Below are 72,089 nucleotides of genomic sequence, written 5' to 3'. Positions count from 1 at the left end.
CGTTTCTTGCGACCAACACCTCCTATCGTTACCATCTGTATACTGAATTATGGCCGAAAAAATGTGTGCAGTTTGGGTATTTTTTTTCTTTTTGCTTTCTCTTGGATACAGATTCTTCAAATAAGCGGAAATGTATTTTGTTTTCCAGTTTAGTTTGAACAGAGACCCTTAAACAGAATTTGGTATACGGACTGAGAAAAATACTGTTGTGTGAAATAAGGAACAGAAGGCCAGCCATGCATCAGCTAGCTTGCAACCCAGATTGGATTTGTACTGAAGGCTCATCAAAATGCACATCAGAAACGAGATCTGCCCATCAGCTTGCTGAGATTTCAGGTCAGTGACGGCAGGGCAGCTTTATCAGAGCAGAGCAGGAAGAGGAAGGCTTGCTTACTGCTGTGGCTGATAGCCGAAGGAAGCATTCTGGAAATATGGATGCTTAAAACGAATCTCCAGTGGCTTAAAACATTGCATATTCTGTGTGCATGTCTATGTGCATGCACATAAATACATACATAAATAAGTCATGTCTACATATACATGAGTTAATGTATATTTCTATGCTAAAGCAGACATACATATGGTATGTTCTGTATCTTCTGTGTGCATTTACAATATTTTACCAATGAGGAAGAAAGTAGTTAGACTAACCCTGCAAAAAAGGCAGGCATGCAAACCTGAAGTAGCCACATGGAAAAATACTTTCATAAGCCACTGCTCAAATCTCCCACTTACTTGCATTTTTTATTCAAATATCTAGCTAGGTAATGCATCTCTCACTATTCCATTAAATTTCAATACTGATTTTACTTTCTTGCTCAGATGCTTTGGGTCTAATTAAATGACAATATTCAAAATGCATCTCCCCCATGACATTAGGTCTGTGCACATAGCATCTTCTGTTTCACGCTGCCTATTACACCATGCTACCCTGCCAGAAAAATGATGCCTGAGAATGCATTAAAGCATACAAAAATATAATGAATCAGGAGTTCTCCTTCCACCCCACTGCCTTGATCACTGCCTGCTTCACAAGCCCTACTGCCACATTCAGTAGAAATGGGATGGTGGAAGCCAGACTGCTTCCAAGTGCTAGCTCCACCTGTGAGTTAAAACAACACAAGGATTTTTTTTTGGCCCTCTTTTATAGATCTAGCTTCTTCCCACACAAAACCCATCACAGTAGAGCAGTTTGCCCAGAAGGCCTCCTATTGAGTCTTGCCTTCTACACACAGGGCTCATACCAGATGGCATCCCAAGAACTTCCATGGTGTCTAGAGTAGCCCTTCACCACGAGTCACACCTCATTCTTGGCGTGAGGCTACATTCAGTGTGTATCTCTCCCCGGGGACATGGTATAATGGACAGGAGATTGAGGGAGATCTGAACATCTGCCACAGTCTCCTGTTGAGCTCTCAGATCTACACGAGAGGAAGGTTTTGGCAGGGGACTGCCACATCTTCTGACTGCATCAATGTATGGGATGCAAGGAAGAGGCTTCCTCTGCAGGTTTTATCTCATAGAAAATTAATAATCAATATAGTCAGACAGTGGATAGAGAGGGGTGACATTTTCCCCTGTGCATGGACTCTAATTTCTATTATGCTTCTGTACTTAAGTGTTTGTCCAAAGCTTCCATTAGGCTTAAGCAGGAAAAAATGGAAGGTAACATGTTCACTCCTTTATATAATTCTCAAGTAATCTGAAAGACCTGGAGCTCTATTATTCTTGTCTGGAACATAAGAGGGCACATTTCCTGTAACAGTGGAAAATCAGTGTCTAAAATATGTTAAGGAACTGGGCCTGGTAACTTTTTTATGCTACTTTAGTTTGAGGAAAATCATCCCTTTGTGATATTTGCTATGTGTTACAGGAGAAAAGTGCTACACTTACTTGGAAATAACTTACTTGAAAACACGTCCATTAGGGTTTAATAGCTGTGCTACAGATAGGAATGTCCACTACATAACTTCTGTAAATATGGTTTTATTACTCTACTTCATTGCCCATAATAAATCTTTTATTATTCTGAAATTAAATGCATGGCCGGTACACCCTATTAAAAACCACCCTTCACATTGGCAGAGAGAAACAAACAATAAGTATAATCAGAATGTGCTGCCTGATCTATAAAATACAAAATAGTTACTAAAATAATACCATAAAATTGTCAGTTATGTGCCCTGGGGCTTCTAGGATCAGTGCCTGATGCACAAGAACTGGTTTCAGTTACATCATAATAAAGGATGCTGCTTCCTTAGTCATGATTTTATTAATTTGCTTGCTGCAATTGTATTCATCCTCAACAAGAACAGTAAAGAAAAGCAGCTGGAAAAATCTCAAAGAGAGACAGAGCCTTGACAAAGTTGCTGCTGATAAAATATCGGCTCCCAGCTCCCTCCCTGATGGCTCCCAGGACCCAGGCTGACAAACATCTTCACTCTCAGCAAACGCTAGATGTGATCTCACTGCCACCTTTTCCAGCTCACTCTGTTCCTCCTGGCTGGTATTCTGACAGATCTCTGCCTAGCTCAGTCTAAATCTGGCCTACCAGGTTTACTCACCTGTCATTCTCCCCTTTTTAGTAGAGGCAAAACGTATGAAACCTCCTACTTGACCATTGACATCAATAGGAAAATACCTCCATTAATATCAGTATTTTAAGTTAACAGGCCTCAAATCACTGAAGTGTATGGAGGGCAAACTACAAAAGGCTCATTGAAGGCAGATCCCCATGTTAAAGCTCTGAGATAAATACGGGAATGCAGGAGAAAACCACCTTTCAACACTAAACAGCATCATTTTGCTTGTCCAAAAATCAGTATGCCCTCTGCTCTTTTAAGAGGAGTTAGCTTCCTAGTGGCTGCACCTTTTCTTTAAAACAACCCACAGAGGAATGCCATTTCTGAAACAAAGCTCGGGAATATGTCAGTCTGAAGGCAGAATTTGCACTTGAGTGATTAGCAATTACGCATCCTGCAGTTAATAGGTTACACAAATGTTACTATATACATTAATCTGTATGTTAATCTCTCTCCTTTTCTGAGGATTTTCTCTATGTTACTCCTCCCAACAACCTTACAAAAAAGAAGAAATACATATAAGAAATGATAATGTTCGTGTGTGAGAGAGAAAGCCTGATTAGCATTAGCTGTCTGCTCCTTATGCTGAAACAAAAATTAGAGGGGAGAAAAATAGGAGAGGACGAAGAGTGAACTCCGTGTTGTTTGCAGAATGTATTGTTCGTGGAGTCTGCAAAAACGTTTGGAGTGGGGATTGCATGACTAGATTTTGTAATCCTCATAACTTGGAAATCAGTAAGATAAATGGAGGAGAACTGAATAGCTAGCGGCCCCAGTCTTGATGATTCCAGGATAAATCCTTTAAATAAACATGAAACTTCAGCAGAGCAGAAACTCTAAATCCTACTTCTGATTTAATGATGTTTACCTCTATATCTATGATATTTCTGGGATTTTAGTATCTTCCTATCTTTTTAATTTTATCTTCCTGGCCGCCATACAGTTAATTTTTTTGGGCACTTATTCTGCAATGAAGAAATATACATATATGTACATTGGGGGTATAATAAAATTCTGCTCAATAGGATCTCTCAACAAGACTTAAAGAAAAATTACTGTTATCCTACAGTCATCTTGTTCATGCTTAGAATATGCTGTTGTCTGTAGGGAAAAAAAATCACATTTGTGAAACACGAAGAGGGAGCAAAAAAAGAGGCAAATGTCCTTTCCAGAAAATGGTTATACACAGATAATTTTTGCCAGAGCATTTCTGATGGTGGTGTTGACTAAAAAAAAATGTTTTTAAGAATGAAGCAAACAACATATTTTCTGCAGTATTAAGATGCTTTTGCTAGTTAATCCATAAGAATTGGGATTTGACAAGGCTTGGTTTGTATAATAAATGTTTAATTAATTTGTATGTTTCTACATTATAACAACAAGAATTTGGAAGTTCAAGATTAAATATCAAGGCTTCCCTTGATATACACAGGGGGAAAAATACATTTAGATCTCTCATTTATTTTCCAATTAACTGTTCTTTATCCATGCATTAATATTACAGATGTCTCAAGAATAATTAAAACAGATAAGCAATTTATAAAAATCTTCACATTTCATGCTAATTATCATAATGTAATGTTACATTTCTATTAGGAACTTTTGTTCCCTTCCCCCACCCTCTCCTTTTAGGAACCCCGGGGCCTTAGCCAGTCAGCATGTTATAAATCTTTGTTAAAATATGATATGAAGCTAAGAAGCTTGTAACCAAGCAAATTGGACAATGATGGAGCGCTCCTCTCATTACTTTCATTTCCCAACAGCCAGCCTGTCGGTAAGTATGAAAGCAGTGATGGCTTTTCACAGCTTCTCCCTATGAAGGCTAACGGGCTCCCAGAATAGAGCATTCTGAGTAAGAGTTTTGAAGGATCACAGCCAGGCTAGGGGAAAGATGGAGAGCAATTGGATCTTAGGATCATGTTAGAGACATAAATTATGGACCTAAGAAGGAACTACAAAGTCCACGTGTCCAGTACCACCATATCATGCAATTGCACTCACAAGCAATTAAGTATCACCTGAAAATGAGTTTTTTTTTTATTTTTCCCATCATTCCAACTGGAAGAATATCCCAGAGAATTAAAAATAACCGTTCTATGGGGAATTCCTAGTAACATCAGTTCTAGCTATCAATAGAACAAAATACATAGTCAAACTAAACCACATAATTATGAGATGTTTCTTAGCAAGAAACAAAAACAGCTCTAAAACCCAGATCTTGCAAATTTTACATTAATAAATGCTCTTTGCTGAAATATAAAATTTCTCCTTATTAGTAAAGTGACAGGCCTGCTGAAGTGTTTAAAAGAAAAGGATGAATTTATACAATAAATTATGTGGACTGAACAACATGATCAGCTCCAGTTTAACAACGCAAATGACCAGTGCATTCGCACATACACATACAGGGATACACACACACGTGCACAATCCTTTTTACTATGATGCTGCAAGAAGAGTTCTCAGTTACTGTTTGCTTCTGCTTGCTTCTCTCAGCTGCCTCTTCTATTGAGCCTTTGAGCAGTAATTGATATCATAATACAGATAATGTATCTCCATATGTTTCAAAAATACTCTCATCTAAGCTTTCAGATATAATAATGTAATTTAGGTTTCATTTTGTTTTTACTCCTGAAATAGACTTTGATATAAGTGGAAATGAGGTATAAAGTAAAAATCTTGCTCCACTGCCAAGTTCTGAAACATTTCTTTAAGGAGAAGAATATGCATATGTATCTGCTCAGCTGCTATCCACTCATTTGATTCAAAGCTACAACATGGTTTTTTTATGTATTACTTAATTTATCTTTATTTATTGCAACATTGATAGCATTCAAACTGCATCAGATAATGTACTAGATAAGATACCTTTTTAAAACCTCTTACTGACATCCTATTGGGACTGGCATGTAATTGAAAACACTTAATGGAATTTTTCAGGGCATATTGCCAGAGAATGAACAAGAGAATCACATTTCATTTTAAAACACCATACAAAAGTCACTTAAAATGATCATAGCTGCAGTTTAGTGTAGAAAACGATGGGTGTTATAATTTACATAGACATTATTTCTTTCTGAAATTATTTTCTCTTTGTTATATTTGACACCTTACCCACTGTCTTTTCAGAAATGCCTGACATTCCCTTTAATTAAGTAGTAAGGGGTGGCAAGAAATACTTTTGAAAAGATTGCTGTCTGTGTTGGCTGTATTTTTCAGCCTCAGGGCCAAAACCCCAGTTGGTTCACTCCCTCAGGAAGAAATACCAGTGCTTACAAGTTCTGCCTTGACCTATTCCATGGCAGTAAAAGCCAATGGTAGTATTTTTAGTTAGGACTCAGCTTGTACTACTTTTATTTCTGATAGGCCACAAAATATTTAAGTCCTAGAGGTCTCAAAACTGTAAAATTCTGAGGTTTCTGATGATGATAAGTCCAGCCAAGACACTTTTCCCCCTGGAGGTCATATTATGAACTTCCATATTTCTTGCATAGCACCAGACAAAAGATATGTGTACTGAGGAACAGAGAGCTGAAGGGGTTTTCCTGTGATCACACACCAGACTACCTAGTAACTGGGAATAGTAGCCAACCTGCCTGCCTCCATCATACTACAGAGATTCCCTGAAGGCAGCTGATATCCATAAGCACTGATACTGCAATTTTACATTGCAAAATTCTCTGTCAAGTCATTGGAAGTTTTGCCCAAGGGAAAAACTTCTACCAGGAAGGTTGTAGTCAGTAGAAGCGCTAAAAAAAATCTTAAATTGACACAAAAAGTTAGTTAAATGTCTAAAAGTAAGAAAAAAAAGTGTTTCAGGCTTAAATTTCAAAAACCATGACTCTCTTTACATACAGAAAGCAAATGTGCAGTATTTTGCTGATTTGGGCTTGGATGATATCATCTGCACCATGTACTAGGAGCCTTTCCTCATAAATGCCAAGAATTACAAGAGAAATATATGTTTTGTTGCACTAGAATGATTTTAGGAGCTTGCATACAACTTGAGCATTCACATCCTTTTGACCTAATTTTGTAGTGTAATATTGCTTAGCAGCTACATTTCATGACACTTTTGCTCCAATGAATGTTAAAAGTATCCATGCCACAAATATATGTGTTTCCCATTGCATTCTAACAGAAGGCAGATAATCTATCTGTGGCAAGAGACTGTGTTTAATTTTGTCTTTTTCACATTTTTTAGTCTCCTTTGGAAGTCACAGTCCACAGATTAACAGCTCTGGATTTTTTTTTTTAATCCTGGCATTTTCCCTTCCCTTCCCCTTCCCCTTCCCCTTCCCCTTCCCCTTCCCCTTCCCCTTCCCCTTTCCCTTTCCTTTTTCTGTCTGGCATTAAAACTTAGAGCTAAATCAAAAATAAAAGCTTGAATTCAAATTCTTCCCAAAATTGTGATTTGTCATCCAGTTCCAGATTAAAATGTGCTTGAATCCTGTTTGTAATGAATCTCATAACAACAGTCAGACATCATCTTAAAATGAAGAGCTCCTCCCTTACCTAAATCCTGGTCTTGGACTTGGATTTATATGAATACAGGGATGTAATCACACTTTATCATCATATGTCAATGTATATTCACAGGTTGGAGAGCCACATTAGTAAATTGGCCCTTCATAAATAGTAGTAGTGATTATAAAATACAATAATTTTTCTGAGAACTAACTCATCCTTTCAATTTGTCCCTAAATATGATATTCTGTGCTTCTATTAGATAACTTTCCTTGTAGGCATGTTTTCAACACAGGGTGTTCAGAAATTGGGACTGTAGAACTGCATTCTGTTCTTTTCTGTTCATTCAAGAACATAGGAATAATGACCTTAAATCTGGAAACTGAATACAGCAAGGAAGCCACAATTGCCAAAATTGAGATGTCTTATCAGCCTGATTCCCATATTGCAAAGGTCAGCCCAAAGCATTCCCTCATGCTGAGGTATCTCATCTTGTATATATAAACTGAATAAGAAATCTGCCCACGATGAGCAGAAACTTCCATACTGAAATGGAGATTGTAAATCAAAACACACTGATTTTATCCTGGGGAAAATATACTGATTCTTTGAGTTGTCTGCAGTCAGGGGCTTACCACTAGATGCACAAGGGTTTTACCACCTGCTTATTAGCACTGGCCAGTTTGTTCAAAATCAAATTGTGTTCATCCTGGCTAAGAAAAACAAACCAGGACCAGCTGCACCATTACTAATAATTAATGCCTCATTCAGAATTTGCCCAATATTCTCAAAATAAATCATTGTCTAAATAACATCATAATTATCTTTTGCAAATCCTTTGCCTGAATTGCACATCCTCACCAAATGCTCCTGCCTTTGGCTTCCTAGGCAAAGTGATTAAGATTGAACAACACGCGGCATATGCTCACATCTGGGACATCTCAAATGCAAGTTTCGAACCAGGACATAGCATTGGGATGTCTGAAGCAGCAATGGTAAATATCTTCCTTATGGTGGTGATTTAATGTCCAAGTTTACACTATTTCATCTACCTTTGACAAAATCACAGGTACTGATGACCTATTTCTGTTTGTGGTACCAAGCTGGAGTGGATTTTGCCTTGGAGGACACACTTCATATATCCTCTAGTATCTGGGGTAATAAATGCGGGCAGGATACAAAAATAAGTAATGTGTGGTGAATGTGCCATGCAGTTCACATACCCATCATGGGGGAAGGAATTTGCAAGGCTGTGCCTGCAGCGTGGCTTGCCAATAGACACAGATTGTTTAACAGTCACCTCCAGGCAGTAAAATCGGTTGCCAGCTCAAGTGCCAGGTAATTTTATAGGATAATTATTAACCTTACTGAAGTTATTAGAGACATGCTACTGGGAGACTGTGAGGTGTGAATTATCACTATCTGTCTGAACAGGAAGGATAGCTAATCCTCTCAAACATTTTTTGCTGAGCTGAAGATTATCCCTCTTTTTAGATATTAGAAAAAAAAATCTCAGAAAAGATCAAATTACATACAATTTTAACAGTTATGAGAAAGTATTTACACAATTTCTCCCCTATTTCCCCATCACCCACCCACCACCCTTCATTCCCACTCTTCAACAGTATGTTAGGAAAACACAACACTATCTCAGCCCTCTCTGATACAGCCTTGTTCTTGCTACACCATAAACACCGAAGATGCAATATGAATCTCATTATATCTTCCACGGTAAATGTTTCTGGAGATGATAGTAGAGCTAACACCATATGCTAAGACAGTCAGCACAACTATTTCAAGGTCCCTCAGCCTTCCATCTGCCTCCCTTTCTCCCCTAGTAAAGTTACTTGTGATAAAATGTAGGCACATTTTCCCCTTCTTTATCAAGCTCCTGTTGGACTACCATTTTGAGATGGTATGGTTACCCTTCTCTTCCTCCCACCACTTTAATCCAGTCTTTTCCCTAATGCTGAGCCTTAAGTACATGCTCCAAAGTCGAATGCCACTAGGTGAGGCCACATCATTTTGAGGAAAGGACAACTAAACAAGCTGTGTTTACCAGTGCCAGGCTGCCTAAAGAAAGCATCCCGTATATCTAGTCCTGAAAAGAAGTGGAGGTTGCCAAGAGAGGAGAACTTACTAAAAGGAAGTGTAAGAGAAGAATATAAGAGAAAGTTTATTCAGTCTCCTTGGAAAGGAAAAAGAGAGGTATCACTACAGCATTGGTCACCCACACTATCTCAGCCTTGGAGATAGAACTTTACACCCAGGCCAGTGGACGTACGCTCTGTCTTCCTAAGGCTTTTAGGGCTATCAACTGTAGAGAACATGTAGAAGAACTTAGCTATTTCTTCAGATGTGTGCCTCAGTTTCTCTGGAGATGCTGTCATCTTTTCTCTAAGCCACATATGATGTTCCTGTCTATTCTAGCTCCTACCATGTACCTGCACTGGTGTTAGCTGTGCGTCTGGTTTCCTGATGTGACTTGCTGCCTTTTCCAGTCCATGCCTGGCAAGTGTCTGTCACTAGGAAAAGCAACAAATTTCAGAAGTCTGTCCTCTGTTGATTTGTTACCAATCTCACTGCTGCTTTCTCTCCTCCCTTCCACGTCTTTTTTGGAATAGCACATTTCTATTGGCATGCTTTGAAGGGATGCTCGCTTGATTATTTTGGCCTTTCTTCTCCCATTTCCAGAGCTTTATAACTGTCTTATTATACATGAGAGAAAAAATATACTGACTCGCACATCTTCTTTTTCAGGTCATTGTTACTGCACATAGGCTTTCATTCTTCACACTTTGTTTTCTGTATACCCACTTTATTTCTTGATGTCAAATCAGAAAGTTTCTTCCTCAGTGATGTCCAAAACAAAAACATTCTTTTTTTTTTTTGGCTATTTCACCAAAAGGGAAAAATCTGTGTGACAATAACATTGAAGAAAAATACTCCCCATCCCATTGCTAAAACTCCAGTTTTATATGGCCACAACTTACAGAATGACCTCAAAACTGTGAGTTATGTGGTTGCCTCAGCCTTTCCATAACCATCCCCCTATTTTTTGTCTTATTTTAGTTCTGACTTTTCTGAGTCTATCACTAGACTAAATGTGACCTTTTTTGTTGTTATTAATAGACACCTTAGTTACATCAGGAACTGAGAGAAAGGAACAATTGCACAGATAAAACATGCTCTTTTATGGAACATCTGGGATCTTTGCTTTTTTTCCCTATTTTTCTCTCAAAGTTTCTAAAATATTGATAATCTTTTTCTCCCTTTTTTTACTCTATACTACACAAGAATTCAGACAAAATAATGATTTTTAACCTATTTGCCTCTTTTATAGAGGCCTAGGTGGCCAGTTTGGTAAAGTAAAAAAAATGTGAGATAGCATCTTTTGAGAGGCATTTCAACTACTTATTATATTGATAGACTTGCTTAATTTGTAGAACATCTTGAGCCTTCTGTCTTCCAGATGTGGGAATTAAAATACAAATTTAAAATACTGGCATTTGTTTAGATAGAAGGGGAAATAAACTACTGCAGGCTCTGTATGTATGATTGGCAAAGGAATCTCTGCATATAGCTAAAAATTCTGCTCAACCACAGTTCATAGGAAATTGTACATGCAAAGCATAATTATTCATTACATAAGGCACTGGGCTGAGATGTGGGTGTTCTTTTCCTGGATTCCTTTTCTGGATTTTTAATTAATACAGATCATGGCTTGAATAAATCATTTCATCCTTTTGTTTTGTTGCACCCATTTTGTCTGTTATATTTACTGAGGTTTTTCACTATTTGGAGTGAAGATGTGTGTGGTCATGCAGTATTTAGTGCACTGGGGCTCTGAAATCAGGTAAAAACTTGCAACTTCCAAATTAATTCCAAAGTGAATACCACCCAAAGGCAGAATTTGACTGATCAGGTCATATTTTACGCCACAGGAAAAAAAAAAATCCTGGTTTGTTGCTAAAAAAAAAAAAAAAAAAAAGGAGACTTGCTTGTCCTGTCTTTAATCTGGGTCATGTTTTTGATCTTGGTCATCACCCAGTCATGTTTTTGCATCTGTGTGAAAAAATCAAAATGTGCATGTATTGCGCAGGCAAGGAGAGGAAGGAGTAGGGAAGGTCAGTCTAGACAGGAAAAGGGGCGAGAACAATTGCTGCACAGCTCTGTGCCTCAGAAGTGTTGGGAAAAGCGACTGATGCTCCCCGTTGGACAAGGTGCCTGCTTCTACGCTTAAAGGTGCCAGGCACAGCAAGCATCTCTTTTCAGTTACGTAGTGAAATACAGAGTGAAAATATCATACTAAATTAAAAATGACCAATACTCAGCTTTTATGTTCTCTGATGTTACAAAGGGAGGTCTCCAGGCTCTTTTTTTTTATTATTTCATCCCATGATCAACCTTTCAGTGTGATGTGTCAGCTGTGCCAACGATGGCGCATAAGCAGTAAGTCCCTCTTCAAATAAATAAAGCCAGTCTTCACTTCCCTCTCACCTTACCTCTCCCCTTTAGAAATCTTTCTCTGAAAAGGCTTCGTAGGATATTTCAATAGTTGTTCTCTCAAAGGTATTTGCATGTCTCCTTCCAACAAAGAAATGACAGCTTCATATCTCTTCCCTCAGACCACTGCATTATTGAGAAGAGCAACAATAACCTATTTTTCCAGAAAGGGAAGTGAAGCACAAAGCAATGAAGCCAGCTACATCTTTTCTTTTATAAACTTGTTCAGTTCAACCTTAAAAATCACTATGCTGCAGACAGGGAGGGTGCTAGGTTTTTCAGTCCATTTTACTCCTAATAAAGATCTGTTCCGGAGCCCACGTTATCTGAAAGCCAACAGTGTTTCCAGCGTTGAGGCTACATGCCCCTATGATTGTTGTTATATATTTATTTTTTAACATGACAGTAGGGTCTACAATCACAAAACTTAATCCTCACCTTTGTTGTCTCTTTTTCTAATACAGTAGAGTCAACAGCCACATCGCCCTGCATCTGCCTTAATTTTGCCAAGCTAAGTAAATCTTATCTTTTTGGTCTTATGTTTTAAGTCAGCATTAGTCCAGTCCGTTTTCTAGGAGCCCTTCTCTACACAAAATCTCTCCTTGAAAATGAATTCTTAGGACAAGCTGCAGGACACCAGATGAGTTTTGCCAGCTCATGGCACTCTCTTTGCATGGGAAAATGCTTCTGGGAATTAGTTATAGGAAGAAGTCTTTTTTTTGGAATTAAAACATTTCCATATGTTTTGATTTCAAGGAAATACACCATTTTTTGGTTCTTTAATGTCCTTTACTTCTTTTCCTGAAATGTAAATCTGCTCTGGAATTCTTGCCTTGACTTTTTTTGCCTTCCCCCGCCCCCCCTTCTTTTCTAGGCTTCAGTTATTGCTGGAGTCTGGGCTAGGATCCATCTATTTTTCATTCTAGGTGACTTAAAAAAAAAACTATAAACTTTCTCCTGTTGCGTGTATCTAAATATGGTTCTTCTGTTAAAAGATTTGCCAAAAGAATGCTAATTTAACCTTGTGTCATTGTATCTTGAAAATCCATGATGTGAAGGGGGTTTTACCATCTGCTTGCATCAGTAGGGTTATCTCAGTGTCTAGACACTATAGTGATAGGCTCTTTAGTGTTGCTGATAGATAGATAGGGCTTTGGAGAGATTGCATTTAATCCTCTTCAGATGTGGACGGATGTTTTCCTGTAGTCTGGGATGAAGTTCAGGATTGTATATCAAAAGAAATTGTTCTAGAGTATAAATTGGACAGTTTTGGTTAACAGTAAACTCTAATTGGGCTTGAGGGATTAAATGTGGCATTAACTAATATTAGAGGCAGAGAGGCTGAATTTTGATATCAGATATGTTTATCTTTTATTTTTAACACAAATTAAACTTCTTAAACGAAAATAAAATATAAATACAGAGTTTAAAAGTTAAAGTTAACTTTAAGAAAAGCTGTTGTAAAAAACACAAAAGAGTAAAAGAGAAAAGGTGTGTGTGTCTGTACTCTTATAAACTTTTTATCACTGCTATTATTAAAAACATAGTTTATAAAAAGTATTTTTAAATCTAACTAGAGTTCATCATTTGTTTATTTTGGCACAGTTCTCAGAAAATTAGAATAAGTAACTCCTGCCCCCTGTTGCGTTTGGGTTCTCGTGCAAGAACACAGTGCTTCAGTGTTTGGGCCTCAAGCAGCAGAAAGCAGTGTCTGTTCTAAAAATCCACCCTCATGGAAATGTTCAAAACTGTTGGACATTCCTACACTGTGAGGTGTATGACATCTAGCAGAGCTCCTGACATCTGCAGCACAAGGAATACAGTTCCTCTTGTGAGATCTTAAGTGCCTTCATAATCAAGTGGTTTCAAAGGAACAAGGAAGACACATCTCACAGGAAGAGCTCAGTGGCAAGTATCTGTATCTGTACCCTTCTCTGGTTGTTCTGGGTGTAACTTTTGACATATCCCCCCACCTTGGCTTCCTCAACCTTAAGTCTTCCTGGGAAGACCCAGGCCTTTCTTTTGCTCTTCCTCCGGCTCCTTGGCTATCAGAGGCTTGCAAATTAAGTTTGGTTATGTCACGTAGTGCAGATGGGAGGAGATATGCATGGGGCCCATTCAAGACAACTAGTTATTCAAGGGTTGGTCCTCAGAAAAAAAAAAAATCTGGGATTGATGCTATTTAGTATCTTTATTACTTGCTGATATACAAAAGCAAGAATATGACTTAGCAAATGAAGAGTAGCTGGTAACACAGAAAATGCTGATAATGGCAAAGACAGGAAGAAAGACCTTGATACCCCTGCAGATTAAAGTGGTAGAAACACCATATCAAAATCTTGCATTTTTGGAACTAATAATAAATGCATGTTATGAAATTAAATCAGCTCAAAAATGGCAGTATAAGACAGGTGTCTAGATAAGTCGCTTGCAAGATGGTTGGAGCCACAAGTATAATGTGCCATGAGAAAGATATCTACGTCCTTTGAGGTATATGACAACTATTTCTAGCAGAGGAATGGAAGTACTACTGCCTTTAAAGAAGGAACTGATAAGGTCCTGATGGAAATGTTGTTGTGACAAACCACAATTAAGAAACAAACAAATAAAAAAGTTTAGAATAGAGGAGAGCTATGCTGCTGGTCAACAGAATCAAGGGACACAAGAAAAGATTAGAAGAGCTCAGTTTGCCTTGCCTAGCAAAATGAAAGCTTAAAAGGAATATGATTGCTTAAAGTAAATTCACACAGCTGGAGAAAAACTGCTGAAATTGACAGGCAATATTGGCAGCACAGCAAACAGGTAGAAGGTAGCCATGGATACACTCAAGTGAAAAGTTAAAGGAGGTTTCTAAATGTCAGTGCCTGAAACTGCAGCTCCCTATAAGTGGATCACTGTTTTCAAGGCAGAACCTGAAAGGGAAGTCAGATCAGGGTGTCCTGCATCATCTGGGGTTTGAGCTGAGCAGCCCTGCTCATCCTGCTAGGTCTGTGCCTAAAGTTGCATAGAGGAGTCTGTGACTATAAAGGAGTAGAGCAATACCAGGCAGCTCTCTTAAAGTGAAGTGCTATTTAATTTCACATTTAAGCCAAAGTAAAGACTGCACTTAGCCCACAAAAGATCCATGTCCTTCCTGCCTGGAATTAAAATATGCTCCTGAATGGTTCACTGTAACTGTAATTTCCTTGGCTCCCCATTCTCCAATGTGCAGGTTTGCTCTTCCTTCCCTCTGCCTCTCTCAGAGTTTTGTTTCACCAAGCTAAGCTTCGGAGTCTTTTTGTCACTCTAGTTCAATAAAGTGGGGCAATTGATCACAGTTCTCAAGAAGGAATTTAAAATTCTGCCCTGGACTGTTGCTATGTTTTGTCATGTTTGTCAGTGCATACCTCAGTGACTGCAAAAAAGGAAACTCTACATAAAGGGATAAAGAATGGTTTAATTTACACCCTCTTCAGTCATTTTCCTGTTGAGAAGGCCTGTTTTAATTTGAGGTACACTTGATGTAATGAGCTGAATTACGTTCAGCAATACATGCAGTGAAAGCTACTGACCAGCAGTTGAGCTTTTCAGATTGCTGTTTGCAGTCTGGTGTGCATACACTGTAGACCTTCCCTTAACAGACCTATAAGCTCCTTGTACAAGCCTTTTCTAATACAAGATGGTCATGAAATAGTACTGCCTTCCACCCACCAAAGTCCAAAGTAGCAAATTAACATAGGTTAATGAAGCATGGATTCAGGTGCATAGTTTCTAACAAAGTAGCACCAAGCAATACTTCTAGTAGAAGTTTTACGCAGCTTTCCTTGATTTTTTTTTAAGGGATTCCTTGAATGGCTTCCTCTGAGGGAAGGTAGGACAAACTGAATATTGCTCTAACTTGGCAGCCAGCGTTGTCAAGATGCCATAATAGTATATAAGAGCCAAGGACATACTCTTCAATGTCCATCAGTGTTGAACAGAGGAAGAGCAGGAGCCCTCCCTTTAGAGCACCACAAGCTGATGCTCAGGTATGTTCTGAGCCAAAGTGAAATAACAGTTTCCTTACAACTAGAATCTACACATCAGAACAGCAGAAAGGAGAGGCCTTTTCACTTCTGTCATGTTATCTCCACCATCAAGGAGAATGTATGCTTTCTGGTCTGAAATGTTGTATAGCTATCAGCACCTGATTTTCACAACCTTCACTTGCTATTGTTTCTTCAGCAAGCGAGCTGGAAAAAAAAAAAAAAAAACATGTTTATTTATTTAAGTTTGAGAAGTTCATACTTGACAAGTGAAAAACTAAAAAGCAGATAAACATGAGAACAATCTGTGGTGGATTATTCTTAACTGAGAAATGTTTAGTTACAACTCAGAAAAAAAATTAATGGTCTGTGATATGACTGAAAATAAAAAGAAAGGAAATATATAGCGTTAACACAGATGCCTGTTTTATATTTCTGTAAAAGAAAAAGCTTATGCTCTTCTGATGCTGTGTGGGTTATAGTTGTTATAGTTCAGCTTTAAAACCTCTGACTGCAAGAGGTTAAAGAATCTGTTAAAGATATAACTACTCTTAACCAACAAACATTCCATAATTCCTCTAAGTGTAATTTGTCAACTATTTAAACAGAAGGAGATAGATCATGAGAGGCCTTGCAGATCCTATCACACTGCCAATCTTCAACAGTATTTCCACATGAAGAGCTTGTGTTGTCCAAAACACTAGGGAGCTGCCATTTATTGACTAGGATTGGTTATGTTTCTGATAGCACCAGTGGCTCAACTAGGGAATTTTTGAAAATTATGGAATAAATCTTTAACCACCGAGGCAGGGAATGAGGGGCCTTCTTACTGCGGAGAACACAGTTCATCTCCTGTGGTGGCCTGCATAGTGGTATGTCTCTCTCTCATGTTTATAGTCATACCCACAGTCATACAATTTTCTCTGAATGCTTTCAAACTATTTTCCTCTAACAAAAACTCAAAGTTATTTGTCAAAGAAAAGCTGCATATTCAAGTTCCTCCTGAAATCATGCATTATAAGCACGGACAACTAATCGACTGGTGAGAGGATGAAGATTGCTGGATCCAGCTACTGATTAGCAGGTCTCACTAAGACTTAAATTCTGAGAGATCTTGAATGGAAGTGTTAGTGTGAGGCAAAAATGTATACGGGTTTGCTACTTTATCTGATCAGTGTAGGAATCAGTGTGTTCCTTTGTGTTCCTTTGCACATGGGAAGTGGAGAGGAGCAGAGAAGGAGCAAGCAAGCATCTATTGCAAATTTGAGGGTTGGAATAAGATCTAAGGCTTTATCTATCTTACAGGTGAATAAGTGCTGGCTGTTTTTAAAGTCAAATGTGCTCTTGTGCTTCTTCTGACCATTCAGTTTTGGTGATCAGGGATCCTTGCCAAGTTCAGATGAGGGTGGACAAGGGAAGATCAGAGTGCCACTGCCATAATCCCACAAGTCAGCACACCTCCTTTCCCAAACTGCTTGGGAATATTGTGCCCATTTCAAATATCTTTGACTGCCTGTGGTCTAAATATATCTGTGAAGGAGGTTGGTGGTCTAATACATTCCCAGGTTTGACTGTATTGTTGTAAAATTGGCTGTAATTGCAGGTCCCAGATATGGTGGGAAATGTCGCTTGGGTAACATAGGCCTCTTTTCTGAGGTGCTGGGGTTGTTTGCCGGAAACATTTCATGCGATAAAAGATTTCCTGGCCTCCAAAAGCATCACTCCATGTAACTAGCTTGTTTTTTTCCTTCTTTTCATGCTTTTTTATGGACAGTTTTTTATGTTATGTTTTATCATGACAAGCATGGTATTATGCTAAATGCAGCTACTTCATGACTTGCTGTTTTTGGTGTCAATTTGGACACAATTCCAATTGTTCCAGGTATAATGGACTGTATAGAGAAATTATTTCTTTCCTGTTAAATCCTTTTCAGCAGTGTTAGAGTGGAGCCCATTTCACTCACAACACACCATTAATTGACAACAGGGGATGCGCAGGACTAATAAAAGCAAAATTACCCATCTTTTCTCTGACCTCCACTTCAGAGATCTTCAATTCTTGAGGATGTTTTCTTATGAACGCACTTCCTACATTATTATGCAGTTGGAATATAGAGTTTCTCCCCACCACTGGACACAGGGAAGTCCCTGCGGTTTGGAACAGAGACCCTTTCTGAAGATAGAATCTTCCTGTCTTATTCCCTGGATTTAGTGCAGCTAACAAAACTGAGAGGCCTTACAGATAGAGTCTTCCTGTTACTTTTATTCATGAGATGGGAATTCTTATGCAATGACAGTTAAACAAGTGAGAAGTCTCACTCAATAACACCGCAAATTTTTTTCCTTGCTAGAGTGAGATGGTGTGTTTTAAAAAGCTGTCAGAAAATGAACCACTCTCATTTGAAATAAGTGAGCTGACAGGTTTGGTCCTGCACATTACATTTTTTTTTTTTGTAAATCAAAGAGATGCTTTCTGTGAAGATTTTCCATGTTCCATCTAAAAATTTTCTTTTTTTTTTCTTGCATATATGCTGTAAACAGAGATCTCTTAATTGCAATAGTGCAAGGATTTGCGAGGAAAAATACGCTTGTGAAGCAAAACATTAAAAAATAGTCCTCATACATTTTCTTGGAGGATCACATTTCAAACCATGGAGGGATAAGAAAACAAATTTCACTAAATATTACTAGCAACACTGAAAGCTGCTATCTGAATCTCAAGTATATAGTAGACAATATTTTCTAGCAGTCACGAGAGTAAGTCACAAGGCTTTGGAGCTCTCCAAAGAGGCTAACCATAGAGTACATGCAAGGAATTGAAGAGATTTCTATTCTCTATTTAATTCTATGCTCAGCATTTGGCAAACCTACCTCTGTATTCCTCTTTGTCATCATCCACACCTTCTGGCTTGCAGCACGCTGGAAAGTGAGGATGAGAAAAGGGAACGAAGGTAGTAACAGAAATGATGAAACTAAATTGCAGTGAGAGAGATTTTGGTTAAATCTTAGGAAAATCTAAGCAAGCCTCAAACTCTGTGTTGCAGCAACCATTTTTCCACAACTAGAGTGAAATCAGTTTTCAGGCTTCAGAATTGGAAGCCATTCTGCTTGCATACTGTAGACAACAATTATTTTTATTACTGAGGAAAAATAAAAGCAAGCAATTAAAAATAATGACTATAACTAACACACTCATAATTCTGCTTTCTTCTTCAAAATATATAAACAGCAGGATGCAGGATACATTTGAGTTAATATATTTTTTAATTCTATTTAGTTAATATTTTTTTTTAATTCTATTTGGAGCAGATTATGATGCCTTTGCTCACAGCCAGTCAGGTCTTACTCTGACATCAACTCTATCTTAGACTGAAACAGTTGCAAAAATAATGAAGTACTATTTAAGTATTCCTTAGCAGTACCATCATCTGGCCCCAGAAACTACTTTAATTTTAAATATGTTTTTGGAAATAGAATCATGTATAGCCATCACTTCCTTTTATTGTTAAATTGAGGCCTGTAAAATTGCTATGACACCAAACTGCCAATTGGCCTGCCTGTACACAAAACAGAGCTACAAATGTTTGCATGAGTTGCAAAGTGGTTACACAATAAGCTTTACTACTCTTACACACATACGCAGCTCGGCTCTTTACAGCAGAACAGACTTTGATAAAACAGTCTGGAAACTTTTGCTGCCGAGCCAAAACAAAGGCTTGGTTAACTTGCTTCTAATCTCTGCTTGATGTTCTTTAAAGGAAACAGAACTTACTAAGTGGAGGTGCGGCTATTTGATTCCTTTTCCAGTGAAGAGTATTTAGCAAAACCCCTGATAAATGAGCCCTCTGTGAGGAAGCTGGCAAGCTGATGCAAGAGGTGTCTGCCAGTAGAGAACTCTAGTAGTCATTAAAATAAAAAGGGGGTATCCCGAGCCTACACTAAATGAGAACATTTGAGACCCCAAACCTGCAGCAAGTGAGAACATTTCCTTGTTAACCTGTGGGTGGTATTTGCCATACAGACACATACTCCAGTTTCATTCACTACTTGATGCCCCTGCCTGAAATCAGTGGTGTGCACATACTAAAATATAGTGATGAGAGAAAGGAAACAGTAAAGGTCCTCTCAACTCCTCCAGACCTTCATCTCAAAGTATCAAGGAGTGCACAGAGTTGTAGTTACTAGGGGATATCTAACAGTTGCACTTTATTGCCTCTACCTCTTTACAAATAGAAGAGTAGGAAATGAAAGTGCTGAAGGTATCCGAAATTCAGGCAGGAAGACACATGATCTCTGTCTGAGGAAGCCCAAGACCACCAGAGACTGAGAACACCCAAGTAGACATGGGCCCTTATTCTAGGGACTGGAGCCAAATTAAATGTTTCTTTTTAAGAATATCATGAATGTCATTAATATTTGTGTTTGGGAAGTGACTGTAGTGGATTGCTTTTCAAAACTGACTAATTCCGTAGGAAAAGAGAGTGAGTGCTAGGATAGAAGATCTACCACTATTCATTCTAAAATTGTCTTTTTTTTTCTTTTTTTCTTTTTTTTTCTTTTTCTTTTCTTTTTTCTTTTTTTTTTTTCCTGAGCTGAGCAAGACCATGTTATTCAGGATGTTTCAGCTTGTCTGTGGAAAGAACCAGGACTGTGTTATGGCTGAGCACATTTTCCTTTTGAAGCTGTGGGTGGAAACAGAATAGTCTACAAGCTCACTCACTGGGGATCTGCACAAAGAGAATGATCTGTCATGCCTTTTATCATGCCAAAACAAACGAAGGAATACCAAGAAAGATAGGCATTTTATTGGTAGCTTTGCTTCCCTATTTGGGTAGGTACTCAGTTACATCTCCCTTCACAGAATGGGAGCTGAGGTTGATTTTCAGTTCACCGTGACAAAGTCATTAAACAATTTTGATTGCTACAGCACTCATACCCACCCACCAGATCAAGTACATCCTGCATTTCGTAGTTTCTTAACAACAAATAACTATTATCTTGTTTTTAGATCCCACACTAGATAATGCCATAGAATCTGAACTATTTGTTAGGATTATGATGGGTTTTCTGTAGAATATATAGCATATCCTCTATTCCTGTGGAATGAGAGTTTAGACAGTGATAATCACTGAGCTAATACTGAGTCACAAGAAATATTCACTTGACTTGACATAAACCTTTGTTTGCTTTTTTTCAGAATTTGTTTATGTCCTCATTTCATGGCCATGAGTCACAGAAACATAAGACAGGAATACAGAACAAGTCAGGCAGCAAGGCACCTCAGGAAGTCTCTAGTCTCACCTCTGACAAAAGCAAGGTCAGCTACAGATAAGACCAGGTTGTTCTGGGTTTTTATCCATTTGGGTCCGGAAAACCTCCGAAGATGGAGACTGCACAGTTGCCCTGGACTCCTACTTCACTCCTTGGCTGTCCTCATTGCAAAGACCTTTCTCCTTATATCTGGGCCAAAGCTCTCTTATTTTAACTTATGCCCATTGCTTCTCATCTTCCCACTATGCACCGCCATGTAGAAGCTAACTCCATCTTCTTGAGTCTTGGTGAGAAAAGCAAATACACCTGTAGGTATATTCCCAAAGAAGGAATCTTTTACCATCTTTACTATCTTTCTCTGAAGATAGTTATATATCAACATAAGCATACCAAAATTGACCAATTCTGACAGAACATGGGGACGCAATCTTTCTAGACATCAAAAAAAGACCAGTCAGTTGACAAGGAATATGCAAAATTCCAATTCAAATAACAGCTGTGTCTTCAGAGATAAATAAGTGATAATGATTTCAGATACAGTGTTTCTGAATTTAAACTTAGTAACACTGGCTCTTTCCTGTCTTTCTACATTTATACAGAAGCTCTCCAAACATTTGACACGTACATGGCCAAAATATCCCCACAATCCTAGTTCCATATTACAGATTTTTAAATAATACTATTTCAGATATGGATTTCAGGTAGAGCGAAACAACATTCTCTGCAATATTGTTCAAAACAGACATGAACCAGGCAAGAGTGAAGCAGATGGAAAGTCTTCATGCATGGAAGAAATAAATACCCAAATGCAGAGGTTGATGTGTTGTTCTTCAAGTTGACTAAAAGGCACTAGCATTTGGTTTTAGTCACATGAAAGATGCTAGCAAAAATTTCAGGTTATGAGGATAGTAAGGACAAACTATGCAGGGACTCTGTGGAGTCCTCTTCATTGGAGACATTTGAGAACAGATTAATATCTGTTGGAGATGAAGGTGGAAATGTTTATACCTTGGCACACTTACCTTCCCTCAGAGCAAGGATTAGATAGAACTCTGAGGTCCCTTCCTATTTTATATTCTCATGCCACCTGCTGCAAAATCATGGTCCAACATTTCTTTATCACCTTGAAGGTTTCGCTCCTGTGGATTTAGTATATCACATTTGAATCTAGAGTTCAGGGGCAATGAAAACAAGGTAAGAGGCTGCTGGAGGTAAAGAACAGAAAAGCATGGTGCATAAATAGAAAGGAAAGGCAAGTTGCTGGGAGACTGCAGAGAAATTAAGACCTGGAAAGGGGTCAGGCTGTTCCTGAATTCACCAAGGAAAGTGAGAGTATTGTGAAGTTTCCTAAAGCTTTCCCAAGTTTTGTTCCTATTGCCAGCAGACTCATTTCCTCACACAAGAGATGAGGAGGGAACAGAACCCAGGAGGAACACTAACCACACCAGGCTTAGAAATACTTTAATGAGCAAAGACTTTGCACCTTTGGAAGGTAAACATCATTCACCCATATTACAGCTGAGATTATAGCACGGTTCCTACTTGATCGCTTCAGGGAGAGCAAGAAATAAGATCTGTGGGCTCTTGTGTGTCAGGACCAATTCTTGTCCATTTTGAAACAGTAGAAAAATGTTCCTTCATCAAATGTGAAGTTCTACATTAGTTCTTAGTGAGAAGTCCACATGTGGAGGATCCCAGTTCTGCTACATCTCCTTTCCCACAAAACCTGATTAAGTTCAAGATGTCTTCAGGTTGTCAGGACAGAATCTGATTTACAAATTAAAACAAAAACTCAGAGAGCATCTATACCAGTTACAGATCCATGATTATAAATCCATATTTGCATTACTTCTTGAGAGGAACAGTTAGATTTCCTGTCTCCTGCAGAACTTCAAGGGGAACAGAAGAGTCATTTGGATAGCTGCAACAGACTTTTGAGACTACTCAGTGATTGAATGAAGAATGAAAATAATATATTCACCAAGAAATGAGATAATAAGAATCCAGAGCACTTTTTAAAATAGCTAAAGCATTTTTAATTAGCATAAAATTGGAACTGGTACATTGTAAGTAGAAGCCTTCAATTTTGCCATGGCAGTCTAATCATGGGAGAAGGAGAAAAAAACACGCATGAGCTTGGATGGGCAGGAGAGGGAGGATTTTATTTTAGACCAAAAGTTCATTTTGGTTTCTTTCGCAGATTCCCCACACCTCTGTCCTTCCAGACTTTGGTTGGAAATGACAGCAGAAGTTTCAAAATATCTCATATATTCCTATTCTTGCAATATTTCTAGCCCAACCCAAACCAGAATACTTCTATTTCCCCTGACCAATAGCTGGCTGGAATATGTTCTTTCAGGTCCATTATTTAAGACGTGTGACTGCCAGCTCCAGCCAAGCAATGTTTACCTCCTCTTCCTCCCCTCCTTCCCAGGGATTACTGTCATTTCTGCAGGGGCACACATGCTCAGAGTAGGATAGTGCTTTGTAAACCTCCTTGACTGCATGAAAGGCAGCAGTTTTATTGCAGTGCTGCTAAAGGTTTCCTCCCACTTCTTTTCTTGCAGCCGCACATGTTAAACATCCCCTAATGTGGGGAAGAGTTGTAGACATGGATCAAAGCTGCTAATAGAATCATGGACTAAACTAGACTTAATAGGCTAACTACTTCAAATGTGATTAAAGTTACAAGAAACCAATCCTTCTCCTTAACCAAGCCTGGCAGTTTCAGGTTAAAAACTGATTTTGTAAGGCTAGATATGCTTCTTCCACATTAGTCTAGTTTCTGTATTTTTCCTGTTTCCACAAGCTGCAATTTGCACATTTCCTGACAGAAGCCTGCCAAGCCATCAAACAGACAAGCTGGCAAATTTAGGGATTGAGCAGCAGTTTTAAGCAGAGGAGAAGGCTGGCCAACTACTTAGCTCCCTTCCCCCTCCCAGCATATCTCTGCTCTCTTTCCCTACATTCTGGTATTTTGTTCACCTTGTATAATCGGTAATTTATGCAGTTCCCCTCTCCCTGCTGCTTACCCCCTGCCTTGAATCTCTGCAGCCATGTATAGCCTATCAATTTAAAATACAGTAGACACATTAAACCAAGAGTGTTTCCTTGCTGCAGACACTGTATATCACATGCAATTTCTCCCTGCTTCATGTTTGTGTTTGAAAATACTCCACACATTAAAAATATTAAGCAAGTTTAATTTTTCTGCACTAATCAAGAAAAATTGTAACAGAAGGTGACCTGAAAAAAAGACAAATTGAGTCATTCATCATAGATCACACATACATTCATATTTGTTTTTTTTCTCTGTAAAATATAAAGGGTTATATTTACTACCTGACAGCAATAAACTCAGGATAGCAGAACACTCACAACTGATGCTACCTGGAGTATGTTGAGATTAAAGTATTGAAGGAAATGGGAGAAGACAATACTTGGGAAACCTATAACAAAAGGAATTTTTAGAGTATCCATCTTCTCTGCACAAGTGAGGTTGCTAAGACCAGTTGCAAGATACATACCAGCTGGTAGGGGACGGCTTCCCTAAGAGGAAGAGTTAATAAGAAGAGACCTACACAGCAGAGGTCTGTGTAATCAAGAATGCCATAGAGAAGGTGCACAGGGATTGAACGTTCACAGTCTGTCATAATATGAGAGCTAGGGGACTTCAGATGAAATTAACAGGTGGCAGGTTTAAAACAAACAAAAGGAAGTACCTTTTTTATCACATTACACTATGGAAATTCATTGCCACAGGATGTTGCAGATGCCAAAAGCTTACACAGCTCCAAAAAGTGGTCAGACAAGATAATGTGAGAAGAATTAATCAAAAGCTATTGAACACAAAGGCATCACCTCTGCTCCAGGAAGTCCCAGAGCCATAGATAGTCAGAAGAAGGGAAAGCATATCAGGAAAACATCACTATATACTTGCCTATTCTTGTAATCTTCCTGGCATGTCTGTCCTTGGCTACCGTCAGACACAGGATACTGGGATATGAGGCCCTTTTGTCTGAGCCAGAAGGGCCATCTTACAAGCTTACATTAATTGGCAGCCAATGTGCCAAATTTGGCCAATAAAACACTCCTGTCTTGCCTGCTGACTTCTCCCAGAGGAGTCTAGAAATAGTCCAGGTCTTTAGGGCAGGCAAGAAACATCTCCAGGTCTTTGCTCAAGGTAGGGCAAGGACTTTGGGCAGATCAGCATGACCTCTTACCCTTTTAGAGAGAGTTACATGTCCTGCACATAGTGCTGAGGACCTCTGAGGAGATATAGACCTGGAGCTTATGCTTAGCTACAGAGAACAGTGGAGTATTTTCTGATCTCTCTTCCCAACTGAAAAAATGTCCTAGAAGCTACAATACAGATCTAGCCACCTGATTTCCTTCTTCAGCACAGATTATAAGAGACTGAAGTCTTTGAATGGTAGAAGCCAGAATTACTCAGTAAAACATAACATATATCTGAATATATTTGATTTTGTAAGATGATGTTAATATTCAAGAAACCTGAGAAGCATGAGTTCATCATCAAGTAATCAAATATTCCAAAGACTGATCAATGTTCGTTTATGAATGCATGTATAATGCATCTATGCCAGTCATCAGTTCATGGATTATGCTTCTGTAAAGAATTCTGTGGAAACTTAAACAAGAAGCTGTCATCCCATCAGCCTTGAAAAGCTGAGACAGCAGAGAAAGGTACTTTGCTAATGGAGCTATATTTCTATTTTTGCTTTCTATCTAATTATTTGCCTTCTGCCTTTCAGTTATTTCAGCTACTTCGCAATTTAAAAATGCTAAAACACAGTAGAATTTTAGTTTGCTTTATGTTTCCAGTGATCCTTTGAGAAAACTGAGTCAGAACTTGTCTTTTTAATCTCCCTTATATATTGCCTTAAAAAAATGATTTTTTTTTCTTAATCTTGATTTACTTAGTCAAAAATCTTCAATTGCGCAGGAGAAATTAAAAAATTAGAAATAGCTTTACTATACAAAACACACATTTTAGACACACATACATAGGTAACATAGCTAACATCCATCCAAGAAAAACTACACCATCTCCTCTAGACTGTAGTGGCTTATGAAAAAGAGACTCCATTTTCCTTGAGCAGAAATCCCCTACCTCTGGAAAGCATTAAGCATGTCAGTTCTTTAAAATACAGCTTGCTGTATAAATCACCAAACAATAGAAGGGCTCTTAAAGAACCAGAATGCATCGAGATTTACTGCCGTGAATGTATATTCTTTCAAGACTCTTCTAATCACTTTTTTTTTTTTTCCTCGCTCTCCTTTCCTTTCATTCTCTTCCCAGTGTAGGATGAATAAGGCTCCTAATTTCTGTCCCTGCAGAGGGCAACAAAGAGCTTTGCTGCTGGTCAAGCGATATTGATTTGCACCCTAAGGAAATACCCTTGCCAGTTATACCATCCTCCGGCTCTCAGACCTCTGCGAGGCCCTGGCGACCAACCCGAACCACGCGAGCTGCCCCAAACCGACTGATGGCTTCTCCTCAAACGTGGCGAATTGCGCAGGCCGCCTGGCTGGGGAACCCGTGGCCACATCAAAGGGTCGATTGTTCCGACTTACTGGCCCATGTGTCTCTCCGGGAAGCACATAAACCCTTTAGAAAAAGGAATGCGGGCAGGGAAGTTAGGGCTGTTAGCATTCAAACCATCATATGATGTTTTGAAGTTTTTCTCCTCCCGCCCTGCCCCTCCTCTAATGGAATTATTGAAGTACAGGGCTTTCAAAAAAACTTGAATCAATAAATCAGTTTTTCTCCAAGGGATTAAAAATGTTGACTTAGCAGAAGTGCAGGATAGTACGCAAAATAGAGTTACAAATAGAAACCATTTTCAGGAGGAATTATTAGATAGCCTGGAATATTTAAATACACAGTTGTTCAAGTTGCAGTGTGCTACGCACACACTGATAATTATCTATATCTATTCTGCCCAATTTATAAATCTAACCACTACTTCACCTCAATGTCTGAGTGTATATTTTTGTGAATGTGCGTAATAGAGGGGGAGAATAACATCCATTCTCCCAGTGCCTCGGTTTCCAGTGTGCCATATGTATTATGGTTTGCAGCACAGTTTCATGCCCTCAGGCTGACAGGTTCCTGTCCTCTATCTCTTCATTACTGTGACTCATGACAGCACAGCAGAGCGCTCCGACAGCAGGAGGAGCTGCGTGAGCCCACAGCTCAGTCTCATGAATCAGTCCTCAGGTACAGGATTATTCTGGCAACTTTTAGAGACAGCAAGGAAAATACAGCAAAGCAGGTGGAGGGTGAAAAAAAAAAATGACAGTGGCTTCAAGGCTTCAAGGCAGGGTGTGAGCTGTGTTTCCTGACTGCATTCAAGTCTATTCAGCTGAATAAAGTGTCTAAATACACATGCACAGACTCCTACACATATGCCTCGCTATGCTCCCAAAATACTAGCAGCCCTAGCAGACATCTAAGGTTTTTTTTTCTCATGAAGTGCAGGTAAGATGAGGAGGAGGATGAGCTGCTCATACAAGATATGTAAATGCTAATGCCTAAGTGTCCCTCCTCCGTCCCCATCATGTGTTTGTATGCGTGGGTGAACTGAACAACACAGTAATGAGAGCACAAGCCAGCCTCATCATGCAGTAGCGTTTAGAGAGGAACAGGTCAAACAGCCCTTGCTAAAAAAGTCTCCATCATCTTTGCTCAAAGCCTTGCATACATCTTATAAACAAGATGATCAAGGATATAAGCAGAGAAAGATATTTAATGCAATATCTATTAATAACTCAGTTGATAATTCCTAAAAAAATGTAAAGAAAGAAAAGAAAAAAGAGGGGAAAAAAAATGCAGCAGGCTTTTGGTTACGTAGGTCTTTTTCCAGGTCAGAAGGACTCTGAAATAGCTCATCCCACATTAACACAGGAAAGAGCAGCTTGTTTTCCCACAGGCTTAGCACATCATGGGCACAACTGCTCCTTCAGGTGACTCAGAGACTTTCACATGTTGTACCACCTACACATATACAAGTTCAGGGCCTAAATCATCTTTAGAAACTTGAGGACCTGGGAAAAAACTCTGGAAAATTATACCCCTCCTTCTCCTCCCCCCCCCCCCCCCCAAATAAATTCATGACAGAGGGTTTTCTTTCCTCAAGTCTGTTAGGGAAAAACTGAAAAAGACACTTTCATGTGAAATATTCTACCTTACGTTGCACATTAAAAAAAATGTTTAAAGTAATGTTTAGAAGGATACTGATTTTTTTTTTTCCTAAATGGATAGTTTTTCTGAACACCTCCTTTCATCCCCTCCCCCTCCACACTTTCCAAGAAAAACATTTCTTTACTAGTTTGCAACATATCCAAAATTTTTACATGTCTAGCAAGGTTACAGCTGGGGATAGGGTTGGGGCAAAGATATGGTCCAGCCAGGGAGGATATAGTAAGGCAGATACAATGAGAAAATGGTGATTACAAAATAAAATCCTGAGGTTAGGTTGTGGCTGGAACAGACATTGGATCCCCAGATAGATTTGGAGAATTTTGTTTATTACTGGAAACCCACAGCAAGGCTGACAGTTTTTGAAATCATGGTCAGCCTGACTTGATTTAAGCCTGAGGCTGACAGGGATCTCCATATAACAGTCAGGGTAAGGTTGGTTTAACAGTTCCTATCAGTCACAGGAAAGGGACAAAACGTTTTTTAAATGAAGTCAGTGTTGGAAGTGTGGTTAGAGCTCTTGCTGGCATGGAAAACTAGAGTATTAAAGATTTTACAGGGGTAAAGTTAGGATGAGCTTAAGATATTGTCCTCCAAGAGACAAAAAGTCCAGAATTATTTTTTGATCAAGGTAAGGGCACAAGCTCAGGAACATGAGTGACATATCTAAATGTCACATAGCTTAATTTCATTCTGGATCTGGCAGAGACACTTGTCTCAGCCTTATGCTTAGCTCTGGGCCCAGCAGAATTCCCTGATGTGTGTTTTAGGAAGGGCTACTAGACCAGGTCCAGGCTGGGTGCCAGTATGATGGACTTGGCTTGAAATTTCTGGAGTTATGGTCTGTTTTCTGTCATTATTGCAGTTTAGGACATCATGAAGCAAAATTCTGGATTTACAGGTGGGTGCCTGGGTTTATTGTGCCCTGAGGACTGCTGCTGACTTCGGGAAAAGATGAGATTTAGCACCATAGCTGGCGGTGCTAAAGCCCTCTTTGGCCTAGGGTTCAATCTAGGATTCAAGCCAGAAATCAATGATGAGTTTGCTTCCTTGTCAGGTTCAGGGACACCTGTTATGCTAAGTTTAGCCTTGGTAGCTTTTGGCAGGTTTTCCAGGTTTACATACAAGACTGTCAGGAGGCCACATTTGAAGCTATAACTCCATCTTGAGCTCCAGGGAGCTTTGCTTAGTATTGGTCAGATGAGGTTTAAATGTCGGGATTTAGAGCTGGTCCCACCTCACAGACCTCTCACCAGAGCTTGGTCTAGGGCTCTCAGAATACCCTAGTTAAAATAGGTAGTAGCATGTTGCTGTTCAGTAATGGTGTTCAATTCCCCACTCCAGAAGCCATTGGATAAGGTTCTGGGTTGGTGCAACCTCAGGCTGGCTGGATTTGGGTGCACTCTAGCAAAAGCCATAGGCTATGGCTACAGCACAGGTTATAAATGAAGCTGCAGGGGAAAAGAGATGATAATTAAAGCTGATGTTTGAGGTAGCTTACCTACTAGTTTTCTTGCTAGCAGAAATGTTTGAACTAGGAAGGAGGGTTAATCCTAGGGCCGGCAAGGTTACTGGACTTCATTAAGGGCCAGGAAGAGCCCTTAAAGCCTGGAAATAGGCAGGAAAAAGTCATATTCAGCGAAAGGCTGCTCATTCTAGAAACAAGGCTCTTTCTTTGTTTCTAGAAATATGAGTTTCTTCCCTATCTGTGTTGTAGAACAAGAGCTTGACTTAGTATCAGGGTTCCGTTTCATCTACAAGCACTTTAATTCTATTTTGCATAGAAGTCAGCACTACTGATGGTTTCTATTTTTCTGGGTTTAGTTTTTACTGCCTATTTTAGAGACATGTCAAAAGCTAAGAAATACATCCATGAGTATCAGGGTGTAGAGCAGCTTTATCTTCAGTATTTGGTGTGGCTGTCACTATTCAAAAGTAAAGTATCTGTATGTAGTTACTTTATAAATATATCGATACTTTCTCAATTACATAGTATTTCCAGCTTCCTAAGCTACATTTTTTTTTCTGAGTTTTCTTGTCCTTTAGAAAAACCTGGCACTTCTCCTTTCATTAAAAATACCCGCAAGCGTTTTCTCTTTTCCTCCCAATTCCCAGAGCTTGCAATGAGTGGTGGCAGCTTTCTGCATGCCCACAGCAAAGGCAAGGTAACTTGCTTTGCTCTGTCTCCACTGAAACAAATCAACGAGCACGCAGCAGAGTCTCAAAGCACACACAGAGATAATTACTTTGGTTCAGGAAAAGATCCCACTTCCACCATCCAGCCTCTATCAGTCAGAGAACTGTTGGGTCTGGTTCTCCCAACTAAATACGGCTAATTATGGTTCACCACCAGGTGTGATACAGAAAAGCCTTTAATAATATTATTCCCTCTAAAGGCCCAGCTGACTTCAGGGATGTGGTTTTAGGAACTCAGTTAAATACATGCCTCACCTCTTTTAATAGTGAGGCCGGACCTTGGAAAAACTGTATCTAAATTCACTCCTTCTTACACCATTTCTGAATTATTTATGCAGTGTAACTGTGGCATTATCAAATTCATGCAGACTATATGTACAATTGAAAGCAGGTGGGAATGGCTGTCATAGAATAAATGTATCTATCTATCTAGTGTGGGATTTAATCAGTCGGAGTGCTTATTGCAGAGACATTTGTCTGTGGTTTCATTTAGGTTTCTTCCTCCAGAGGCATGTTTATAGAGTGTCCCTACTTACAGTGCTGCACTACTTCACTTTGCACTCTGTGTTAGTGGCTCTTCCCTTCTAGTATCTTCTCATACACATAGCCCTGGCTTCCAAAGAAATTAGAAACATTTGACAATGATGAGTTAAATTTCTGTAAGGACACAAGCATCCTTATAAATTCACTCTGGGAAACCACACCTCTGCAGAGAGCTGAGTTATAATAGCTCAGCTACATCCTCAAGTAACTCTAGGTCAACACTAAGAATAACTCCTTGGAACACACCCAGCACAGCTAACAAATGCTAACAAATTTGACCATTATTTGTGCAGGTAGCATAACCATGGATGTGGAGCCTTCACTCATAGCACACACACACACTCACATATGCACATTCTCCTACTGGCCCTTTTCTTTTTGGCATTCTTATCTATTCTCCATTATAGACAAGGAAATAGCTGACAGAGGAGAATTTGTTTCAAAGATTTGTTCTAATTCAATGTTTGTTTCTTGGTGAATGTTTATGCAAGCCTTTCATGGTTATTTCATATGAGCACTGTAGAACCCAAGTTCCGTGGTGCAAAAATCCATGGAATAAAATTCTTCCTACCTCACTTGCCCTCAGCAAAATTCAGCTGAGTTATAAGCCAAATCTGGACACTAAAATTCAAATAAATAACTTTATTTCTGTGTTTATTATTCACAGTTCCTAGTGGGAGTAGTTACATAAATCATGCTGTTTTGCTTTTGTTTTTGATTGCACAATATAACAGGGTGACCATACCAGAGTGAAATTTTCATGTTACACCCAGATATGGATTTCAAAATTTGTTCTCTGCTGGTTTATTACTTTGGACAACAAAAGAGGGAAGGAAGACAATGTTCTACTTTTCATCTGAAAAGTGGAAACTTTAAAATTTGAATTATCAAATTATACAACAAATATACTGTTTCTTTAAACTACCCTAACTAGAAGTTTTAAAGTACCTACCAGAGACAAGATTTATTGATTATTCAGTATAGCTGTGTCAGTAGAAGCAGGGAAATATAAATGAGGCCAGGGAAACACACACAGATCTCTCTACCTCTAAGGAGCTTGGCAGCAGCTCCAGCCCTGGCTCTGACCAAGTATTCTTTTGTCAAACACAGCTTATGTATTTCTATCTAATCCATAGGCTTTTTTAAGCTCCTACTAAACTAAACCAACCACAGAAACATACTTCTACTCTATGTGAAACAGGTCTGAAATAATATAAGAGCCATCAAGAGCAGTGTTCTGATGGGTTTTCATGTTAAATTCCTTTTGGCAAAAGATTCCTAGCAGCATGCTGCAGGTTTAAATTCCACTGGATATGTGCCCTGGGTTTCTTGGAGCTATGCCTAAATATCTAACTATATCCAGGTAGCAAGAAGAAAGAATTCACTCTCCCTGGCCCAGAAGGCACATGCTGGGGAGGGCAACAGCAGAGAGCCTGCAAACCCCAGGGGAAGTGAGAGAACACTCCTTTCCATGGCTGATCTATCTTATGGTTGTGGGTTTAGTTTTTTCTATTCGTTCACAGAATAGGTAGAGAGATGCACAGCTGTTTTTTTTCAGTCTACTTTGGCTCTTTACACAGCCAAAGCCACCAAAAAAAAAAAAAAAAGAAAAAGAAAAAAAAAAGTATATCATTTGGCTTCATCCAAAAGCTGTAGTTTACCTTCAATTTACATTGGTATCAATTACTAGAATGAGAAAGGCAGTGGAAAAATCAGACTTTTTTTGGAAATAGTTAGTAGTTAGGTGGGATGTGTAATGCACTTGAGGTTCTTTGACTGCTTTTGGCTGTTGGCTTGCAGGAGGAAGCACAGACCCACTGCCTTGTTCCAATACTCAGCAGTGAACTTCACATAGCATTGACTGAGATTTACGTACAGTATTTATTTTAATAATGTTAGGTGAAGCCATTTTACTTTTTCTCAGAGAAAGTGAATGCATCTGAGCAAAAAAATAAAAACAATCTATTCTTTCTGGAAAAAAAAAAAGGAAGAAAAAAAAACTTTAGAGAAAGATCAATGTAAACAAAGTAAAACCCATGTAAGAATGAGATGCTGAGAAATGTTTGAGTTGTCAGCAAAAATTACTGCTCAGATGTCTTGGACTGGAGCGCTTCCTCAGCATGGACCCTCACTCCTGACAAGCCGTGTTGTTATTCTTCTCAACAAGTGTTAAACTCAGAGGAAAGTGGTTACTGAGCGATACTCAAGCAAAAGCAATCGTCTAGAAAAACAAACGCAGCGTTACAGGCCCACAACACATTCTAACTTTCCTTATTAACGAATAGGGTCCTGCAATAATGGCAAACCAGACCTGTGCCATGAACAGGAGCTACTTATTTTCTGAGGGAGAATAACACTTTTTTTCCCCCTTTTTCTTCCCCTTCACCTCTAACCCCCTGTGTGCTCTACTCTAATGAAAGGTCAGAGGTTAGGACTTTATTTTCCTCCAAACCATGAATGCTAAATAGCGTTAGCACGAACAGTTCAATGACCCCTGTGTGTTGTGAAGTCACTGAAAAATGAAAACAAATGTTAATCTGGCTTTTGAGTTGCAGTCTTTTTGCTGATCTATACTTATGGAGCACATTAAGGCCACTTACAAAATCAGACTGAACTGTGATCTCTGACCTACCTCCATTTTCAAATGGCCTTGCTTCATTTTGGAGGAAGCCTAGAGCTGCCTCTGGCCTTGCAGTCCAGGGACTCTCATGTAATTCTCACGTGGTGCCTACTACCGTTCATGTGCAAGTTACATAAGCCAGAACAATCTCTAGCACACATCAATGGCAGTGGTCCAATTTAAAAGTAGATGGCTGGAGTAGGTGTTATTAGTACCTTGTGTCAAGCTTGTGATTGCTCACATATGGCTACAAGCTGAATAGGACTTTTGATTCAGGGCAAAGAAAGAAAAAGTTGGTGGTAAGAAAAGAGAGAAGATCAAGCGTACTTGATCTTACAGTTTTCTGAGTTGGAATAGCTGGATTAAGAATAACTTTACCTAAAAAGAAATTAAGTTGGATGTCATCCATTTACTGATACCTATCAGCTTCTGGACTGCTAGGTGGTCATAAGTATAAATCTGAAATCCTAGTCCAGGAACACTAAATCCACATATTCAAAAGCTAACTGGTTGTTTGCAAAAGGTTTCTGATGAAGAATACATTCTTCTTGGTCATATGACAAAAGCAAGAGAAATATTTTCTCTATAAAGTTAGCATTAAACAGCTGTAGTGGTCTTGCATTTAACCTCATCATTCTGAGCCAGACACTTTTGATTTCTTTCTTTTTTTTACCCTTCACACTGACCTTTTCTTTTTCATTGCCTCTAATGCAAATAAAAAACAGAGATTTAAACCGGCATTGCTGAGATCTGAGGATTACCATTGCTCTATAAACGTGGCTATATGAAGACTGATATGAAATTTGCCCTTTTTTAATTTTTTCTGACGAGTCTCCTGGGGTAAAGGAGGTTGGTTTCTGTTTTAATATTCTATCTTATGGTTTACTGCAGGACTGCCAAAAAGCATACATTGCATATACGTATAATTTTGTGCAAGAAAAAAGAGACACGATAGACTCTATTAAAACTTATAAAAAGAAATGAACATTTAAATATGATACTATTTTGAAATATTCAAGTGTTAAAACAGAAAAAAAAAGCCTGTAAGCATCTCATTCAGGAAGGACTCAGCACACCCCTGGTCTTACAGGTGCATAAAGCCCTGATATACTAATGCATTGTAATTCCCTGCTGGTACACTTAAAAGCACCGTGCAATTTTCTCTGCTACAACAGGGTCCTTCATATGAAAAGGCTGAGCACTAGGGGTCAGAAATCACTAGACATTCTCTTTTATAATGCAGCAATTGTTCACAAATTTCCTGCATACTTTGAGTACAATTAGTTTCAGCTTGTTTTGGAGAACATGATTTGGTATTTGCTTCTGAGGACATCACCTAGCATTGCACTTGTAATAATAAAATTAATATTGCTCTGCTTCAGTTTTTTTTTTTCTTGATTTCAGAAATCTAATTTGACTGCTAATCTCAAAATGTAGCAGTTAACAGTTTTATTTGGAATAAAAAATCATACTCTTCTTATTTTTCATGACTTTAGTGCCATTTGTATGCATTTGGCCTATGATGATAGTTATTCAGAAGGTCAAGTCTTTTATACTGTGATGGGTACATATGTTGACTGGTATTGCAAAGCTAGCACTTACTAGAGATCCTAAGTATTGTCCTATTACACTTGAGAGAGATCACTAGAAACTTCCTAAATGTGACAACCCTAAGTGGCCACATTAGCTATAAATGTATATTGGCCTTCAAGCTATGAAATTTGGTGAGACTGATGGAGGAAAAGCTGCCATGAAGTGAGAGAAGAAAGAAATCAAGCTATAAGAGCTGCAGATCACCAGCATTGCTGAAAACAAAGCCACTTCAGCTAAAGGACATTAAAATTAATATAAACCTTTCTACTCTTGAGTTTCTCAACTTCCTATCCTCACTCATATTCTGAAAACTATCGGTCGTTTTCACCAGTTATAGAATATCAGTGCACTGTGCAGATGACCCGACTCTTGAGAACTGCATAGATCCATGAGAGCCTGAATTCTGGGCAGACTCATCCAGACTTCCTAGAGGTGAACAGACTGCCAGCAGACAAAGAGTGCAAGATACACTGCTTTTGTGAAAAATCCTAAATATTAAAGCATTCATTTATTGGAGCTTACATTCTTTCACCTTTGGCAATGGGAAGAGCAAAAGAGGATTATCTGATGTAATTTTGAAAGGGAGGCGGGGGGTGCCAAGCGGTATTTTGAAAATCTATCCATGAGGAAACCTCTCCCACTGGGTGTTTGCTATCTAAATTCCTGGTATGCTTTAAAAATTGTTTCACTTTTATTTCAACTTAATTCTGAGATGATTTTGTGCATCTCCTTTTCCATTTTCCTTTGCTTTACTTTTGTTTATCTATAAAGGGAGAAACTTTTCACTGATGTAACCTTGTGCATGTCTGTTTTGAGCTCCTCTGCAAGTTTTCAGCCTGGGTACCAAATATTCATTTAATCCGTACACATTATTTACATAACTTATATAACACAATTATTTTTGTACATACAGATATATATCATTATAATAATAAAAAGCAGCATTAGCAGGGCAATTTACTATCAATTAATGCAAAAATGTTAGGACTTCTTAGAAGTGGGTTTTTTTCCTAGGAGATGCTAATTACTTTGGTGGTTTTGGATGGAAGGCAGTGAAATAGGAGCTGAATAGGAAAGAGCACTCTCCCCACAAAATTAGTTAGCTTTAATTATTATTGTGGCTTTTTTTTTTTCCAGAAGAACAAAAGAATTATCTATTTAACAAGCTGCTCTGCTTTGAAAATGTTTCTTCTGTTTGTTCTAGCCTCAACTTTCAGAGTTTGATATCCTTTCCCTGGATAGGACTGTAGTGTTTCTTTCTTGAGCAGGGGTTACATAAACATCTCTTTACTCAGATTGATGCGTTTCAAGGTCTGATTCTGAGTCTAGATGCTCTTTTCTATTAGGCATTGATGTTGGGACTAGACTATATTTTGAACTCGTACAGACTGACCTTCCCCTCACTTCCCTGTAAAAGCAACATGCAGATGCAGTAGATACTCATGGAAGCAGAAACAGGGCATTCCACTGGAGTGAGAACAAAGTGATGGGAACAAGTCCTTGTTATCATGGCTAAACTCCAGCTCTGTTGGCTAATCAACATAGACTAACTCCTTGATCTCAGTGGAAGTCCTTTCCAAAAGACACCTGAGAAAGCTGAAATGCAATTATGAATCTCACTTCCTAGGACAGTGTGCTAGAGTAGATGGGATCTCTGTCTCGTCTAGGGACAAGATTTACTTTTTACTGCACTGAGCACAAAACAGAAGTGCTTCAGATGTTGTCACTTTACATCTGTCATATCATAAAAATTCTCAGAATATGACACTCTCAGAATATGATAGAAAATGTAGGTCCAGGTTTTGTGAGGGAGGGAGATTGGTTATGGAGAAGAGCTTGTTGGTTTAACGGAAATACAGCATCAGCAACAATTTTCAGAAAATGGAAAGATGAAAATAAATGATGAAAAGGAAGAAAATGTGCATTATCTTCTCTATGTTTTAAAAATGTCAATTTTCCATATTGAACACCAGTTGTTTCATATTAAGAAAATCATTGATCCCACACCAGCACCAGCATTTTTCTTCAGAAAGACTTCAGAGAGTTTGCTGAATCACAGGTCGGTGAAATTTGTGTAAGCTATTTGGAGAAGGAACTATCTTTTATGTATTTGTACAATATCTAGCATGAGCTATTTGTACATGTCTAGACAGATAAATGGAGTTACTGGGTAGTGTCACCTAAAATGCAAATATCAATAGCAACAATAAATCTCTCTGTAGTGAATAGGATTTAACTCTATTTTAGAGTTTAACCAAAAGTGCTTTAGCTTCACTTTTTGAAAAGTTATCATATGCACATCTAGTCATACAAATAGGATATTCCAGGTCTTATAGCTCTTTCTACTTCTACAGATTTAAGAAGAAAAAATAAAGTGGAAGATGAAAAGAAAAAAAAATGACATGAGATAAGAACCAGACTGCAGTCGTACAGGCTTCTCATGTGACACTGAGCCAGCCAGTTCAGCTTTGACCTCTAAACAACTTAGACACCAGCCGTTAGTATCTCTGTACTGCCCTTGGCCCCTTGGCCCGACTTGCTTACTTCAGAAGCTCTGAAGACTCCTATATGTAGACTGATCGAGTCTGGAGAAAACTCAGCAGATTTTACGGAGAATCTTCCTAGTGTTAGGATTAGTAGGTGCTCCCTACAATCTACAATACAGCTTGCCATTGCTTTACGCAGCTCCAAATTTACCTAAGCAGCAAGCTGATCCCACAGCAATAAAGTGACCCAACCATGTCATTGTGATTGCATACATATATTTTGCCTTGCCTTATCTCTGCACCGTTCACAGACCGCTGCCATGAGTTTGTCAGGAAAGAGCAAAGCTCAATCGAACATTTTTGGATTAGAAATTAAAGCACTCATGACCAAATCAATGTAACAAAATGGTATATGGTAATGCCCTACTCAAATCTGTGAAAAATATATATATGAGCATGTTTATGCATGAATGTGTATATATGTGTGCATGTGTACACATTCGCTAAAAAACTAGAAAATATAGGAGATCATATTATAGAAAATATGGTAAATAAGAAAGAGTAGACATTCAAAATCACTGCCACTGCAGGAGCTGAATGTCAAGAAACCAGGTGTACAAACATCAGAGCGACTATTTTAAGTAAGCTTATGGACTGCTCCAGAAGAAGCACCTTAAGGATCCATATTCCTAAGGCATAATTCAATTATTACATCACCAGAGGCCAGCAGTTCCCTGAAAGGTTTCATAATTCATAAGTTTTCATGTGCAAAAAAAAATAGTTCACTTTATTCTTTCTGTCATCTTTTTCTGTTCTTCAGTTCATATACGTAAGCTCTCTGAAAAGGAAAAAAAGAAAAGCCTCCTACATACGCCTCCACCTCTGTCATCAATGTCTGACATTGCTGCAAATATTGCTTGACACAGAGTGTCCTTGAACCTCCAGGAAATAAAATGGACTATGCAAACAATGACAGCAGCAGTTATATATGAATGAAGACCACAGCTAGCTATGATTTTTGCACAGCCTTCAGGCCATCTCTACCTCATCTTATCTCCTGGCCCTCACATTAATATCGATCTTTGTTGATTTAATTCCTAGAATGCCCCAGATGAGATCGCTGGTAATATTATCATATTACCTATAATAAAAGATTGTCTTCATTCTGAAGACACTGCATTTTCAAGAAGTGGGAAAATAGGACTGTTTTTGCAAGCCCAGTTAGAGGCACAACTAGGTATAAAACCAAAGTTTCTCAGCTTCTCCCTCTGTGGCCTAAACTGATTTTGTAGTGGAGTTCATCTAACACACTAGCCTATCTGAATTGTAAAAACTCTGCATTAATTCCACTTAAAAGGAACAATAACAGATGTCTAAGATTGCTTGCTGAATCACTATAAATACTGGATGCCCTCCTAAGGCAAACGGAGTTGCAAGTTCAAGCCGTGTGCGCAAGATTCTTTGAGTGAATGATGCACATATTTGCCTAGTTAAATGGGCAGTTATGCAAACTGAAGGGATAATTTCATGACCACAAAGCTGACGAAAATTCCGGGTCTGGAAAGATAGCCTCATGTTTTCCAGACTCTTGTCCCAGGCAACAAGAGTTGAGGCCAACACCTCAAGTCTGTGTTGTGCCTAAAGACTGGCGAGTTCTTCAGAAACTGTAAATTTGCCCAAAAATGAAGTTGCAGGGGTTTGAGTGGAAACAATGATGAAAGAAGAAACTATAGAGAGCAGAATTTGAGAAAAAATAATTGCAGCAAGATTCATTTCAAGAGGATTCAGATGGTATTTTTTACATACTTCTAACTGTGGCATGATGGCAAGGCTTCTCGGCACTGCTCCTGTCTTGGCAAATGCTCAGGAATCCTCCCTCTTGCCACCTCTCCCCTTTCTGTTAGCAGCATCTGGCTGCAGCATTTCCACCTCTGCACCTGTTCACTTGGATGGGTGGAGCAGGGGTGACACACAGGCTCCGGAAAGCGAGACAAGACAGGAAAATACAGCCCAGGAGAAGAAGTTGCAAGGGACAGGGAAGTCATTTGCAATCACACAACAGGGATGAGGCTGGAAGAGGATGGAAAGGCAGATACATGTGGTGAGAAGGCTGCAGACCTGGCAGAGGACAAAAGGAAGAAAGTCATGTCCTCTGCCAAACTACAGAAAGCTCTAGGCTGATCTCACCATGAGAGCAGTCAGATCACTAGTGTTAACGCGTAGATGATGTGGAGAGACTCTTCTGTCTTCACTGTATCAGGTTCCAGTGGCATTTTTACAGGACAAAGAATTCAATGTTGTGCACATCTGCCTGTGAGATTTCCATCTGCGGATGTGGTGGGCCAGCAAGGTAATAAGAACATCAAGAGCAGCCTCTGTGCCTCTGTACAGTGTTTTCACTCTTTCTGTGAAACAACTGCTCATAATCCCTTCAAAAAAACCAATCTGACTGCTGACTGGGAGCAGCTATAAACCAAAACACCTGCATGCCATGAACACACAGCCTTACCATTATGTGCACAAGCACCAGCTCTTCCACAGCGCATACCAAGCATTTGACTTCAGGTAAAATTGGATCAGCAGATTAGCTCACTAGAGAACCACAGGTCTCTATGAGGCTTTGTTTCCCATTTTGCTGAACGATCTTTATCTATCCTTGCTCATGCTTCTCTTCCTCTCTCTTCCCCTGCCCCCAGCCTCTTAGCCTCATACAATATCCCAAGAGGTGAATACCAGTGGAATGATAGTGTTGGTGAATACTCTTACCCTTTCTCAAGCTGTGATGATCACTCTTCTCCAAAACATGCTGAGGGCTTCACAGATCACTCTTTATTTAATAAATAGCCATCATTGTTCTAGAAATGGAAAAGCCCAAGGTAGCTACTGCTGCTCACACATATGCCTGGGACACTCTTACAGTAGCAACTCAGCCTTTTGAGTGAATTGTAATAAGTAAAACCAATACAGCTTCTTTCTGAGAAGGATTTCTTTCTTTCTTCATGATGTCTACAAGTTTCTCCTTCTGTTGCTAGTTAGCATAAGTCATAAGACATACACTATTAGAAGCTATGGCCATGACCTAGTCCTTCTGTTTCTTTCTCAGAACAAGCTCATGATAAAAAAACATTATTAATCCAGAGTGTTGTGAAAATAGACTAGACAAACAAGGAGGTTAGATCCCATTAGGCCAGAGGAGCTATGGATAGTAGAATAAATATCAGGACAAGGACAGTTTAAATATGCCTAGGTCCAGCATGGAGTTTTTCTGTGTGCTGCAAACACCATTAAAAGCCACACAGATTCCTTGCCTTTTGAAGCCCTGCATTCAGCTGCCTCAACACCCAAGGGGGTCCTCCTGTTGTCCTGCGGGGTGAAGCTGTGACAGCCCAGTGAGTCAAGGAAAATGGAGAGGAACCAGCTCCTTCATCCCTCATCCCTAGCAGTCCTCACTGTATCACTCAAGAAGAGCATGCGTCCCTGCCTACACCATAAGCCCTCTTGGAAACCCCCATCGAATTGTGTGACTTTGCATTATCTCCTAGTCAGTGGCTATCACTCTTTGGCTTCTGCCTCTTTTTTTTAGCTTTATTTCTCCTCAGTTGTGGTGGGATTGCTGAGGTAGCAGTGAGACGCTGACCTGGAAAGAATGAAAATGACAGAACATGCTTGCCAAGCATATTCCAAAGAAGAACTTTGGAAAATCATGTTTTGTTTTTATGTCTATACATTAAATTAATCCCTCCAGTAAGCCAGGTTTGCTCAAGAATGTGATTCTGAAAAGGAGTGGCAATTAAAATTCCTTATGTACTTTCCACTCTTAGAGCTGAAGCCAATGCATCTTAAAAATAAAAGCAAACCACAAACACATGTGCATGCTGAGACCATCTGATCACCTGACTTCAATCAATGAATATTTATTTATCTGAACGCTCTTTTTCAAAAGCGTTCGCTGCCACAACAGATTCCTCTAACCTCTTCATGAGGATGCCTACCAGAGAAAGGGCAAAACCTAGTCCTATCCCAGTGAATACCAGGTAGTTTCTCCGCCCAAATCCTACACATCTGAACTAAAAGACTCCATCAACTGTCGCCATTACTGGAGCATGGGGAAAGAAGAGAAACAAACTCTTGTTACCTTAAGTGCAATGGTTGATAAAACAGCTATGACTCTTTTTCCAAGCTCTGTGTCCTATCTATTCCCTTTATTGGTTTTCCATGGCCTTAACTGTCTATATTTAAAATAACACTTTGAAAAAGGTCGCCCTGGACCTATTACTTTAATCAAGAAATTGAATCAGATTTAACCTCCCAGGTCTTTTTTTTTTTTTTTTTTTTTTTGGTTATTCCAGAGATCAAAAGATTTCCATCTGACTTGAGTTTTAAATGTGTTTTTGTGTTTTTGTGTTTTTTTAATAGATATTTCTACAAAAGAAAGGAACTGTCCAATGAATCTCAGTGAGACAGCTACCTAACCCTCTTAGACCCCCTTGGAAATCCCATCCTTAGCCAGATAAAGTTCTATGTTCACTGAGGAATGAAGTTCACATGCCTGTCTGATCTCAGTCTTTGTTAATAGAGGACAGACTCAAAGGACACAGGGACTGAACCATAGGATAACTTACTGGAGAACTTTTCAATCAGTTTTTAACCAACATTTTTGCCCAACTACAAAGATGAGAAAGTGAAGTCAGAACAGAGACGTTAAGTCAAAAGACGGCTGCTGGGACATGTGCTATTTCCTTCTCACATTTAAAATGAAAGACCTAGTCTTCTTGCTGGATCTCATGAGGAACAGAAGAGGAATCAAAATGCTGGAAAGCAGAGCCATGCAAGGAAGGAGGGCACATCTTAAAACTCTTTTTTTTTCTTTCTTTACAGTTTAGAAGACACTCCAAATCTGTTTCAAGAAACGTTTTAGTTCACATGCACTGGTTCATTCAGCACAATTTGGATATGGCAGCTACAAGGTGAAAAAGTAAGAAAGAAGGAAAAAATGCAGTCATGCCTAAAAATAACTCTAAATAAATCTGCAGTCTCAGTTATAGTCTTCAGTTTTATTTAGACAATTACAAACATGAGTTTAAGGAAACTTGTTTGCACATAGGAAGAAGTATAAATATGCTTATAAAATAAACATGACCTTTAATCTGCCTGGAATCCTACTAAAACTATTTATAAATGTACATATATCTGTGTGTGTGTGTTTGTGTGTGTAGGTAGGGAGCATATTCAGCCACAGTAACGCAGCAATATCAGAATTTTCCTCCTTGGTTGAAAGAGGATGGAATATAGCAGCTGTTTAGCAGCATTGTTTTACTAATAAAAGTGCCTTACAAATCACAGATGTTTAGCATGCATCCAAATGGTACAATAAAAAAAGTGTAAAGAAAGAGGTGCAATTATCTTGGAAATTAGGTCCCCCAAAATGTGAAAATTAACCTGAAATACAAAAAAAAAATAATAATAATAATTCAGCACCTTATTTTTCTCTTTTCAGTGTGAACTCCATACACGATGGTTCAGTGGGGACCCAGAAGTGCCACCTTTTCTGGAAGTATGAACAGCCTTTCATTCAGCATTCAGCACCTGGACTGTTTCTGTGACTGTGTCCTGCGTCTCGTCCAATCCTATCCCCACACAATTGTGCTTAAAGAGTAAGGTGTAATGAGCTGATTTTTTTTTCTTTTCTTTCCTTTTTTTTTTTTTTTTTTTTAATGTGACCTAGCAGAGTAAAACAAGTTAAAGAGCTTTGGCTTAGTTGCAATCTTAGATTATCAGGCCTTAGCTGCACGCAACCAAGTTTAGCAGTGAATAGCAACTTGGCTCAGTCTGGGTCAAAGCTGGGGAAATCACTTTATCACTTTTGGGGAGAGGGCCTCTGAAGACTTCAGCTAAGATTAGAGGTGCTGGTATTCAGAGAAATAAGACATTTTTAACCTATTTTTCAATATGTCCAAAAGCCATGTTTTCAAGGAGATTTGTTACTGCTGACTGCGATTGCTATAAATCTGTCAGACTCCCAAAGAAAATACACATTTTTCCATTCAGCTGTAAACCAAAAGTAGACAACTAGTTCACAGAGATGAATATATTCTGGCCTAGAAGAATATTTAGGAAATAAATATTGTATAATTGTTTCCATTAATGCTAGCTTAAGACAAATAAATGGTCAAACTTTTCAGGTGTGTTAGGAAATTCTGAAATTCAGAATTCAGATTTCAAGAAACAATACTAGCCACTCTATAAAAATCAGTCTCCTTGCTCAACTCCTGCATTAGACATCCAAAACCTTAAGCTGCTTTTAAAATTTGAGTTTCTAAACCTAAACCTACTGCAAGAGAGCACAGAAATATATTTCTTGGTGCCCCAGACAAGTATCTGTGGCCAAGTGTGAAAAGCAAAAGGGCAATCAGAGTTCAGATCCATTACCTTTGAAGGGCCAGAGCTCTGAGTCAGCAGCATGGTAACTGAAATAATAACATATTTGCAGAGTTCCACTGACGAGAAACCTGGATGTGAGATGGGGAAATTTTTGATTCTCATGGGAAAAATATTTGGTAAACATCTTTTCATGCTTCACATTGATCACGATCCACCCACACAGACAAATCCAGCCTGTAGCCTTCTTTGTTAGTTTTTATCCTTATTTAGTAAGAAAACATATATATAAATGTAATCTTTTTCATTTTCTTGTGGCTGAAACCTCACTTAAGGCCTTCCAAAATGACACCACTGAAGAGCAGAGCCTAACCTCAATGTTTGGTGAAAAAACACAGGAAAGGCAGCACCTCCCTTGAGGAATAGAGTAGAGCAATAAGCAATATTTCCAAGCAAGTAGACAAACAAAAATATACAAAGTGGCCACTACAAAGTTAGTGCATCTCATCTTATTTCTCCTGGATATTTAAGGTGAATCAAAGCCAAGCCAGAGACCCATGCAACTACTGGGAAATGGTCCAGGTGTTTAGTCCATTTTTACATGGCATTTCACGATGCAAAGTTGCTAAGTGCAACAGTTCTTGATTTAAGTTCCTTATCAACTGTATGTTGTTCCACATAAAGTAGACATTGGTAGCAAACTTGCAGTTGCTTTTTGTTTTGGTATTTCTATTTTTACACACATTAAATCTCTGCTTGGAGTGAGTAAAGGGTTTTCTTTTTTATTTGTTTGTTTGTTTTTAGCTTAGTTTAGTTTTGTGGGTTTTTTTCAATTCAGGTTGCTTGAAGGACCTGGGCTTTGTTGCGAGTATCTATACTGAAAGTTACACGGTTATCAAGCTTTTTCCAGCACTGTCTTGTGAGACAGCATCAAATCATCAATGAGGCCATCAAAAGGTGGCAACAAAGAATACTCATCACAATCTATTCCTATCTTAATGCTGAATAACCATTTTACAGAACCACTGGGGAATGTAGAAGAAATAGCTTCAGTGCAAACTAATAGGTGCCAGAGAAATCATATCCCTTTATCGAGGCTCTGTTTAACTTACAATCCCCTTTTGCTAGAAAGGTCATTTTAATTACAGAGGTGTGGGGGGGAGCTATTGTTGGTAGCCATGGCCCCATATTGATGGTTCCTCTATATGTCAGTGCATGAGCATTAACATTGCTCAGATAATCTTGCTGGCAAGCAAAGAAATAGCTATCATGTTACTTGAAAGAACTGAAGCTGTATTGTATAGCAGTCATTAGTCTCCTTGAGTTTGCTCATAATGATGAATGCATCATTCTGCCTGCATGCAACTTGTGTAACAAACAGCGTAGCCAAGTCTTTTCCAGTTCTGTTATCCTGTTTTAAAAAACACTGACATTTTCTTAAACAGACATAATTTACAATTTTAAGTAATACAACAGTGCCTTGGTGTGTAAGGGCCAGCAAGCAAACAAGACTCCTTTCACAAAGATTAAAAAAAATCAGTCTCATGCTCGTGCTCGCTGAGGTCACTATGGCTTAAAGCTGGGGTGAAGGGGGGAGAACTAGGGCATTTCTGTGACATATCTTTGGCTTTCAAACGTGTATAATGCTCCCACAGCAGAAACCTCAAGTGCAGGCAGAGTTAAAAGCAATCACTTATGTCCTGTGGGAACAAACCACGGCCTGTGTCCACACCAAGCTGTTAAAGCACTGAGGCAGTTTTGGGGTCTCTGTGTCTATGCTATTTTCATCCATGGATTATATATCCAGCCTGCCTGAGTTTCCCCTGGCTGCAATGGGAGACCTCAGGAGTGCCCATCTCTCTCAGCACCACTATTTGTTCTGAGCACCCTGTGGGGCACCATTGCCTTGTCCTACACCTGGTAGCTTGGCAGCACAGGAGGAGGAGCTGTTCGGATGCTCTAGGAAAACAGGGTTATACGAGTGATGCCAATGCCACGTGACAGTGACGGGATCAGAGGGGCACAATGAGGCATGCTCTTTAATTCCACTGTCTTAGTGCCACATGCCTATCCCAGAAAGCACAAGTTAAGTGTTCATGAACTGACCAGTGAAGTCCTGGTACATGATGCAGCATCAGCTAATGACACCAATTCTCTTTTGGTGGGCATTAAATGAAAAACACTGCCCTCCTTATGGCCCTGGCACAGCTGGGTCTCTTCACTGCTGCAGCACTGCCTGGAAAGCTCAATTCCTCTCAGTCTAGCGACTAAGAACAAATCAGCAAGCACATGACCTTGTAGACCTCTGGGATAAAAATAATGCTGGGCTTGTCAATACCAAAATGCTATGCCACAGGTCTAGAGGAGTTTAGGGTGACAGCCTGGAAATGGATGCACTTTTCTCCGCAGGCTTACGTAGAAGCTGCCAGTAAAGGGCTATGAAGGTGACTTTTTATGCTGGAATTAGCTTCCGGCCATCTGTTTTTCCATGCCTGGAAGACCACCTGTTCCCATCTGTAACATACGCCCATAAGATCAATCTGTTTCTGTGACAGTAGTGCTTGCTGGGGGCATTAGTCTTCTGTTAGGGTGGCTCGTGAGGCACATCTTAGTGCAGGCATTTGTGGCTGCTCCTGGGAGCCCACTCTTCTCTTCGTGGCCCTGGCATTTGCAGGTTGCATGCTGGCCCAAGTGGCTTATCAGGGCACTGTAGGATCCAGCTCATACGAAGCAGTTGAATGTCTATAGGATATGCATGATGAAGAGGAATGAGGGATGGAGCCTTGTACCTAAAAGCTCTACACCAGAGGACTTGTGGGATACATGTTGTACCTGAAGATGTCTTTTGGTATCTGAACATACTTGTCTGGAGATCCATTAAACTCTTAGAGTGTGGATTCTCTATGTCATAGTTTGCTTTGCTAGGAACCCTTAGGGCTAACCTACCAGAGCTATTAATATATGGCCAGAGAGCTCAACCTGAGCCTGATCTGCACTCAGCTGGGGTGAGTGATTTACCTTCCATTGATTTCAAGCTTAGATGTTCAAATTCCATTTTTTTCTCTTTAAGAAGTCAGTGGGATTTTTTTTCTACAGATGATTCACTTTAATTATCTGTGTCCTCTTACCTTGCTCTTCCCTTTTAGAGCATTATCATCAGACCAAATTCAAGCAGACCTACAGTTCTCAGGTTACAACAATATTATGGCTTTACATGAACACATCATTATGAATAACAACTGACTAATGCCATAGCAAAATAAACCATCCCATAAAAAAAAACACTGCCTTATAAAAAAAGATTAAGAAGAATCCTTTCCCTGAGGTTTATTGAGTCTGCGTTAATGACATGAGGCCCAGAACCCCAAATCCCTTAAAATACTGTGTCTTAATTTGTGAGGGCAAATTTTCTACAGGGACTCCCAGAGTTGCTCAAGTGAGAAATAGTACAGCAATATAGTCTGATGGGCAAAGAAAAGTGAATTAAATACTGTCCTAAACATTTGAACTGTATTCGTGACTCAGACCTCCTGGGTCACAATTAATGTTTGTTTAAATGTTCAGGTTTTTTATGTTATTGACCTTTAATGGACTTTGGATAATGAAAACACTCAAAAGTCAAAATTAACAGAGAAAAAATCCTAATATGTTTACATTTTAGGTTTCCAATGAGATCATGAATGTCTTAAGCAGTGTGATAAAGGCTACCTTTAGGAGATATTTCATGGCGGAGCAGAAACAGAAGATATTATGAATCATATTTGAAAATCCTACTCCAATATTTCCAGAAAAATTTACAAATATGAGAAGTTCAAATACTTCAGACAATGGTTAGGTAAGAATGCAAATTTGGAGGTTTTATCTGAAACAAATTCAAGCTGTGAATCTTTTCCAAATTATCTTAGACTGGCTTACACACTTACACTCTGCGTGTACAGTCAGCCTTTTAGTCATACGTTTTGCTGAAGAAGATGGTTTGAAAATATTTTCCTCACTCCCTCTTCTGTCATTCTTCTGAAATTTCAACCCATGACAATATGATAACATGATCCATGTATTTTGCCATAGTCTATAGGCTAGAGAAAATTTGAAATCACATCTGAAATTCAAAAATTGGCAGAATATGGAATGAAGGTAGTAGTAGCAAGAAGCCACAGCCCAAATTATGTTTGCCTGATCAAAGCACTATTCTATATCCCGTGGAAGCTTTTGAAGAATATTTGAAAGTAAAGCAAGTGGGAAAAACCTCTCTGTGCCAAATTTTGGCTGTTTTTTAAACACACATCAAGGCAAAGCCATAAAGCAGCCAGTTCCCTGTATCTTCTGCCAAGAGCAGCATTCCCTCTCCCTCATTTTTTTCCTCCTCCTCCCTCAAAATGAATGAGATCAAGATCAAGGAAATTTTATCGGGCCCTTGAAGTACTTTTTTAGTTTGCATGAATATCACACTCACATGAACGCATGCGTGCGCGCACGCACACACACACACACACACACATACAGCTTTAGGTGTAGCAGGCTTAATGTGCTCAAGTCTCTTCTGCTGCCACCACCACCACCACCAAATTGCAACCACAGGTCTATGGACGTAGGTAGTGGCACAGAAAGGTGACCAAGAGTAAGAGAGAATTTGGTAGCCAAAGAGAAACCTTAAAAGAAATAGTGGGGTAACAGACAGAGAGGAGAGAGTGGGTAGCATTTGCTCTGGATGCCAAAAATGTCTCCCTACAGCTGTGTGCTAATATTATGATTATTATTTTGGCAGAGGTCTTTTTGTTTTCTTTCTCAAGCTGGTCCTGCTCCCCTCTTGTGCGGGTATGGAGCTTGTGTTGGGCCAAAAAATCAAAAGAAACAAGACCATCAGTTACAGAATTGCTGTGGTCTATCCAAGATACATAACATAAGGCAGCAGGAGGAAGCAAGAGTGGGATGAGAAGGAAGATGCATGCTGCTGGTCACAGCCTGGCTAAGGAGGACCTTTGGAGCATCTAACAGTCTTAGTTCAGGGTGACAGGGATGAAGAGAGAGTGTTTTAATTCTAGATTGCCCCTGATGCAAGTACCCGTGTATTTCGTTGGCCTGGAGCTCTCTGAAGATATTACAATAGTTTTAGCACTAGAATGTTTTACTGGAGGAGGTTATGGTCAAATCCTTCTAGTCTACCCTCCCATTCTCCCTTCTTTTATCAAACTACGGGACAAATACCATGAAAGGCCTTTTAGAGCTATCACTAGGTTACACCAGCTCCAGTTCTCCGCACATGACGTGCTGAACCAGCAGCCCTCAAAACAGTACTGTCTGTGACAGGCACTGATGCTCAGTGGAAGCAAGGCAGTTCTACTTGATAGTCTGAAAATGACTTAAATACAATTAATCTTTTGTTCTTGATGAATTCCTTAGAAAATAACCTCTGCACTCCAAGATGTTTCTGCATCGCACCTGCAATTCTGTGTCACTGCAAAGTGATGCTTCTGGTCACAATCTCTTGGTACTCCTTAGCAGGGAAAAGCATATGAGACGGTATGGGTATAAGCAAAGACTAGAAACTGAACCTGAGTATCAGTCAAGTATGTTGTGATTTAGGCTATAAACATAAGAGGAGGCATTCACTTTCAAATTAACATTCCATTAGACTTTATTTCCATTTTTTTCTATTCATTTTTCTTTCTTATTTCATTCTTTTCTTTCCCTCAGTGTCCTTTCTCAAGTATTTGACCATTTCATTCATTTCACCATGTTTTTATTCACTCTATTATTCTAACATATGTTTTCATATGTTTCCTCCCCCTTGGGCCTGTTACTTTTTAATCAATCATCTTGTTCCTTCCTCTATTCAAAATACCATTATTTCACATACTTTTTGCTCTTTGCTGTGTCTCTTTTCTGCCAATCTCTATTTATTTATACCTGAAATGGTCCTACTCATTTGTCCTCCTGAAATTCGTCTTTAATTAGAAAACACCTAAACACACATTTTAGCACACATTTTGACCTCAAGTGCTAAGTGAGCATTTACCTGAAGCTGATCAAAGTTCAGCTGCTCTGCCAAGGAGGCATAGGTTATATGTATATATAATGTGTGTGTATATGCATGTGTGTGTGATAAATGCTTTGATTTTAAACTGAATGGCTTTCCAGGAGAAGCACTGGCACATGCAAAATATTTGGCAAATTGTAACCTTTATCTCCGGTAGATAAGAGGTATATTACTTTGATCACCATCATGCATCTCAAATCAGATCCTGCACAAAATACACTGTCTCTTCATCTGTGACCCAAGAAAGTGATTTCTTTTCAAATGTGTTCATTACTCTCTAGACCTGGTACAACAGCCTCAGGGGCCCCTGGTCTCTGAAGATTAAAGCAGTTGCTGAAGCAGAGGAATCCTGAGAGAGAGCAGCAGGACAGACGGCTGATGCAGGACAGACTGAGGTTGCTTTGGCAGAAGAGAAGAGGTTGACAGGGAAAAGGAACGGCTGGTGTTTTTGAAGGAGAGTCTAAGAGAGCCACTCGGGAGAGGAGACAAGGTGGAGACTCCTCTGTAATCTGAAGAAGTGGGTTTTGTTCTCAAATCTTCCACTGCAGGGGAACAGGCCAGAAATTCTGCTGGATTGGGTTACAGCTATTGCACACAAAACACAAATGCATCGATGCAGCACAGAAACCCAATAAATGGCATTGCATATGATATTAAATCATATTTAAATAGGAATTAGGATCTTGACACCCACTGTGCCTAGAAGAGGGCTGCTAGTGCAGGGCCTCACCAGGCTCTGTGGTGCAGCTGAGCTGAGGGACCTTCACAGGGGCTTGGAGAGCCCTACTGAGCAGTATTGCATGGCCATGGCCCTGCAGTGCTCCCAGAGGCACCACACAAGTCCCATTGAACTGCACAGGAGCAGTTCTATGACAGGAGGGAGCTCAGAAGAGCTTTCACAGTCCCCTCTCTCCCACTCAGTACACTGAAAAGTAGATGCATCGCCAAATATTAATTTTTCCATTAAGCTCACAGTTCTTTGACCATACGCAAATACAGGCATATATTAGGACTTTGTTCCATCTTGATCCAGGTCCCTTCACTCTGAAGTGAAGGGCATCTGAAGTGGCTAAAAGACAGGAGTATTAATTTTGAGAGTAGTACTGATAGGACTTTCAAACCAGAGCTGTCTCACATGCAGAAATCAAGAATGTGGGCAGAGAAAACCACATCTGCTAGTGCTGTGGGTCTCCTTCAGAAATGGGGCTTAACCCACATGCTCTCTCAGCCTTTCTTCCTGAATAAATTCCTTAGCTCCATGCTCAGTTTGTTGCTTTTGCTGAACTCTATTCTTAGGCACTCTATTCCCCACTCCCTGCATTGTATTGGGAGCTTAGACTGTGAATTCTCCTGGGAAGCGATTATCTAAAAAGTTGGGCTTTGCAAAGCCTATATCCATTTGGGGATTTAGTCATTAAATCCATTTAGATATGCCAAGGGTATCAAACATGTATTTAAGCACTTTGCTGAACAGAGACTATATTAACATTAGCAAGAACTACTTTCGCAAGAAAGTAATTGTAAAACCAGGTCCTTTTCAGTTTTATTTTACTTCTAATTTTTGAGTCGATTCTCAGAATAAGACCTTGGGTGAGGAAGTGGAAAGGCAATTACTTGCAGTGTGCTGGACAAATTTGCCAGAGGAGAGAAACTGAATGTTTGATGCATTCCCCAAGGTAAATGTTCTATAATTATAAAAATATACTGCCTCCCTGTAACTCTGTGAAGTATAAAATGGAGCAACTTACCTACCATTAATTAGCTGTATTTTGTAGTTTTATGGACACTGAACATGGTGTGCTAATTTGCATACATTAGCATGTCATTTACATGCTTACCTCAAGGTATTCAGTTTTATTGCCATTACCTTTTGTGGCCTATTTCTCTAATGACTGTAATGGAATACAAAAGAGATTTCTCATTGTGTTTACCCTGTTATCTTATACATGAGTTTCGGAATAACGAGTCATGCTGAGAAGTGGGAATTTTCATGCAAAAGGTTTTGCTTTCAAATCTGAGCCACTTCATGACCACCCACCCTGCTGAATTTTCTAATGTTGCCTATATTTGCCTGGCCACTGTTCCTTTTTTCACCCACATAAGGACACACAATATTTTAAAAGTCAGCTACAAGTGTAGAAATTTTCTCCATTGCTTGTACTAAAAAAAGAAAGTCAGGCACAAGAATTAATGGGTCCTACTCAGTCTATCAGCACCTAAAGGCACAGAGAGAGAAAAATAATCTGCAGCTGGGGAAAACTGAGCCAGGTCAGAGGGCAGTGCCTGCATCTGCATTCACTGAGAGGCAGAGAAGCAAAAGAAAGGGTCTCTTTTTGTTGCAACTCAGCACTATTTTAGAAAGCACAGATACTAACTTAATTACCACAGTTCCCTTTTGCACTAGAGCACTGCAGCAGGCTATAAATCAATACTTAGGGTCACATTGCTAAAAGCACTGAAAAAACAGCCTTTTCTCTTGGTATAGCATATTGTTTACTGCGTCTGCATCAATGTTATGAGAGTTCAATATCAGGTAAGGAACAGGGCTAAAACAGTGATTACAGCAGAAATCAGAATTACAAAAAAAAAAATAAGGTGTAAAGTGAGCAAGTCCAACCCAAGGCAGATACCAAGACTTCATCAAATATTCTGTCCTCTCTAAACTAAAAGATTTGACAAGCATCAGCAGCTATCCAGTACTTTGAAATATGTTTCTCTCTTTGCTGAATACTTGTTTTGGAGGTAGAATTCACGAGAGAAGAGCAGATTTGAAAAAATTACAGTAATTTCTGCTGAGTATATCTTTGGCAACTTTACCACACATCTGAAGTCAATGATACACGTGCATGCATGACATCTTATTTCAATAAATTGTTGGGAGCAGGGCTCATGAGCTGCAAAAATAGATTTTTTTTTCATTTGCTTTTCTATTATACCTGCTGACCCAGATATTTCACAATCTTTGGAAGAAAAAACAATTTATTTCAGATTGGGAAGATATGGAAAAAGGCACTTCCAGCTGAGATATGCTTAACAGAACATCAAATGACTTAGCCAGAGGGAAGCTTCTTTTTGTTTGGGTTCACATTGGTAATCTGCCGCCAATAGTATTATTAGACAGATAGCAGACTCACCTCCAGGTGCCCTGGGTACCAGAAGAATGAGACACAGCATGCTGTAAATGCCTAATTAAGATGCTAGATTGTCTGCAGTTTTGCATTTTACACAATAATTTTTGAAGTTTATAAAAAGTAGCAATTCACGGGAGAACAGATGGAAAACTATCCAATATAAAAACACAAATTTCCAAATAATTTTAACTTTGGAACCACTAAAAAAACCTTACAACTAGAAGAACATGGACACAGGGAACGTCCATGCACAGGGTTATAGGGGTGCATTGTGTAGCCCACCAAGACTCGCCTTGATTTAGGAAAAATAGCCTTAGACAAAGCATTTGAACTCCACACATCACATTTTCTGATGATACTCTTGTCAAAAATTTCTAAGAAGTAATGTAAGAGCACAATATCAAATTGTCTTGATGAGGAGATTATTTTTTGCCCTTTTTCATGAGTGCAAAGAGCTCCAAAAATCTGTAACATGTTTGCCCTGATACTAACCATATCCAACATACTAGATCCAGCTTCCTGAAATGTTGTTTGACATTTTGTGCTTATAGACACCAACTATCTGCTCACTCCAACTGGAACTAGGAAATACTCTTAAGGTAGTTTGGAGAGCATAAAACATATTGTTCTCAGGAACTATGCTAGATTTTGGCATGCAGAAGACAAAAGAAAGTCCGTGTGCATCTCCATGTTTACATGTAAAGACAAAACTTATTTCTTTTTCATTCTTTGCCAGCAAGACTCTCATGCAGCTAATGAAGATGCACAGACTAGGAAGGAGATGAAGAGATTATCAACATTTCTCTTTTGAAAAACTTTGGTCCTCTAATAGTCCGTATTGTAGATACTCCTGAACAGTTACAGAGACAGAGCTTCATTTCAAAGCATTTTCAGTGAGTGATGCACTTTTGGATGTATTTAGGCTGGAAAATTTTGACATCTTCCAGATCATTCCAGAATATTTGGTTAAAATCACAATATTCAAAAATATGCTCAGAGTAAATCTACTACTTCCTTATTCATATGATAAAAAACCATCTGAGTTTCTGAAGCCTTGAGTAGTATCGTGGGAGGAAGGAAACCTGAATACATTTTCAGTAATGGCAGACTAGACAATGCCTTAAGGTTTGACAGCATTATATGTATAGTATTATTTACTGCACTGGCAGTTTTGAACACTCAGTTAACTACTGTCCTTAGGTATCCGCATTCATGTGCCACAAAAAAAAAAGTTAATATATTATGTAAATTCAGTCATTTGCCATAGCTCACCCCCATCATCAAATAGCTACAGTCAACACTTTAACAAATAAAATATCCCTATGAATGAGGAAGTGCTGGAGATAAAATACTCAGCTGAAACACTAGAAAATAAAATAAAATAAAATAAAATACTTTTTTTCTTTTTTTTTTCAGAAGAGATCTGGAATATCTTGAAAGTAAGACTTAAAGCAGGATTTGGGAGAAACATAAATGAGTGTATCCTGCAATACATATAAAATTAGAATTTCTTGATAATGACTGGGACTCTAGTATGGTATGGTATGATAGAAGTAATACAAAGGCAATAAACCAGGCCAGCTCTCTGTTGTTACTGTCACCTGAAATTTGTACTGCTGCCTACACTGCAGTTGTAACACTGAGGAAGTCTTTTTATACACAAAGAAAGAAGGATTGATCATTAATCACAGGCCTGCTCAGACAGTTCCACCATAAATAGTAAATTTGCATAAGATTCACTTTCGTACCTACACTGATATTCTTCCCCTCCAAAGACTATTATATGCAGAAGTGATGCAGAGGAAGCCAATAACATACACAGAACGAAATCAAAAAGAACACTAGTATCAAACAGATTTCGCTTGAGAGATGCATTAAGACATTAAAATTCATTCGAAAATTCTTGAATAGTGTAGTTTTCATCCTTACTATGTGATAGTTATTGGCCATAGTGAGTGTATGATTTCAGATTTAAAAGAAAAAAACTCTGAATTATTTTTGCATTATTTGGATACTTTGTTTCTAAATACAGTCTTATAAATGCACATTTCTTTTGTTTACACTAGATTATATTTATATCTACATATACCATCAGGTCTCAAAACTCCGCTCACAAAGAGAATACAGATATCTGAAAATGCCCTTAATAATACTGAGTGTACATATACATAATATGTCTGACTGGTTTGATTTACTAATAGCATAAAGAAGGAGGGAATACTGTTATTTTTAAACAACTGTCTCATCTATATTCCATCCATGTCTTGATAATCACACCATATAAAATTAATAGTGATTCTGCTTACAGGTATCATAGATGCATATAAATGTCTTTGTATTTTAATGACTACAACAAGCAATAGAGATTCAAATAAATTTATATCTATTCCTGGCTCTTTTATGGATTTGCACTGTAACCTGGTCAAGATAGAGAATTTTTTTACCTTAATCTATCTGTGAAATGGAGTAAAGTTATTTATCTACCTCACAGCAATGTTATGAACTTAGTAACTGCAGCTAAGGAACTGAATTGGTTTACATGCTTTTGCAGGAGAGTCCTGTATGAGATAGATACCTCTTCAATAGATCGGTGTATGGAAGGGCTGTTAAAACAGCACCGGATAAACTATTGACAGGGAACTGGAATCAACAGAAGATATATTGATCCTTAAGAGATAGGAAAATATGCAACATATTCTTGAGCACCATCTACTGGTACTACAAATGGTCAAAAATGTCCCAAAACATCAACAAATATGTCCATCTTTAACAAGTGTGCGTAGAAGCAAATGTCCTCTGTGTTGTGGTGTTTGGCTATGTTCATTTGGCATTTAGTGCTTTGCTTTGTGTATTTGTGTCATTAGCGGGTAGAGGGTAGGAGGTAGGAGTATATAGAAATCAGATGTCTGAAAAAATGAAATATTTTGACCAAAATGTAAAGCACAACAATTCGGAATATGTTGCCACAATGCCTCCTGGCCTAGACCATATGCTCACTTTGTGCCTCAGGCTCATCAGCTGGTAGACCTGCTTGACTAGAATACACCTCCCAAGTTTCATATCTTCTTATCTTCTATGTCACATTACGGGAGATGTACTGTAAGCTAAAAGCTTTATGATTAAAAGAAGTTAGTCATCAGAAGCATGACTTCTTAATTTAGGAAGGTAGACAGACATACTGAATCTTTGAACAATGTAGGGTGTAGCTAGAAGAAGGTGCATGTCTAGATGCCACCCCATGATGCAATCAGACTGTGGCAAGAACACTTATGTAGACCTAAGATCTTGGAAGCCTGCGTGGTTCAGACAACCTCAAGGTCATATCAAGCTCTGGTGTAGCAGCATTTACAGCCTCAGATAACCCTTTAACCAGCATAGCTGGCTTCAGTCTGGTAGGGGGTTTTACCACAATGCATAAAGCACAGCTTTGCTGAGGGGGTTACATCTGCAGTATGAGGGTTCCAAAATTTTCAAGCACAGCTTAAGGACAGGAGTGGGCAACAAAACTTCACTGTGACCTCTGGAAGTGCTTACCAGCTCACCTGGTGGGCAAGTTCTCACTAGGCGGATGCTGGTGTCTATTGACCCTCTTCTGGCAGTGTTAGGCACAGAAGTATCTTCATGATAAGGCTTCAAAGTGTTTAGGGAATATAGATTAATTCTCACCACCTGTGAGAATTGGAGACAACTAGATTCTCCAGTGACAGAACTGAATCTATCCAGTAAAAGATCAGGGAGGAACCAAACACAAAAGCCAAAAGAAAAACTGCAAGACCAGCTGGAAGAAGGCTAGCGGAGTGGTTAAAATGTTTAGTTAGTCAAAATCTAAGTCAGCTGCAGTTCAAGTAGAACTACGGAAATCAGGGGCTGAGAATATTCAGAATATTATTACCAATTGGTACAAATAACGTACAAATTAGTACAAAATCAGATGTCAAACAGATGCTCTACAATTACAGGACAGTGAACTTAATCATGCACAGCTGAAATCACAAAAAGGGAATCTGATGGAGATAAACAGGTAAAAATCAGAGATGTTACCAACTCAGTCAAAAACATCTGCCATACTCCATCCTCTTGCACCCCTTATAGGCACAGAATTGCTCCTTAAAACCTTAAGAAAACTAAAATTCTACCTTTACTTTGTTGCATTTTCTTTTAAAGACACACACATACACACAAAAAGGTCCTGAAAGAGAAATTGTTTTTCCTTCCATATAAAATATGTAAAAGTCCAAGATATAAAATACTGTGTATGCCTTGTAATCAATAATACGTGATTTTTTTTCTTTTTCTTTTTTTTTCCATAAAAGATATCAGTCTTTGCATTGAACAAACATTTTAAACATCATGAAGCCATCTAAAAATTACCTGCAATTGTAGCAAACATAGACTGGATTTCTACAGCAACATTCAGGCTTGAAACCAGACTTTCGATTCTGCTGACACAAAGTTATAATCTCTCCACCTAATATACACCTCCTGCTTCTTTGAGTCACGGGTAACACTTTCCAAGACCAAATCTCCACAGCAATCCCTCTGACTTATTGATTTAAAGGAATTTTGGCCCATGACGTTGGTTAATAGGACTGGAAAAAATGGGTGATGTGCCAGAAGACTGGCAATGGATAATGATCTGATAAGCACTCAAGTGCCAAGTCTCTGCAGTTCCCCACACCTTGACTCTTTGCACAAAGACCAGCTCTACCGGCCCTGTGAAGGAAGACACTAGAGTGAGAGCAATTGCTCAGAGACATGGTTCTCCAGAGTAGATGTGTGTAAATAATTGATGTTTCTATTCATGTGCCAAATTGAGGTAAGGCCTGAGGAAAGAAGAGTTAAATCCAGAGTGAATGAAAATGTATTCTGTGGTTTTTCTCATTAAAATACAAAAAGACGGCCAGGTTTTAGGCTCTGAGTTTTGGAGTTTTCCTCCTTTTTCCAGTTTGAATACAACTTATTAGTTGAGGGTTGGAGTCACAAAACTATTGAGGACAAGAGGCCTACTTTTTTACCCAACCACTCAGTGACTAGGACCACGATCCAGGAAAAAGAGACCAGATTACCATTCCTTCCTCTGTCTTTTCACAAGTGGCTTTGGAGCAGAGAGATCTACTCTATAGCGTGCCCATTGCTATTGTCTCCTCATATTTAAAAAATGTATGTGTATGTTCCACGTGCTCTAGGTGACCCTGTGTGTGCAGGGGGGTTGGACTAGATGATCTCTAGAGGTCCCTTCCAACCCTAAGCATTCTGTGATTCTATGGTATTGGTATGTCCTGTCTGTTTTTGTTTGTTCGTTTTCCTGTGATGTGTGCTCTGTACTCTCAACCAGCTCCCTATCCTGCATGAGTATTTCACTAAGCATGGTGTGGTGACAGTATTTGGGGGCTTCCAGTTTCTAAAGAGTGTATAAATAACCACTCCAAAAGTTTTCCTATACTGTAATAAGCATGCTGAGAGGAGTTTAATTCCCACACCATCCAATCCCAGGTGCCCTATGTGCAGAAGAGTGTGGAAATAGAGTACTCTTCCCCTCATCTTTTTTTGCGTAAAATTGCAAGAGGAAAGTCACAATCTGACTCTACATGATTAGGTGTTAAATAGTCCTGTGATAAAGCCATAAAACATTCTATTTATCTAGTTTCCAAAGATAGAATGGAGGGATGAAGGACATGTCTAAAAATAATGACAGAACTGAGAAAACTTTCTAAGAATCCTCTCCTCCGTGTTTTTGCCACACTCTTATCCCCATTCATGTTAACAGACATGATTCTCCACTCTGAAACTGTAACTATGTATGAAATTAGCCCTTGTTTATAATTTAATGCTTTTCTTCACTTCATTATCAGGTCAAGGGATCATTATGGTGGTGGCAGAGATGGTTATGAGGGTGCACACCATAGCATTTTTAATAGCACAGGCCTAACATTTTGTTTCAAAAAGCAGTTGTGTACTTCATTAAAAGCAAAACAAGAAAGTCACCTAAAATAACATAAACACACACACAAAGAAACAAATGAAACTAAGTTTTCTGTGACTGCCTGGACGAGCCTTTTTTTTTTTTTTTTTTTTTAGCAAACACAGCCTCCTCCTTTCTCTTTGAGCTTTATGTAAGTACTTGTGCTAATTGCACATAGCAGCAAAATACAGCAGCGTTTCAAAGCTAGCATGGGTGTGAAAGGGAATAAACAAGCTGTGGTAGATTAAACACTGTGGCGTGCTGTTTTTCTGTCACTGTCAGAGTGTATAATAAAGAGTCCCATGCTATTTTACTGTTTCTGTCCTTGTAATGCATGCCAGATACCTATAATTTATGACACAGAGCCATTGCTTCATGAGTTGCACTTCCTTTTAAACTGGTGCTGAACTCGTTAGTGGGGGAAATGTGACAGGTTGATAGTGGTTTCTTATCTGCAGGTTAAACATTGTCAGAATAATTCATGGTCAGGCAACTGTTAGAACTGTAATGTTTTTATAATTAGAGCTGGAGTGGACTATTCACTAAGGATTTCAGCTCCAGCAAACAAGCCCCCCTCCCTGCCAGTCTGAAGCTTGTTGCCTTCCCATCCATCAGATTTCAAGGAGGAAACTTTCTGAAACTAAATTTGCTGAGCTCGAGGGAAATGTCATAATGGTCCCCAGCACTGAAGCTACCAGCACTGCAAAAAGCCAAGGATGACTGTATTTCCAGCCATGGCTATTCAAAACGAAATGAGTCAAGCTCCAGAAATAATGAGACTTACTTTAAAATCATGACTGGGGCAGGGAGGTGAAGGAAGGGGCGGAGAGTGGGAGGGAAGCACAGTGTTGATGCTATCTTCGTCCTTTAAACTATAAATGATTAGTGTATATATATATGTTGAAACTTTTCAGCTATGAAGGTCAGAATCTTCATTTCCATTTCTTTTAACAAAGGTTCCAATTCCTTCAGAATTGTATGATTGGAAGATTTGGAGATTTTTTTTAAAATACTGTGAAACTCATGAAAAAATTGTTCACATTCACTCTACAGAGGTTTATCTAAATGCAGTCTAACAAATGTTTAACTTCTTTATTGTGTTATTATATCAAGCCAACTTTTATCAATGTTATATCAACAAGAGAGTCTAACTCTCTTTGACTACTGTGAAAGTTACATATACAAGGAGTTATTTTTTGAGTTTCTCAAGACTCAACAGAGGATAGTGATCCAAACTCTAAAATTATATGCTATGGGGTAAAAGTGTAGCCAATTTTGCACTCTCTGCGTTACACTTCTCTATATGTTTGGTGGTTTTCTTTCCAGACTGACCCAACCCAAAACTGTTGGAATGTGCAGATATTTTTCCAAGGGACTATTATGTCACACTTGAGTCCAGCAGGAAAAAAATCATCTGTTGTTTGTTTGTTTGTTTGTTCTTTGTTTTCAATTCAGACCCTTTTGTGTCTGCCCATTCATCACCATAAACATTTGTTATTTATTTTGTTTTGCTATTTTTGTATATTCCTAAGGCCCACAGAAGACTCTGGTGCCAAGCCATAACTTCATGGATAACACCCATCTCTATCTTCTACCTCATAACATATAGCATAAGAGCTAAATAGAGCAGGTCCACATCAAGGAATCTACTTTTTATCCTTTCTTGCAGTGGATGAGTTGAGGCTTTTCTTTCTAAGTTTAAAAAACACACTAATAGAAAAAGAAATGACAGTGTTTTTGAGATAGAAAAAAAATAATAACACAAACAAATAGGCACACACATGCATTTTTAATAATGCATGAACATTTATTTCAAGAATGATATTCATAGCAGAGATATGATTGCTATATGTCTAAAAATCCCAAACGGCAAAATATGATTAAAACCAGATCTGTTGAACACATAAACCTGTTAAATACACAGTATTACCAGGCAAAATAGTTATGCATTTATCACTTTGCCACTGTAATTACACTGACTGCTGCTCTTCATGCATATATTAATATCTCACTAACATTATGGAGCATGAGGTAGAAATTACAATGCACAGACTTAAAAGAAGGTTTTAGCCAGACAGAGTGCAGTGGTGGCATGTATATGTATACACATATGTAGGTATGTATCTCAACATTAAAAATCTCAACACTGAATCCGATTGCTGGTTTTACTGGAATAGTCATTTCTTCCAGTCCCAAGAAACCCAGTCTCCCTAAAATGATAATTAATGAAGTGTCAGCTTGGAAAGCCTAGCAAGAGTGGGTTTCAGATACTGTAGGTCAAGCTACTCAGCCTGGGATGCTGAAAGTATCTGAAGTGTGAAACTCACAGAAGGTATTCAGTTTATCTTGAGAAAAGAAAGGAAAGGCAAAACAGTATGTCATTGCTGTTTTCTGTGTAAATAAAGACTACTATTTTAAGGCTGCTCAGCCCATTTCAGGAGGTGCTGCCTGATCATCGATTGGCTGGATGTGGCTTTGAGTGCGTGGCTAGCTATTAGCAGCAGAAAGGTCAGGAAATTCATTCCCGTGGGCTGCACTCTTCTGAACCTGGAAACAAGCAAAGAGACTTGGAAGTGACTTTTGACCGTCCAGATGAATTATGCCAAAACTTCTTTTAGCAAACTGCAACTCTTATGATGTATAAAGCACTGCCTGTGTTTTGATGAGAGAAGCTGTTAAGTACTGTCTTTTGGCCTGAGAAATTACTGAAAATGTTTGATGGAAAAATGATAGGGAAAGATAGGGAAACACAGCATGTTACCTTAAGGGCCACTTACAACAGGCTTATTTAATGTTAATAATAGACTAATAGCTGTTAAAACCAAATGCATGTTATAAGGGGTTATAGGCATCTCAGAAGAAAATGTCTAGACTGTTATTGTTCCAAAATATCAACTACATTAGAAAATTTAGGCCACAAAGTCAAGCCTGAGAATATTTAACAGAGCCCACTTTTGTATATTTAACCACTAAGTCACATCCTATTTTCTTCATGCTTCCTGCCTCAGCCAGAGCATAGAAAAAAAGTGCCTCCAGAATGAGAATCAATATTCCTTGTATAGCGCTCCATACACTAACCACTGAGCACAGTAGAGCAGAAAAATCCTGTTCCACATACAGAAAGATCAATTTCTTCATGGTGCCCAGCATTTTAATATCTTGGTTGTTCCCAAGTATTAATAGTTTGATCTTCCAAGAGAGGGTAGGATTTTCCACATTTAGCAGACGAAGAACTAAGGCACATAGATGTTAAGGGGATAGGTCGTTCTTCTCTGATATGAAATGCCTCAGATCTGATTTTTCACATTTCTCTGCACATTATAGCATTATGTCTTTTGGCAACTTTAGAAAAGTTAAAATGCAGATTTTCAAAGCAGCCACAGGGTTCCTAAAATTAAGATCCAACAAAAATGGTAAATTTACGATCAGTCACCCAAATAATATTTATCTCCATAGATATCCCTGTGTTGTGCAGAAATAGTATGCTACTAAGAAGGATAGAATCACATTTGGATGTCAAGCGTTGCAATAGCTTTGGCACAAAGTACTGCAATCTCTGCCTGCAGTCTTTGGCCTCATCCACTGCACAGTTTCCAAATCCTGTTGTTAATGAGAAACAAATATTCTGATAAAAAGTTTTATTCAATGCCGACTTGTTCCCTGAGCTGGCCTATTTTATCCTTCTGAATGAAACAGATGTAATGTAAGAAAACACAGGACTACAGACACAAACCAAATGCATTTGCAGAAGGTCGCAAATTCAAATTGCAGTGGCAACTTGAGCACTGATATTCTTAAATTCTGAGAAAATGCTCTTGCAACCTAACATTATTCTATTTATATTTGATTTTAATATATGCTCCTGTTTATAAACAAATACCTAAAACCGTATCAGGTAGAAATATATTGGGGCTCTGATCTCTGCCTCCACTGCCTTATTTTCAACTGATTAAACAGGGTAACCAACAGCAAGGGAGGCAGGAAGCTGTTATCTTCTACATCAATCTGTCCTTCGCAATGGGATGAGGGCAAAGAGTGACAGCGAGTTTCACAACCACTTGCTTCACAATTTCAAGGAATGTTGCAATTGAGGAATCTTATCCATGTCCAAGGAACTACAGTGTAGAAAGCTTTCCCCATATGTCTCCCTGTTCTGACCTCTTAATATCCATCCTATTCACTGTCATGTTTATGTGAACCTGCTCTTTTCTCCCTGCTCCTATAGTTTTGAAGATGAAGGACAATTGCAGAGAATTAAGAGAATGTATAGCAAATTCCTACCAAACTTGTTGAAATTTCCATTCTTTAGACTGAACACTTGGCCAAATTTGGATGAATATTCACACTCCCATGAAGTATAGTGATGCTTCCTTTCCTTAAGACCTTATTAAGATGATGATCTGCTGTCATGCACAGTTGTTTCTACAATGCTATGAATGTTTTTTATTAGGTTCGAGCAACAGCTACCTGCAGACCAGAAGTTCTTATGCTCTGTTATCATAGACAATAGCCTTATGTCAAGAATGTCTTTCGAGGAACCAATATTTGGAACACCCAGATAATATGGCAGTTGTGTATAAATGAAGAACACAGATGGGAAGAGCAATATTTTTTTTAAGTGCCAAGGTGGCTTAACAGTGAAGCTTGCTTTAGAAAAGTATAAAGAATTATTTGTTAAAAGAAGCTGAGTTAGCACTTTTTGAGTGTTTTCATTTTCTTATATCTCACAGTGTCTTTCCTAAGGAACGCTCTCCTTGAAAGCTGTGAAGTAAAATACTTTATGAAAGAGTATCAAAAACAAATCCTTAGGCCCTGCAAACCCACTCTTCCAATGTATCCGCATTTCCATGATTTTTTTTCTTTCAGAAAACTCACTATTTAGATTTGCCACAACAACAATTTAATAAAGATTGAGCAAAATTTTGAATGAAGCAAGAACTTCCAGATTTGATCTACACAACTACATAAGAAGCTTATGTTCTTTCAAATTAACATCAGATATTAGCTTATAGAGTATCCTGAAAACTTCATTCCTTACTAATATTATGAAATTCCTCCTTTGTAACAGAAATTTAAATGCTCATCAGCTCATGTTTCAAGTAATAGAAAAGTAGATTTTAGCTGGTTAAGCTACTGACATTTTATGAGGCAAGGGTTTACATCACTATGCTTAAGGATAGCTTTATAATATACAGCAATAATAATTATTAGAAAAAAAATGAAGAAAAAACATTTTATTTTAAAGGTGCTCAAAAGTGAATTTTAAGGGGAAAAAATCTTCAGCAGAAATGACAGTCAGACATAGACCACTGGAATAACAACCATGCTGTCAAAACATAGGCATAGAACCACAGTTTGAAATGAATTAGAGTATCATTATCACTGACATGAAGAAAAAAAGATAAGGGCAGCTTAACTACTGCCTGTCATTGTATGCACCTGGTTTAGCACCCAGCTTAAACAGTACTCAAGCAGCTGCCTGTGGATATACCCAATATTACATGTTCATGTAAAAGTTAAAGTGCCAAGGTAAGATTTATTATTATTATTATTTGGTTAGAAATACAAGAGACTATTTTAAACTTCCTCGAGGTCTGTACCATGATCACAAAAAATGAACACCAAGCCATTTACGGTGACTCCATGCCACCAATTGCTCTGTCTATTGCTGTGGAGCTAAGGAGGGAATACCACGAGCAGGTTTCAGAATATGGACAAACCTTAAAGCTGTTGTTAAAAACACCCAGACTTTTCTTAATCTCATTAATACCTCTTCGCTTCCCTGTTACTCAGATTTCCCACCTCTAGAATGAATAAGAAGAATGTTTGTCTGCTTGGTTAGTACTGTAAAGGTATTTAATACATACTTGCCCTAAGGAAAGTCTTGTTCAACAGACAGAGAAAAAAGTGGGAATTAACGGATCCAGATTCTAGTCTTGATCTCACTGTACATTCCCTGGGAAGCAGTGATAAATTCCTTTCTATATTTTGGTGTCTTTGCTTTCCCTCTCCATTTTGTATTGGCTGTTAAAGATTTTACAGAGGGACTATTCCGTGTTGTGCATTTTAATCTGTTTCTTTTCTGATAGCTGGCATATGGGAATGCTTTAATGGTAACACTTTTTAGAACATCTGTCCCTGCAACTTAAATAATTTTAATGATTTCATACAGCTACAAAATTATTGTTTTTTTAATGAGCTAAATATATCTGACTTTTGGCCTTCAAATCCTAAAAGGAATGATAAGAGACAACTAGCATAAAATTTAAATAGATATCAACTTAATAGGCTAGCATGGCTCAAGAGGATTTACGGTCTGTCACCCAAAAAAAGTTAAATAAGCAGTGGTTAAATACTAGAAAATATTTATTAAACAAACAAAAGTATTCAGAGTTCAAATAAAAGATTGTTTGAGGAATGACATAAAATAGCATCTGTTGAAAAATCTCAAGCCTACTGTAGTCTGAGATGGCATTTTTTATTTCTCAGGTATGGCAGTATCTATCATTTCCCTCGATGGATTAAAACAATGACAGATGAAGATCCATTGCCAAGGAAAATGAAGGATCATATGTAGATATGTAATTAGTTGGTTCTGGGCCATTAAAACATTCAAAATGGGGAGGCTGAAGGACACTCAAAGACCTAACCTGGCAATATTGAATTCTTCTTTGACAGTTTTATCAACAGTCAGAAGCCCATAGTAGCAGCACTTTTCTATAAAGACCACAATTCTGATGAGGTGCTGACTCATTCCCTTAACTTTTAGTAAATACTTGGTGTACCACACAGCTTTCAGCTATAACAGGTGCATAGAATTATCTTCTTCTTCAAGAAACACTAATTCATAAGCATACAGATTTTCCAGATCTTCTGCACTATGAAATAGGTCAGTTCTGTGGAACAGTGTTGAAGATCTGCAGGAAACCCTAACTCTATTTAAAAAAATGGGATTTATGCCACAGGTTTCAATAGGGCTTGGATTTCACCTCTGGATGAGAGAATAACCACTTGATACTTCATCTGATTCCTAACCATTCCCTTTAGTCAAATAGGACATAATGTATTTCTATGATATCCTTCTAAGTCACTGTTTTCATTTCACTATGACAGATGCCAGACATATTGGAATCTTTTAAAACTGAGATTTGATTCTGACTGAGATATTAACTTACCGCCTGGAGAATAAACTTCTCATTTCTATAACTGACTGCATTAGGGAATACTTCAGATATCTTTTGCAGGACACACCCTTTTGCTTTTGCTAATAGGACTCATGTACACACTTCCAATGGGAAAACATATGTTTTTCAAATCTATGCTCCTAGATATAGCTGGGTTCAAACTACAGACTTTGGAACCATATCCAAACATTCCCACAGTTCAGCAGTATTTGGATCAGGAAGCTGGACTGAAGTCATTATAGAGAAACAAGCCAGATTTAAGCTTCTGAAATCTTCAGGGACCACTTAGGGACCACTTTGGGATTTGGGCTTAGGTTTAGCTCTGCTTCTTAGGTATGACCATGGTTATTTAATGTTGCTTTGGGAAGACAGACAACACCTATCTACAGCAACATATAAGCATCTTTCAGTCAAGGGCGCAGCTCTCAGGAGAAAGTGAGGTGAGATTAAAAACATATTTTCTAATTACCTTTAATTCATCTGCCAAATAATTTCATAAACTTCTACCCCAGACTAAAATTTGGGCAAACAATACAACAATATTCACAACAAAATCATGGCTTTATGTTTAACTTTACTACAGAATATGTTAGCCAGCATCTAAGAATTATTGGTTTCCACAGAATGTTGGTATTATTCTAATATTGAGCTTAATTTTAAATTTGATAATAAAGAGGGAGGAATTTATTTTAATCTTGGTTGGTTCTGTTCCTTAATAACATGTTATCCAACAAAAATAAACAATAAATAATTCAAGGTAATCTTAAAAACTTGGACTGAAGAACCTCTGTGAACTTTTAAAGCAAGAGGTTAAAGTCTTCTGAAATATCTGCTGTTCTATAATCTTTATCATCAGGTTAGTAGTTTCAAATGTAGAAGCTTTCCCTGGAAAAAAATACAACAGATGCTTATAGTGTTGCCATGCATTACCTGATACGCAATACGTGATGCATGTAAGACAGAAAAGGAGAAAGGGACAAAGCCAATTGAAATTTTTTTGAAACTATTCATGGTCCTCCTGAAAACAATGTTCACATTTCCTGTCCCAATGGAGGGTCCACACTCAATTTAAAAGCCACAGCTACAGGTACCTAAATAATTAAACCCAAAGCTTTTCCAAAAAACAGCATTCAAAGAAGTGACCTGATCAACAGGAACCAAACAGCCTGCAGTACCACCCTAAAATAAATAAAACAGCCACAGCCAATTACTGTCTGCACTCATTGAGCTCCCTAATCAATAGCTCAAGAATCAAAGACTGGTCTAACTCTTCGTTGGCAGAAAGTCTAATTACCAGTGATCAAAAAAATGTAAATTATAACTGTAATCTTTTTATCTGCCTATAGCACCTGGCACAAGAAAAACCACTAAAAGGGAAGCTTAAAGACCACTGAAGTCAATGAAGCTATAGTTACATAGATCTATTTCCAGCTCAAGCTGTCTCCCTCTTACTGCCTCCATCTACTATTGCCCTTTCACTTCTTTTCCTGGGCCGGCCATGTGCCAGCACAGCTACAATACTACAAGCTATAGCTGTAAATTCTGCTGAAGAAATACCTTTTTTTTTTTTTTTTTGACCAACTCCTTCTCTCACAGTGAGGAAGAAGGAAATAGCCTAGCCTAGATCCCTTCTTACCTCTGGTAACTGTAAGTGATGCTGACAATGACCACCCTAGCACTTTCTACAAATTTTCCTCTCCTAATGTAAGAGTAAATTATATTATTTTCTGGATGACATAGAAACCCATAGATAGTCAGAATGTCCTGGATAACTTATATGCCACATATGTCATCTAAAATGCAATAATTCTGTAAAGCTGGAGGACAGAGGCATTTTGCACTTCGCGCAAGTGAACAATCAGTACATGAGCAGGTCTTTATTGTCATGCCACTCACTTTAACAGGAGAAATGTGCTCGTGAGCGAAAGCTCAGCTCCTCTTCCAGCTCTCATCATAAAAATACCACCATTCTGAAATACCTAGGGCATTCTGAAAATTGTGCCTAGAGCAGAGCATGCTTTTCTCTGAGAAGGGCTGGAGCCAAATGCCTCAGAGGCAGGCTACAGGACTAGATGGCACATGTTGTTTTACCAGAATTCCTTTGGTCTACTGAGTGGATCAAAGCAATGAAGGTTTCTTCCAGCCTTCCCAGCAGGACTTAAGTGCAATACTTTGGTGGGACTCAGGCTGAGGCACAACAAAGCAAGTGTGCAGAGCAGGTGGTTCACTTCACTCATGACTCCACAATTGATGAGAAGGGAGGCCGCTATCGAGAGACCTCTTGCAGCCTGACAGTAGTTCAGTTCATTCCAGTGTTTCTTGCAAAGATGTGGCAGAATCTAATCATTTAAAAACAAGCAGAACAAAACAAATCAAAAAAAAACCAAATCTAACAAAAAATCTTATTTCGGCGTGGACTTTGCTCCATAGCTTAAGAGGATCTGATAGCTATAAGCAGGAATGTAAGGTCACTGCTGATAGCTCTTGTTCTGAGGACAAACTGTTGGCATATCTTCTAGAAGAAAGCACATGGCAGGCACGATTTTAAGGAACCAGCATAAGATAGATGTGTAGATGTTCTGCCCTGAAAGCAAAAGAGGGTCATATATATCTCTTCCCTTGAGATGACACAGGGAAGCCAGGGTCACTAAAGAGTTTGCATATAGCTGCCTTCTCACAAGTCTTTAGAGACAAGACAGAGATATTTGGAGTATTCCTCTTTCAATCTCTTTTGGACAAAGTCCTTTAAGCACCATACAGGATGGGTTTTTTACATTCCAGTATTTAAGTACCTCTCCACTATTGAGAGCAGATCCGAAGGACAGAACAGTAAAAGATGTATGGAGGAAATGTGCACACACTCTAAAATCTAAAGGTCCTATTGGTGACCTTGGATTGGTAAGAATAAAAGCTTTCAGAACTCTGGATTTTTAGCAATCTTAATAAAAAGGGTCAGTGACCCACTTAACAGAGTATCCATATAAAGAAATGGGGCCCACTATCATCATGAGTTAAACTAATCAGCATTTGTGTTGGCAACAAAGAAGCTAAGGATTTAATAGATGCAGAAAAGATACAACCTTTTGACCTAAGAGGCTATCCCTATATCAAGCTGATTTATACTAGTCTGAGGAGAATGGAGGAACTTTGTCCATGCCAGACTCATTCAGTATATTACACTCAGAAATTATTATGGAAAAACAGGAGGTTTTGATTCGTTCTTCAATAGGACTGAAGTAGTATGAAAAGGACATTCTAGAGGCGGTGAAAAACCTTCAGCTCCATATTCCTTCAGCTGAGTGAGGACTTCAACTTCAGCCAAATGCTGCACATTTCCCTGGGTCTCAAAGAAAGACACCCTTTTCTTTCCCTTTAAATATTCCCAAGGTAAGGAAAAATGAAAAAAAATAAAAGAAATCTTGTGCTCCAAGAGGAAGCACAACATTTCCATGCTATGCTGAGCACAAGGTATGGGCTTTCTTCAGCTTGGAAGACAGTGGAGAAAAATAGCTTTTGCAGGTACAGTGCTGAACCAATTTAGCTTGCCAAAAAAAAAAAAGGCAGCACAGCTAGCACGCAAGAAAAAAAATGCATCTATTTCTTCATAATTTAGGTTTGATTTAGAAAATCAACAAATTGTAGCTCCCTGGAACTTGCTGCTGTTGAATGAAACCGATGTTCTCATTAATTTTACTGTTGAAAACTAAGAAATATTTCAGAAATTAGAGAGGAAATTAGAAGATCCCCTACTAACTTCATCTACTGGGAAAGGGAAAGGGGGAAGAAACAACAACAAAAAAGCTAATGTAGATACCTCCATAGATACCTCCAGAAAATATTTTGACTTCTTGACTTGACAGGGAATTTAAAAAGGAAGCAGGTTATCCTGAGAGTGCAGTTACACTCACCCGGGCAGCTCTCCCTTTTCTCTGAATCAAAATGTAAGAATGCTATTTTCAACCCAGATTATCAATATGTCAAGAGGGACTGTGGGAAAGCCCAGGAGAGGAAAGCAAATTGGAATTGAACTTTTGCTGATTCTATAATGTAGGCTGAAGAATGTGCTTTTGTGGCACAGCTCACCAGGCTCTTTCAAAGAAGATCCAAGTCTTACAAATCTACACACCCCTTTTACATAGCATTGTATAGTTTGTGCTTGCAGCCTATGTGTTTAAAGAAAGGACTCTTTATGACACTCTGTGCGAGCCAGGATCATGAAGATGTTCTTCTTCCCTGCAGCATTCCTGTCTTCCTTGCTCATCCAAGTGAACTTCAGTCCTGCTCAGCTGTGCAAATTCTGTGAACATAGTAGTCAAAGGTAGGACAGGCTTCATTGATTTACTCAACTGGATCTAATGTTCTCTTATCAGAGAAGTTCAGTAAACCTTAATGTAAGAGGTTGTGCTTTTACGCATCCAATTGTATGATTCCTCCCATTCATCATGGAATAGGGCTGCAAAAGAAAATACGACAACTGATGCTGTCTGTGTTTTCTGGGTGTCAGCCGGGAGTCTTGAGAAGCAAAAAAAATCATCCTATTGATCCAGTAGGGAGTAAAAATGTTAAATAAGCACAAGAACAAATCCAGCTGAGGCTGAGTTTTCCAGACCAATCCAAAGCTTGAAGAAAGATTTTTATGGACCAGGCACATTCTGTCACTCTTCTCATGCATCACTTGAGGATGAACAATGTAATTAATGATTGGTGGTGAATTTATGTCTGGATTATGAATCACTTCTGCCTGGCTTGCTCTCCTGAATCATTTTTATTTTAAACTAAACCCGTTGTGGATTGCTGTCATTCATGACTTCTCTGGCAATGTTTGTCTGAGGCAAATATCCACCCATGTGGGTAACTTTCTGGCTGACAAATTAGAAAAGATAGACTCTTTTTTTTTTTAACAGAATATGAAGATCCATTGAAGCTATGTTTATCAGCAAATGGACTGTTTTGTAAAAGCAGAATAGTAGCATAATATAACAATATAATCAGGTAATACAATAACAATAACAACACATAAAGGTTACTAATAGCAAAGACAGCTCCAGGCTTTTCAGCCATGTAAAGAAATTTGATTTCTATGGCCCCAAAAGAGGCCACAACTCAGTTCTGAGGCACCATCAGAAGAAGAGGAGGCCTTGGAAGGTCTAGTGGCTATGGAAGTGCGTTTGGATCATAAAGAGTGGATGAGAGAAGATGGAATAGAAGAGTAACTGGGATATGAAAGCCTGTAATATATCATGAAAGAATTTCACACTCACCTTATTGTATCTCCCTATAGGACTTCACTCAATTTGTCTGCCTCCAGTAGCTGACCCAGGACATGCCAGCAACACAGGAATCCCCAGTGCACAATACCTCCCACATGATAAATGCAACATATCTTCCACAGACCCTCAGTTCTAACTCCTTCCAAGACTTGCTTGCCTTCCAAAACAATGGCCATGATGGGAAAGCCAGGTGGCCAGTCGTCTTCGCTGCCTTATTCTCAGTGAAGGAGCCACCAGGACATTTCCAATCTGAATCTGAAATCAGAGCGCAGGAACTCTGCAGCAGACATGTATCTGTTGGTAAAGCAGAAGTCAAAGGATCTTTGAATAGTATCGCCCTTCTAATACAATGTGTACATGGTCCTGAATGCTGGATGCATTGCTCAGTGCTTGCTCTGAGTGAAGGGAGATGGACAAGGGAATTGACTCACCCTTGAATGGCGAGACTTGTGTCCTTTTCTCTGTCTTGGAGCTTCCTCCATCTACATGCTTTAGGCCATGATGAAGCTAAGGGAGCAAATCAGCTTTAGAATGCACAAGCCCATAAAACTAAACCAAGCAGAAACAAGCCAGGCCAAAGCTATCTGGCTTTGCAAGTAGTTTTGCAAACTTTCTTGCAAAAAAACAAGAATTC

Source organism: Tinamus guttatus, unplaced genomic scaffold, assembly GCF_059628265.1.
Source record: "Tinamus guttatus ecotype Peru unplaced genomic scaffold, ASM5962826v1 Tinamus_guttatus_pri_ptg000497l, whole genome shotgun sequence".
Classification (NCBI taxonomy): Eukaryota; Metazoa; Chordata; class Aves; order Tinamiformes; family Tinamidae; genus Tinamus; species Tinamus guttatus.
This window is presented reverse-complemented; position numbering follows the sequence as displayed.